Source organism: Cornus florida, unplaced genomic scaffold (assembly GCF_030987335.1).
Source record: "Cornus florida cultivar Cherokee Brave unplaced genomic scaffold, ASM3098733v1 CherokeeBrave_3.0.0_Hap2_Chr07, whole genome shotgun sequence".
Classification (NCBI taxonomy): Eukaryota; Viridiplantae; Streptophyta; class Magnoliopsida; order Cornales; family Cornaceae; genus Cornus; species Cornus florida.
The window spans coordinates 79822990-79895078 of NW_026775577.1; the positions used below are offsets into that span (position 1 = coordinate 79822990).

General features: G+C 38.0%; 1 pseudogene; it reads left to right on the top strand.

The window, feature by feature from the left end:
- The first annotated feature begins 7758 nt into the window (after window positions 1-7758).
- On the top strand, window positions 7759-7856 carry LOC132268019 (small nucleolar RNA R71; annotated as a pseudogene).
- The last annotated feature ends 64233 nt before the right edge of the window (window positions 7857-72089 follow it).

Sequence of the window (72089 nt, forward strand, 5' to 3'; positions counted from 1 at the left end):
GGTCTGGACTAGTGCATAAGGGCACCTCCAATGATTGCACCATGACACAACTTTTAATGCGTTAGAATTTGATTTAATTCGCACTTGAGAGGGTTCGATCGATCGAACTGTGTAGAGATTGATCGAACATTGGTGAGATCCATCAAATGCTGCAGAGATCAATCATCCTTGGTGGCACCTTTTTGAATAAAGACAAATCTCTGAGATATTTTGGGAAAGAGACAAGAGTGGTAGGTGGGGTGGTAGGTGTGGATAAGATCGAATATTTTCAATCGATCGAAGATAAGTTGGATCAATTGAACATGGTGGAATCTTTTGGATAAAGACAAAGGCTTGGATCCATCTTGAAGTGTCCAGATCGATGTTACTCTGATTGATCGAAGGAATGTTAAGATCGATCGAACTTGCTGTTTTTCCACACTTTACTTCATTTTGCTTCCTTTCTTCCATTCAGCTTGGGGTTGCTTCTCTTAAGCTCTTATTTTTGGGATAAGTACCTAAAAAGGGCAATAACATGAAATTAGTTTAAAACGGGAAAGTAAGATAGATAAAAGTCTTAGAATATCTAAGCTTAAGGGTTTAATTGCGCACTTTTCAGTGCTCATCACACCCCCAAACTTAAATATTGCTAGTTCCTAGCAATGAGTTACAAAGTAAAGGAATGAAATGAACGATTATACAACTATGAACTAGAAAGCAATAAATGGATAACGCCACTTTCGTATTGAACACGATTGCATTTAGCTTATGCAACAAGCATTTTAAACCCCTAGGTTACCCCTAGTGGACGAGTGAAGTCTCGTGAGGGTTTCCAGAAATGATACCCACAAACATTAAGCTAATTATTACAAAAGAGGCACCCATATTGCAAACAAGCATTGGGAGAAAACTAACTCAAGTATGTAATTTTTCAACCATTTCCAAGCAATCTCCCAAAATCCCAACATCAAGCAAGCAAGTATGGTCCTCCACACATCAAGAAAATGATCATGCAAATCAAAACAACTCTAGAATCCCTTTTGAGTGGACCGGCATCAAATATGTTGCTATCTAAGCCAACTAAAGAAATGATCACATCCTTAGCCTCAAGCTAGCACACAAATGTAGTACCAATCATCAAGATAAAGAGTGGACCTTTTATTAAATCTTTGTTATTCTAGGTACGCTTATTCTTTTCACTCGATTTTTTTTTTCTATCCCTAAGGATCAATGGTGAAAGCATAGTGTAATGTGTTGATCTATTAAGCTTTTTAGCGATCCATGAGGTCGAGCATTAGGTCAATGACTCCCAAACCCGACGGCTTTAGGGCACTAGGTGTTGAAACACCCCTAAGGACTTACAAGCTCAAATCAACTAGGCTACAAATCAAAATAACATCCATCTAATCATTTCATACTTCTCACCTTTTGGGAGAAGTCCTCACTTTTTATTTTTATTTTTATTATTATTATTTTTTCAACATTCAATTATTAACCTAGAGTTTGGGCCCTCCACTTTTCGGCGCGAGAAATTCAGTGCTTGATGAGGCTAGAATCCCGGCTACTCAATGAAAAGGGTTTGTCCTCCACTTTTATCAAGGTGAAAGCTTTTAATGCACTACTAGCCCAATTGGGATATAACCAATTCAATAATCAACAAAGCATGTACCCCACAAATGAATGCTAGTGTGTGCCTATGCTAGTGTAGCATGATAGAGTGAATCTCAAAACAATCACAAAATCAAGATGATGTGGACCACAAGTGCAAGCAAGATATCAATTTTTCTGAAAAATTTACTCCTAAATGGCATCCACAAGGCATACAAGGAGTATTGGACTCTTAAGTCAAGTAATTTTTAAATTTTAAGCAATATAGTCCTCAAAAGATCAAAGTCATAGCTAGTTATGGACCAATCATAAAAAATCCCTTAAATACATAATTCATGCTTAAAATTTTGAATTGAAAACAAACACTGCAATTAACACCCATTACTCCCAAACTTAAATGGCATAGTATGCTCAATGTGCAAAGAGAACAAAAGGAAAGAGTATACTAATGCAACTAAGGCAAAGAATGGCCGGGACACAAATATCCAAAGTGGATGGTATAACCCCCCCAAACTTGGAATTAACTACGGTCCTGAAAAGATGGCACTTGGATAAAACTCATCAGATAACAAAAGGGATAATAACAGTGCACAGTGGACATGCAAGTGCAAATGGGATAAGAAATGAACTAAGGAGAGAGGAAAAAGGGTGGTCCTGAAAAATTTGGGCAACATTCTCTCTCACTGAAGTCACTAGGATGTACCTGATAAATGGAGTTAATCACAGATAAATGTATCAATATAAAATCCAGACATCCAAAAAATATCATGCATAAAAATAAGAGAAATAATGTACAGCACATCACAATATCAGGCCAACAGACTGGCCGCAAAAATATCACAATAGTAGAAATGTAATAATGTATCACAGATATATCAAATGAGAAGAATAAAGAGATAGAGAAATCAAGCAGAGGAGGTAGGGTGAACGGGGCATGATCCCCAGATATCTCTGGATATGTCACACAGCGCAGCTAAGACATCTGTATGGAGAGTAGAAATATTTACTCTGAAGGAGACTACTACATCCTCCAATGCCTGGACATGCTCTCCTAGGCCGGGTGTCAGAACTGGAGCCTCAGGTATGACTGGATCATGAAACTGTGGTACATCTTGAGTCTGCTCCTGGGAATGAAGTGGTGACCCAAATGGAGAGTGATGTGGTAGCTCCTCTGTTGGAGGCTGCTGCTTCAAGTCTCTCTCCATATGTACTGCAGCCGCCGGTGTGTCTGCTAGATCATCCGTTGCTGCTGTTGCTGCTACTGCTGCCATCTCTGCCTTTTCAGCCTCTGCAGCCTCCTCTGCTGCTAAGATAGCGTCCTCCTCCAAGCTCTTGATAAGAGCACTGTAGCTCTTGTTCCAATCCTTTTTGCTATAGTGGCAAGCCCCTGACTCAGAACTCTCCTGTGGATGGAAAGGGTAGCACTGGACCCGGAGGATCTGAGTAATAAGATGAGCAAATAGGAGATACTTGGCCTGCTTGGGCTTGGCCTTGCTGATATAATCTGTATAAAACTTCATCATGACACTCCAATAGAGTGCCGAAATGGAGAACCATTGCTCAGTGTAGAAAGCATAAAGGGCTGCCAGAAAATCAAAACGCCTCTGGATCTTATGCCCTGCCATAAATACATTTTGGTACAAGACCTAATCGAAAAACCATAGGTCGTCGGGCAGATAAGTCCGGGTGGCGAAAGTCTCGCCAGCTGCATAGTGGCCAGTAAGGGCAACAGCCATGTTTGCATCAGAAGGCCTCCTCTGAATAGGATAATCAAGACCAGGAGGGCAGACATGGGGGCACTGAGAAGATGTGGCCAAAGTGTCAACTGTGATGATGATCGGGTGGCCATCAATAGTAGTCCGCAGCTCTGACAAATTACCCGGGGCTGGCCGGAGGTTCTGGAAAAACATCCGAACAAGCCGCGGGAAAACTGGATAAGTAACTGGCGCTAGAATGGTTAGAATGCTGCGCCGCTCAATGTCGTTGAAAGCTGCCCGGGTCAAGACTGACCGGGAGAAGAAAGCTATGTCAAATACAGACTCATGGGACACAGAAAGGCGTCTGACTTTCCAGACAGGTCGGTCTCGGAATTGGCCAGGCTGTGCCGGTAGTGGAGAAGGAGAAGATATATGCTCATCCTCATCAAATTGGGATGAAGATACAGAAGCGGTAGAGGCAGAGCGGTTAGACTGAGCCGGTGCTGGCTCCTCATACTCCTGTAACTGCTTATACTGCTCAGCTTGCTCTAGATCCTGGGTATAAGAAGGCTATGCGGGCTCTTCTACACGTTGTCGTACCCTCCTCGGAAACTGTCGTCGGGCGACTGTCTTAACCCGTGCCATGGCCTGCAAAACTGGAAAAGAAACACTTGCAAAATAAGTCAGTAACAGATAATAGAGAATTGAAACACAGTATATAGAAACATGTATGTCAAGTAAGATAGACAACTCAGAACAATTGACATGAATCTATGTAAATGATGACGCAGCCAAGTAAACAGTAACTAAGTGAAGCATGCTAAATAGTGTAAGTATGGAATGCATCCAATGTGGAAAACACAGGCATTGGGCATCAAGAAACTAGTATGAACACTATGGATGGTGTGTGAAGTGTGCATGTGCAAATCTGTGAAGTTCGTTCGAACAGGAAAATATGAGATCGATCTTTCTTAGATCGATCAGTACTAAGTTCGACCTATCTTTCTCTGATCGATCTGAGAAAACTTTGATTGATCGAATTGCTACGAGAAATTTGAAAAGTCACAGATCTGTGATGTGGATGACATGTGGGTACCCAAGCAAGCTTGTGGGTCCCCCTATACCTCAACAACACAAAAATGGTCACTTGCATAGGCACGTGACCCCCAAAATCAGATTCAAAATGAAAATATATACATATATAGACATATGCTTCAAAGATCAAATATGGAAAGAATTCATCATAGAAACTTGGATCTAATCATGGAAACATCAAAAACATATATGTTGAAGCTCGAAAATGGAATTAAATCTTAGAACTCACCAAGCCGAATGAGAGAAGTGGAGACGAAGGAGATGAGATGAGATCGAGAGGTGGAGATGAGATTTCGAAGCTTGGGAAACTCGCCGGAGGTTGGGAAGATGGGTTGCAGAGGTGGGAGGCGATGAGAGTTGAGATTGATGTGTAAATCGATCAAATGACCCAAGAGTTTCTATTTTTAAAAACAATTCCCGATATGGTCGATTGATCATGAAAAATTTCAGATCGATTGAACATAGATCGATCTAAGCTCAAAACGACACAATATTTTTGAAATTTTTTTTTTTGAAATTTTTTTTTTTAAATTTTAATAAAAATATTTTTGGATTTTTGAAAAACAAAAATAAAAATAAAAATAAAAATAAAATGAAAATGTTTTTGGATTTTTTTTTTTTGAAAATATTTTATTTTATTATTTTAAAATAAAAATAAAGGAAAATATTTTTGTATTTTATATATATATATATATATTTTATAAATAAATCAAAATTCAAAAAGGGCAGTCAAAGTCAAAGTCAATAAGTGGACACAGATCGATCTGGAAGATACTTCGATCGATCAAAATGGTGAAAACTTGCACAGAAGTTCGATCGATACACAGAGAGGCCTTTTTCATGGGTTTCAAAAAATTTTCTAAGTATGGAACGAAAATCGATTTGAGGAAAATTTCAATCGATCTTGGAGCACTCAAATCGATCTGAACTGAAGTTCGCTCAATACACAGAGAGCTGAAAAACGTAGAAAATTCTTGATCGATGGGACTGAGAGATAATTGGATGCAGGAATGGATGTTCGATCGTTCGAACCTCTTTTGAAATCGATCGAACAAGTGCAAAATGCCTATTTTCAGAATGGAAGTGCATGCATTCTCAATCACAGTTCCTAGCAATGTGTATAAACCTGGAATATATCTAGACGACGCAAGAAATGAAAGGTAAAATAGAAATGAGGGAGGAATAGGGTTGTAAACCCTACGAAGTATTGCTAGTCTTTAACATCTCTAGCAAGATGTTGGGCTCTTTTAGCCTGGATCAAATATCTTGTTATGCATTTCCTCCTTGACGGGGTGAATAGATTTTTGAATCCCACCTAGCAAATGGTTCTCTAGAGAACTTGTCGGATTCGATTCAAAAGACATTGATGGTCCTTGGACTATGCAACTCTTGGGCTTCCATGCCCTTGGAACATTTAGTTTTGAAACAACAATTCTTGAATTCAAGTTTGAAGATGAACTCTTAGAACTTCTACTTCCAAGCAAAGACTCAATTTTATCAAGTTCATTGTCAATGCTCTTTTCTACAACACACTTTTTCATGCTTGTCTATTGAATTCGGGGTTAGATTAAAAATGTTCAACTTCACCTTCATGTGGCTAAATGAGATTTTTATTATCCCCGTCCTATAATTGATGTTGGCATTTGCGGTTGCTAAGAAGGGACGGCCAAGGATAATGGGAATTTGGCTTTTAGGATTCGGAACCGTTTCTGTATCTATGACAACGAAATTAGCGGGGAAAAAGAACTTATCAATCTTAATCAAAACATCCTCAATGATACCCCGAGGCTTTTTGATGGATCGGTCGGCAAGTTGTAAAACCTCCGACGTCGGTTTTTAGTCTCTTAAGTCTAGAAGAGCCCGATTAATGACATGGTCACCAGTGATGGAAGAAGTAGTAGGTGAACTGGGGTCCATAAACTTAGGGAGAGTGTTATGTTGCAAAATAGAGCTCACTTGCTCAGTCAAGACCACTTTCCTTGGTGCTTGGCTTTTGTTCTTCCTCTTTTGGGTGCAAAGATCTTTCAAAAATTTGGCATAAGCCGGAATTTGCTTAATTGCATCCAAAAGCGGAAGATTGATCTTCACTTGCCTAAACACATCAATGATTTCATTAGTCTTGGTCTTTTGTTTGTCAAGAGAAATGGATCCTTTCAAGGCATCCGGAAATGGAGCTTTAGGCTCAAAAGCTTTTTCAAAATTTTTCCTTGAAGAATCTTCAACACAAGAATTTTTCAAACTGTCACAAGAATTTTTCAAATCATCTTTCAAAACTTTGTTCAAATCATTTTCCATTACTTTTTCAACAAAGGGGTCATGCACATGCAATGAAGAAGGAATAGGATGTGAAACGGGACGGGTGTCAACTTTTGGTTGCACCGGTTCACTCTCTTCATTGGATATACTCACTTGGTTGTCCACAATTCTCCCACTTCTCAAGGTTGTCACCGTATTGACATGTTCGATTGTGTGACCTTCCAATGAGGAATGAGTCTCCATAACACATTGTTACTTTGGTGGTGCATTCAAAGGCATCTTCCCTTTCTTTTTTGTATTCAAAGTACTAGCTATTTGCCCGACTTGGGTTTTTAGTTTAGTAATGGATTGGGAATGGGAATGAAGTAATTGAGTGTTCGCCTTTAGAGTACCTAGAGCGGTCAACACTTTCTCCTCAAAAGCAGGACTCCTAGAATTTCCTTGGGAATACCATGATTGGTTAGGGAAATGAGAATTAGAGAATTAATTTCCATGTGATGATTGAAAAGAAGATCTAAAACCTTAGGAACCTTGGCTTTGCATTAGAGGTGGAACATACTTGTTTTGAAAATCACTTTGGGGAGGGTTTGAGCCTTCCCCTTGGCTTTTCCAAGAGAAGTTTGGATGGTTCCTCCAACTTGAATTGTAATGAGTGTCATAGGGATTATTCCCTTGGTTGACAAATGTAGCATTGACTTGCTCATGGTTTTCACTTGGCACATGTCCACGGGGACAATTGGAAGTAGAATGTAAAAAACTTGAACAAGTCATGCAAGATTCATTAGATGCACGATGAGAATGGTTAGGGGAGGAAGACATTTGATTCGCCGAAGTTTGGTTAATAAAAAATTGATCAAACCTTTGAGACAAAGATTTCATCTCGGCGGTTATGTCATTGGAATTGTTAACATGATATAAGCCAACATTCTTTATTCCACCTAAATTTCTACCATTTTTAGAGGATAAAGATCTATGCATTGAATTCTCACTCATACTTTCATATAATTACCACACATCATCCTCATGCTTATTAAGATAAGAGCCACCCATAGATGCATCAACCATACCCTTGTGACTATCCGGTAAACGTTCAAAGAAATATTGAACTAGTTGCCACTTAGGTATGTCATGATGTGGGCACTTCCTAAGCAAGTCGTTAAACCTTTCCCATGCCTCATGAAACATTTCCCTATCCCCTTGAGAAAATTCACGAATGAAAGTTCTCATGGCATTGGTCTTTGAAACTAGATAATACTTCTTCAAGAACTCTTATTGCATTTCTGCCAAAGAAGTTATTGAAAAAGGCCTAAGATTGTTGAACCAATATTTTGCCTTGTCCTTACGGATAAAAGGAAAAAGTTTAAGTCTTAACACTTCTTCTGGCATGTCCGTGTATTTCACGATGGAACACACTTCAAGAAACTCATCCAAATGCTTATAAGGTTCTTCAATTGGAAGTCCATGGTAGTTGGGAAGCAGTCGAATGGTTTGTGGTTTAATCTTATAGTGATGTGCTCTAAATGGGGGCAATTGAATGCAAGTAGGTGCATTATATTCATTAGGCACATAATGGTCTCTTAAAGCAATGGGAGGATTCACAACCGTCGGTGCCACTCGAACACCTTGATTGCCTTGCATAATGGGAGGTTGTGGAACAAAAATTGGCTGAGGCATTCCCAATGGAATTTGGCCTTGTTATTGTGGTGGGATAAATGGTCTAGGCATGCCTAATGGTACTTGAATATTTTCATGATGCCCATTAGGGTGGAGGATGCTTTGTTGGCCTATGTGACCAAGCTCCTCCACATGGTCGTCATTTAATTCCTCCATTGGTAAAATGGAGTGATGAGAACTACCTCTTCCCCTAGGATTACGAACAACCGATTCAAGATGCAAATTAACAGGGCAAAAGTAGGATTTAATGACCTATGACCATGCATGCACTAGCAAAACAATTAACAAGCAAATAACAATCACTTCACCCCCACAACAAATCAATTAGCAAACATTCTCTACATACATTGATCCCATACTCCCATGTTTGAACAATATGCAAAGTAAAAGTAAACTGCCTCCATACGGGCTCACGATTTATCTATGAAATGAAAAACTTGCCACTACGCGGGTTGATGATTTAACTAGAGATTGAGTTAAAAAGATCTCACAAAGGGTCCTTAAGCAACTTCAATTAAACTTTAAAGTTTCAATCCTTGCTATGCTTTGCAAATTTTTAGATTTTAGCTCATTTTTGTGCTTTTGCTTAGCTTCACTTGACTTCCTTGCATCCTTTGCTCTTTAATTCCCTTTGCTTGACTCTCTTAGCTCAATGCACCTATCCAATCAAGAACAAACACAATAAGTAACAAAAAAGAAAATAAAGTAAAGACACGATCAAAAGAGGACTAATTCCTATTTGTTTCCAAAACATGGCGTTGCCAATTCAAATCCCCGGCAATGGTGCCAAAAACTTGGTGATTATCGCGGGCACCAACGTTTAAAGATGCACTAAGAGTGTGAGTGTGCAATGTGGCCAAGTTTTAAATTTATAAAAGCCACTACTACCTCTAACTAAAAATATAGCTAGGGTGAGTAGGGATCGTCCCAAGGGATTGTGGGCGTGCTAGCAATGGAAACAATGTATAGGGTTAGTAGGTCGAGTGATCAAAAGGTAGTGTGTTTGATGAGCGCTGAAAAGTGCGTATTTAAACCCCTTAAGCTTAGGTATTCTAGTACCTTTATCTATCTTACTTTACCATTTTAGATTGATTTCGTATTATTTTCATTTTCAGGCATTTATCCCGAAATAAGCTAACTCAGCCAAATAAGAGCTTAATTGAAGCAATTATGGGATTAAATAAAGAAAGGAGCAAAGTGGAGAAAGAAAGAAGCAAATGGAGCCAAAGGTGGGAAGCAGCAAAGTTCGATCGATCCAACTTCATGGTTCGATCGATCGAACACTGATCGATCTCAGTACTTCAAGATAGATCCAAACCTTGACCCAAAGCAGAAAGTCCAAAGTTTGATCGATCCAACACTACCCTTCGATCGATCGAACACTTTTGTCCTTATTTAAATGATTGATCTTATCCATAACTGTACCACCCACTAACCACTTTTGTCCTTTTCCCAAAAATATCTTCCAAAATATCTTGGATTTGTCTTTTCCCAAAAAGCTCAACCAGTTGGAATGATCTAGCCTCAGTTTGATAAATCTTAGCCAAGTTCGATCGATCCAAGTCCAAGGTTCGATCGATCAAACTTCCTCCAGTGCAAAAAAGTTAAAAAGCCAGCTTGCTCAATCCGTCCTCTATCCAGTCATTAGAGAATATTCTTTGCACAACCCCAGCTAATTTTGTGTGTCACTTGACCTACCTATAAAAGGAATAGGATGCACTTTTTGAGACATATACAATTATAGGGATTATTCTAAAAGGAGGCAAGCTTAGAGGAGGAGGAGGCTAGAGACACCATTGGAGACTTTTCATCATCCAAGGAGCAAATCTCAACCATGGAGTTAGCCCTTGAGGGTTAAAGCAACATCACCATGAGTGGCTAGACATCCTCTTGGGGCTAGAGTTAGCCCCAAGCATGCTTTCTATATCTTAATCTTGTGTATTATTGAGGGATTAGAGTTGTAATACATGTTTTGGCACTTTTATATATATAGATCTTGTTTATTCAATGATTTATGTGGTTTAATGCTTCCAATTGATCATTTCATTCTATCCATATATCTATGTATGCTAGAATAGATGTTCATGTGTTTGTCTCTATTTCTTGTGTTATTGATGCATGTCTATGTGTATTAATGCTATAGATCTAGAGATTGTTAAAACATTGTGCTTAAAAGAATGCTCTTGTGATTTTCTAGATGGTCTACGCTCATTTCTTGATGGATTGTGCCTCTCCATTAGCTTAATTAGTTTAATTTCATGTCATTAGCTTAATTGTAGTGTAGGGGAAACATAGTTGTTAGATAGGAGGACAATCCATGCTTGTTGTTTGATGTTCCATACTTTTGAATGCAAGTAGCATATGTCTCTAACCTTGTGGTGTATTTGGCTTGTGAGCTTAATGAAAGGATTAATGACTTGCTAGATATAATGTGCTTTTCACATGTTGATTAGACAATGTATGCTTAATTGGTCACCCTTGCTAATGAAATCAACTAAACACACACACACATCAATGTTGCAACACACATTACCCTCATTAGTCACTTGTTAAGGGTATAGAAAAGCATTGCTTGGTGGTGACCTTTAAACCCCAAGATCTCTTTCTTACTTACTTACTCTTTATTGCATTCAATTATTTAGTTTAATTTGCCTCTATTTTAATCAACCAACCAACCATTTGTTTGATCACTCGACCTACTAACCCTAATTGCGATTCCACAACCAAGTACGACTCCAATCCATTGGGACGATCCCTACTCACCCTAACTGTATTTTTAGTGAAGGTAGTAGTGGCTTTTATAAATGTAAAACTTGGCCCTCGCCTTAATGCACACTCTCAAGCTTGATGGTAGTGCGGCAGACCAGTCAGTTTTTGGCGCCGTTGCCCGGGATTAGGCAACGTTATATTTGTAGAATCAATTAGGAATTAGTACTCTTTTGATCGTGTCTTTAATTTATTTTTATTTTTCTTTAGATTACTTATTGTGTTTGTTCATCTTTGACAAGGAGCATTGAGCTAGGATCCAAGCAAAGGAGCTAAGCAAGCAAGAAAAAATGCTAAAAATTAAAAAAAATTGCTAAGCTAAGCTATAAATTTGGAGTTGAAGTGCTATAGGACCTTTGTGAGCTTTTCCTTACTCAATCCCTTAGTTAAATCGTCGACCCGCGTGGAGGCTTGTTTTTAATTTCTTAGATAAATCGTGAGCCCGTGTGGAGGCAATTTACTTTTCTTTGCATTGTTATCAAAGCATGGGAGTATGGGAACATTGTATGTGGAGGAAGTTTGTTGATTGTTGATTTGTTGCGAAGGAGGAGTGCTTGCTTGTTTTGTTGTGATTTGTGTGTCATTTGTAGTCTTGTATAGACCTTGTCATATCATACATTGTAGACATTCACATGGAAAATCTAGAGGGTAATCTTGGCTACTTAGACCCATGTTTCATGCATAACCTACCTCTTAATCAACATGGCCTCGGAGTTCAAGCTCCAATTGCTCCAATGGTCCTTCGTGATCATTATAATCTTCATACATACCATGCACCTACTTGCATTATGTTGCCTAATTTTGAGGCTAATCAATATGAAATCAAGCCCGAGACCATTCAAATGTGTCCATTCTTTTATGGCTTGGAAGAAGAGGAACCATATAGGCATCTTAATGAATTTCTTAAACTATGTTCCACCGTAAGGTACATGGATGTCCTGGACGAAGTGCTTAAATTACTTCTCTTCCCCTTTATGCTTAAAAATAAAGCAAAGCATTGGTTTAACACTTTAGGGGTAAATTCAATAACATCTTGGGCACAAGTGCAAAATGAGTTTTTAAAAAAATTTTACCCCGTAAGTTTGACAAATGTAATGTGCGCTTCAATTAGAGAATTTTCTTAAAGGGAAGGAGAGTTGTTGCATGAGGCTTGGGAGAGATTGAATGACTTGCTAAGAAAGTGTCTGCACCATGGTATTCCAAAATGGCAAGTTGTCCAATACTTCTATGAAAGCCTATCCGACATGCAGAAGGACATAGTTGATACCTCATGTGGATGTTCATATTTTGGAAAACATGAAGATGACATTTGGCACCTCTTTGAAAAAATAAGTGAAAACTCTTTGTACAAATATTACACTTCTCGGCTTGATCATGGTTTTAATAAAAACGAGAAAGGTGTAACAGTGTGTCAAATTGAAAGTTCAAGGGGAATTGTAGCCGAGGTTAAAACTCTTTCTCAAAAACTTGATCAATTCTTGTTGAATAAAAAACCGGCTATCAATGTATCTCCTTATCATTCTACAACTCATCTTTATGAGCCTTGTATGACATGTTCAAGTGTTTTGCATACTACTTTCAATTGTCCCCATGGACATATTGTTAATGAACACTTTGAACAAGTTAATGCTACATTTGCTCACCCTTATTCAAATGCATATGTTCCATTATGGAATGAAAGCCCTTATCAAGCTAAAAATCTTCAAAGAAAATACATATCACCTCATAAAATAAATGGAGGTTCTCAAGGGTTCGTCTCTTCTTCTTTCCATCATCAAAGGATGAATGACCTCTCACCTTCTCAAATGTGTAATTCCCAAGTTGGTTTTCATTATCGTCAAGAACTTTCTAGTAATTCTACATTTGAAGATAAGGTTTTGATGGCCTTGGGTAGCTTAAAGAAGGATACCAACTTGTTGTATTCCCACTCTCGCTCCATATCAAAGCTTGAATCCCAAATTGGGACTATAGTTAATGCATTGAATGCAAGAGAAATTGGGAAATTGCCTAGTCAACCCGAGAGGAATCCAAAAGCCCAATTTTGTGTGGAAGCAAACCCTACATCGGGGTGTTCTTCCCAAGCTCAAGCGCAAGCCATTACCACCTTGAGAAGTGGCAAGCAAGTGGACAATAGGGTTGAATTACCAAAGGAAGATAATGAATCGGTGCAACCTAAAGTTGTCACCCATCCAATTCCAAATTCTACTCCTACTCCTTTGAATGAAAATGTTCCTAACCAGAATTCTCAATCTTCTCCATCATCCTCTCAAATTACAAAGTCTTGTGAGCCAAAAGCTCCATTCCCTTATGCTTTAAAAGAAACTTCGCATTATGGGAGGTAAGAAGTGAAAACACATGACATGATGGAAGTTTTTAAGCAAGTCTACATCAATCTTCCTCTTTTGGATGCCATTAAGCAAATTTCGCCTTATGCAAAATTCTTAAAAGATCTTTGCACACAAAAGAGGAAGAGCAAGGGCTAAGCCCTAAAAAAGTGTTCCTCACGGAGAAAGTGAGCTACATTCTTCAACAAAACACTCCGCTTAAGTTCAAAGATCCCGGTGCTTTGACTATTTCTTGTGTAATTGGAACTCATGAAATTCGTAGAGCACTTTTTGACTTAGGTGCAAGTGTCAATTTGATTCCTTACTCCGTATATGTCTAATTAGGGTTGAATGAGTTGAAGCCAACCTTGGTGGTGCTTCAAATGGCCGATAGGTCCGTCAAAACACCTAGGGGCATGGTTGAGGACATCCTTGTCAAGGTGGATAAATTCTACTTTCTGGTTGATTTCGTAGTTCTTGATACCGAACCGGTTGCTAATCGCTCCAACCACATCCCAATCATCTTGGGAAGACCATTCCTTGCCACCGCAAATGCAATAATTAATTGTAGATCCGGGATTATGGACCTTTCTTTTGGCAATATGATGGTCAAACTCAATGTTTTCCACGCAAGTTGATCGGTTGGTCAATTATACATCAACCTTCGCAATAGCACGAATCATTGTAAAATAGAGCTATTGGTCGGGTAAGTCGAACCACTGGGACTGCGCTAGTCTATGGCAACCTAAGAATCTAGACTACTTTTAGAATGATGAGGGGGTATATAGAGTTTTGTTGGTTTGTCACTTATACTATGAATTGAAATATGCATTAATGAAAAACTTGCAAGAATTTAAGAGATGAAAGATGAGCAAAGAAGACTAAGGAAGTGAATCCGCCTCCATCCCTATACACATGCTAGATTAGACCTAAATTAGGGGAAAAACAACATATGATGGTCAAAAACTACATAGCAACACATAGTTGCCATGTAAGTAATCAAGAGGTACATTAGGTCTCAAACAAGTATAATCCATCAAAAGGGTAAACATGTTGAGACTACCTAACTAAGGTGTAGTTTATACACGTTTACTTAAATGAAAGACTATCAAATTCTTGACAAAATGATGAAGCACATGGAGCTAGAGATTAAGCATACACCATCAAAGGATTTCCTAAGCAATGGTCTATCAAAGTCACCTATCAACATGCCATTAAATCATTTCATAACCTTGTTTCCATTCTCACCATATAAACTCAAGCAAAAAGATTAATACAAGACATCACCTAACATAAGATAATGAGCTTGAAGAAATCATCCATACTTATATAAACATTCATTACACCAAATGAAGTGCTCTTAGCTATGAAAAAGACCATAAATATACATTGCAATCCCCCAATATAGACTACCCTAGGACATGCTTACAAGGGAGGGACTTCATCACCTCCCTAGAGAAAGAGTTAGTTACCCATTGCTAAGCTAGAAGAAGGAAGAAGCTCCATCTTCATGGCCATTTTCGTGCAACCTTCTTGGAGCTTGAAGAACACACCTCTTTTGCTCTCTTCTCTCTCCTCTAATCTTGTAGAAAAATGTAGGATTGGAAGTGTGTGGCCTTTGGTAGCTTTTTATTCTCCAACAAAACCTTCTCTCTCCTCCAAGGAACACCTCCAACCACTTCATAAAGAAGGAAGATGGCATTGAGGAAACCAATGTGCAAGTGGCTGAAATTGAGCCATTTCCGAGTGCAATCTGCCAGATTTTCGAGCATTCGAAAAGTGGTCTCGAGCACTCTAAATTAGTGCAATGTGCAACATGCTCTTCTTGCTCAGCGCTGACCTACTTTGGTAAAACTACTATAACTTTGTGGCCCAAACTCCGAATGATGATCTGTTTGAATATTTGGAGAGCTGATTCAGTGCTTTAAAAACTTCATGTTTTGATGAAGACCCAATTCTCAAGTCTGGTTGGTCTAAAATGGGGAGAAAGGCAGTACTTCAGTGCTGCCAGGCAGTTCTGCGCACCTCTGTTACGAAGATCATAACTCTCTGCTCCGAACTCCGAATAATGAACCGCTTGAAGATTTGGAAAGCTGATTCAGAGGTTTAAATCTTTCATGTTATGATGGAAGTCCATTTCTTGAGTTTACTAGGTCAAAAATGGTGACAAAAGTCAGGATCACTGCTGCCAGAAATTCAGAAATGGCATCCTTTTTGTTCAAAATTCCACAAGGCATCATTTTTGCTTCCTTTTTGCACTTTAACCTGAAAATGCATAAAAACATGCAAATGGAGTTAATCTACATAAAATAATTAATAACTGGACTTTGTTAATGTAATTTAGGGCGCTTGAATATACAGTATTCAGCGCTTATCACACCCCCAAACTTACATTTTGCTAGTCCCTTAGCAAAACCAAAATGCAAAGCTCAATGGAATGAAAACATGGGAATACAATTACAAAAATATTCACCATGGCAAAGATAAACATAAACATAGCTCAAATACAACTTGAAACAGATAAGGAGCTGGAGACGGGATCATTGGGAAGACTACCTTGCATATATGAAGCATTGATACAAAAATTGGGAAAAAACATTTCAACATGCATGCATCAACATCATAGTCCATATAAATAATTCAATTGTCATCTCTTAAATGGAAATAACTCAAACTCCAGTGAAAGTGAATTGGATTCTCAACATGCGGCTTTTACTTTCTTTTCCAATTCCAAAGCACAAGTTTTCAAATCATTGAATTCCCCTTTAAATGAGGTCCCTAAGGCATGATTTTATTTACAAGACAACTTTTGTTGCTTGTTGACAATTTATTGTAACTCAGAAGTGAAACATAAGATGGTTGTGCAATGCTGAAGTCCCTTAAGCTTTCTAACCAACCCTTGTAGCAAGCGTTAGGCCAACAGCTCCCAAACCAGATGGCTTTAGGGTGTTAAGTGTAGAGACACTCCTAGGGCTTAATAGCTCAAGTTGGAAAGGCTACGAACTCCAACGAACCATGTTTATTACAATTTTTGTTTGAATGACCGTGCAATGTTTAAGTCCCTTAAGCTTTCTAACCAACCCTTGTAGCAAGCGTTAGGCCAACAACTCCCAAACCAGACGGTTTTAGGGTGCTAAGTGTAGAGACACTCCTAGGGCTTAATAGCTCGAGTTGGAAAGGCTACGAACGTCAACTAGTCATTATTTTTTATTTTTTATTTTTTAGATACATGCCAAAGTTATTCATCTATCAGGTTCATCAAATCAGATTAACTAGGCCAAGGTCAAGGTCAATCAAGTTGCATGCCTCACAGTTAAGTTTCCAATGTGCATCTGTGCATTGTGAAGCTTATAAGAGTGTAAATCCAGCAAGAATCTAATTGAGGCATTTATACAGACTACATTGTATTTGCATGATCACATCAAATTCAAATTTCTTTATTTTCAAAAATTTCTCAATTGCTTCTATACACAAGGTATTAAACATATGCTTTGTCTCTGACAAGTTCCAAGTTACACTATCATTGCTTTACAAAAATATGATACCGAAACTATGCCAAGAATGCTTTGATGCACCCCCAAATTTAAACTACACAGTGTCCTCAATGTGGGACATGGATGTAAGTTAGAGACAAAAAAAAAGACAACGAGTATAAAAAGGAACGACAATACCCAGGGGGAAGAAACGGCATCTTGAGACAAAAACCCCCAAACTTGAATTGGACTGCGCAACCTGGAGAGCAACATGAAGAACAAAAAGAAATAACCACAAACAGCATTAATAGCACAAGCATAAATACAGAAAAAGAATGTACCGAAAGTTAACAGAACAGAAAGAATTTGCATTGCAAAAAGAGTTTACATGATTACAAAAAAGAGCTGTACAGGGATCATGTCTACTAGAGCAACCTATACATAGCAAATTCTTACAGGTCAAAAGGAAAACAAAAGATACAAGAGAAATAGGTACATATGAAACAAAAAGATAAGGTCAAACACTCGCAACAAGCTACGGTCCAGAGGGTAAACGGGCGAGGATGGAATGGAGGAGAGATTGAGTCTTACGCCGTTCAGTGGAGGCCAAACGACGTTCCTCAGTGGCGACACGGCGGTCTTCAGCAGCAAGACGACGATCTTCTTCAGCACGTGAAGAAGTCTCACACAGAGTCCGAGTGTACGCGGACAAAGAATTCTCAAAACGATCCAGTTGCTCATGAATACCGGCAAAGCTAGCCCGGATAAAAGCCTGGTCCTGGTGAGAGTCGACCGGAGGCTCTACCCTTGTCGCGGCTGCGGCGGTGGAAGCATCCTCAGAAGGAGGAGGAGGTGGAGCGTGGATGAACAGGGGGGCAGCAGGCTGAGGGGTACTAGAATGGCTAAGAACATTGATCCACCGGCGCTGGGTAAAAATTTTAATCTTTTCGCCTTTTGGTTCATGGGGAGGAACAATGAAACCCTTGTGCTGAAGGAGCCGAGTGATGAAAAAGGACAAAGGCAATTTCCGATTTTCAACTCGCGGAACCCGTACATTATGAGCATCATGCCAAAACTTCATAAATGTGGTCCAAATGAGCTCTGGGATGGAGAACCATTGGCCTTGGTCCATGGCATATAAGGCTTGCAAAAGGAGGCCCTAACGCTCGGTGCTATGCACCAAAGGGCAGATATTGTGCTTGAAGACAGTGTCAATGAACCACAGGCGTTTCGGAAGATTAGTTTTGCGGATAAAAGACCGGGGCCTGGTAGGATCGTCAACAGGGCAAAGGGCAGCGGCAATCTGCTCCACAGTTAATGTATCCGGCTCCTCATATAAAGGGAGATTTTCACGATTGACAATGTCATCGGGGCACTCAATGGGGCAACCAGAAACCTGAATGGTGTCAGTCATAGTGAAAGCATAGGTGGTGCCATCAATGGATGTAGTGAGAGAAATGGGTGGCTCTTCAGGGCATTGGAGATTCTGGTAGAAGAGGCGCACTACACGGGGGTAGGCAACCCTGGCAAGGGGTGCGCAAATGTGCTGCAGATGCCGGTTAGTCAATTCGGTTACAGCCCACGAAGTTGTGGGTAGAATGTCAAAGGCATCCGTGAGCGGAAATGAGAGTTCGTAGTTGAGTTGTTTGCGATCCCAAGGATCACGTGGTCACTTACGAGTGACAGCACGGGCACCCGAAGAGGGTCTAGGAGGGCGAGAAGGACCGGCACGAGACATTTAGAGAGGTGGACTTGGTTGAGGACTTTCAGCGAGCACCTGGCGTGCACCACAAAAAGGAGAAGGTGAAAGTGAGTGGGATGGAGGAGCAAACCCAAAATTTTTTTACAAGCAACGAAGCTCTAGCATAGAGCTAGTATCAACAAACCATCAACACAACAAAACACCAACATTGCAAGCCCATCCTCCTTGTAAAATCATAATGAATGAACAAAGGCATGAAAAACAAAGGAAGAAGAGACTGACCTGAATTACACTTTATCCTAGAGTAAGAAGAATGGTAGGAAGAGGGAGGGGAGATGATGGGTTGGTGGTTGTGGATGAGGGATAGGTGGGTGAGTAGGGTGAATTGCATGGGGGAGAGAAAGGTGGTGGTTGTGGGGGGAGGTGAGGAGAGGTGGGGGTGAGGGGGTTTGGAGAGAGTATGGATGAGAGAGGAAATGTGGTGATGGTTGATGGAGGTGGTGAGGGTTTAGAGAGAGAGAGAGGTGAGGTTTGGGTGAGTTGGTGTGGGTGAAATAGAGGAGGGCTGGGGGTTAAAAGGAGAGGAGGGAGCTTGGGTCGAGAGAGAGAGGTTGTGTGGTTTTAAAAGAGAGAGGGAAGCTTGGTTCGAGCACTCGAAGGGTGTTTTCGAGTGCTCGAAATTGGGGCAGTGGCCTCGGCTGAGGATGGGGCATGGTGCTCTACACTTCGAGCACTCGAAATGGGACTTCGAGTGCTCGAAGTCTTGGCAGTGAGGTTTGCTGTGGCATGAGAGGTGGTGGTGTGTGAAGTGGGGGTTGGTTGGTTGTTGGGGGCAACCATGGAGTGTGGATGCATGAGGGTTGCAGGGTTTGATGATGGTGGTGAGGTGGCTGGGCAAGGAGGCATGCATGAGGTGGTGGGTTGTGGAAGTTGGTCTGCAGAGATACTGAGAGGGGGTTGTTGTGAGCATAGTGGTGATGCTGTTGGAGAGAGAGGATTTTGGTGGTGAGGTTGGGTTTGGTTGTGAGAGAGATGGTTGATAGAGCTCGAAGTTGTCGAGAGAGAGAGGTTTGTTGGTGGCTGGTTTCATGGTGGGGTTTGATGAGAGAGAAAGGTGGGTTGCAATGCATGGGTGGGGGTGAGGTTGAAGTTGAGAGTGAGATGGAGTGGTTTGGTGGAGGATAAGAAGAGAGATGGTTATGAGGGTGGGTTGCTTGTGTTGGTGTGTGTATGGGGTTGGGATGGTGTTGGGTGGTCGTGCATGCATGGGCATGCATGGATGTGGGTTGAGAGGAGATGGAGGTGGGTTGTTGGGTTGGTTTGGTTGATGAGCGTGGGGGTGGGGTTGTGCATGGGAGTGGGTTGCATGGTTGATGGGGTTGAGGGTTGGAAGGTTGTTCATGCATGGCATTGGATATGTGGTGGCATGCAGGGTGGTGAGGGTTGGGTTGGGGAATGTCGAGAGGTGTGTGTTTGGTGGTGTGGAGAGAGATGATGTCGGGATGGGGAGGTGGGGTTGAGGTGGAGTTGGTGAGGTGATTGGAGGGTGGCTGGTTGAGGGGCATGCATGCATGGGCTTGCATGCATGCATGCAGGGTTGTGGGTTGATTGATTCGAGTGCTCGAACTGAGCCTGCGAGCACTCGAATTGAAGGTAGCCGAGAGAGGTTGTAAGATGGATGCAGGTTGGTGGTTTGTGGAAGTTGGTCTGCATGGGTTGGGGGGTGGTTTGTTGATGGAGGTCGAGCACTCGAAGCTTGGCTTCGAGTGCTCGAAATTTGGGCAGTGAGTTGGGTTAAGAAACTTGGGCACTCGGAAGGGGGTTGGGATTGCTCGAAAGTAAGGCAGAGAGTTGGGGTCTGTGGGTGAGAGAATTTCGAGCACTCGAAGCTCAACTTCGAGGGCTCGAAGCCTGGACAGTGAGCTCCACTGATGAGTGCATGTGAGTGCAAAGTTTATGAGGGCATTTGAAGAGGAATCAAGCTGTTGCATGCAGTGGCTTGAGTGTTGGGGAGGAGGAGTTCAGATGAATGAAGCTTGGGAGGAAAACTGGAGCACTCAAAGCTTGCATGAGGATTAAAAAAATGCATGAATGCAATGCAATGGTGCTTTAATGCAACATGTGAACCTGAACTCTAACATATCTTGACCATGTCATGCAATGCAAGTTCTGGAACCTGAACTTAATACAATGCGAGTTCCTTTGCATGCATGAATAAACTGTGCATCATGTTGGCATCAAAGCTGCATGCATTATGATTATGAGTATGATAAAAATATGGATATATATAAAGAGGTGATTAATGATTATTTATTTATTTATTTATTTATTGATTTATACATATATATATATATATTTAAATATTTTTTTTTTTGTTTTTTATTTTTATATATAGATCAATGGAAAACTTTCCAAGCCTTGATACATTGCAACATGATGCAAAATGGATGGAATTCTCAAAAATGAATATTTCAAGCATAGAGAATTTTTGAAAATTTTGCATCTCAGTCCTAATTTCAAGCCATGCATGGAAAATTTGAAACTTGGCACATTATTCCAATCCAATGCATGGATGATTTTGAGAAAAAGTTGGAAAACTTTTTGACTTCTCTCGAATGCATGGATGATTTTGAGAAACCATGATCCAACAATGCATTGAAGATAAGAGGCTATGCATGTGAGAGCCATGTCGAAAGTCCGAGAAAATTGCCTGATAGAGCCAAAAACTTCCGGGAATGAAAACAAGAATGAAGAAGGTCTAAGAAGCCAGTCTAAAAATGTGGAACACAACTTAAGATAGTTCCAGAGAAAGTTAAATTTTGGCATTTCTACACCGTTTCCCAGAAAATTTGCAAGGCACGAGCAATTGCAAAGAGAAGGAAGCTTGGAAATTGAAAGAATTTCTTCCCTTGAGTTGCTAAATTTAATGTCGATAGCTAGACAAAGCTAGAGCAGGCACTAATCCTCATAAATTGGATCCATCAAGAGGACTTCCTCAACTTTTCGGGTTAGGATTGTGCCGTCAATGCAAGGCTTAAGCCGTTGGCCATTTACCTTGAAGAGTGATCCACTTGCAGGATCATGAAGTTCGATTGCTCCATGAGGAAAGATGGTAGTGACAATGTATGGACCATCCCATCTTGACCGAAGTTTACCGGGAAAGAGTTTCAAGCGGGAATTGAAAAGCCAGACCTTTTGTCCCGGGGCGAAAGACTTCTTGACGATGTGTTTGTCATGAAAAGCTTTAGTCTTTGCCTTGTAAATTTTTGCGCTTTCATACGCGTCATTACGCAATTCCTCAAGTTCATTTAATTGCAACGCATGATTAGAGCTGGCTTGTTTGAGATCAAAATTGAACCTTTTTATGGCCCAATAAGCACGGTGCTCTAATTCTACCGGGAGATGACATGCTTTGCCAAAGACAAGTCGATATGGTGACATGCCAATGGGTGTCTTATAAGCTGTCCGGTAAGCCCAAAGCGCATCGTTTAGCCTTACTGACCAATCTTTGCGATCCGGTCTAACCGTTTTTTCCAAAATGTGCTTAATCTCCCGGTTAGAAATCTCTACTTGACCACTCGTTTGAGGGTGGTAAGGTGTAGCAACCTTATGAATGACGGAATACTTAGCAAGGACGGATTTTAGATAACGATTTCGGAAATGAGATCCGCCATCACTAATGATTGCTCGGGGCGTACCAAAACGAATAAAGATGTGAGACTAAATGAAATGGATCACGACTTTATGATCATCGGTTTTGGTAGCCTCGGCTTCAACCCATTTAGACACATAATCCACCGCTACAAGGATGTACTCATAGCCATAAGAAGATGGAAATGGTCTCATGAAGTCAATCCCCCACACATCAAAAATTTCAACAATTAAAATGTTGGTGAGGGGCATCATGTCTCTTCGGGACATGGATCCAAGTTTTTGACATCGTTCACACGATTTGCAAAAATTGTATGCATCCCGGAACAAGGTAGGCCAAAAGAATCCGCTTTGAAGGACTTTGTTAGCGGTCTTTTTGGCACTGAAATGGCCTCCACAAGCAAGAGTACGGCAAAAATTTAAAATGCTTGTGGCCTTGGTTTCAGGAATACATCGCCGGATGATTTGGTCCGGGCAATACTTGAATAGTTCCGGATCTTCCCAAAAGAAATGCTTGACTTGGGAGAAAAACCGGTCCCTCTCTTGTTTGGACCAATGGGTTGGAATTTTGCCAACTGCAAGATAATTGACAATATCCGCAAACCATGGAAGAGTAGAATGTGAAACTTGAAGAAGTTGCTCATCCGGAAAGGAATCACGGATGGCTGCGAATTCTGAAGATTTCTCAATAAGTAAGCGATAGAGATGATCGGCGACAACATTGTCGGTCCCTTTTTTGTCCCGGATGTCAATGTCAAACTCTTGAAGTAAGAGGATCCATCGAATTAAACGGGGTTTTGTCTCTTTTTTCGCTAACAAATGCCTAAGAGCGGCATGATCTGAAAAGACGATGACCTTGGAGCCAAGAAGATAAGAGCGAAATTTATCCAAGGCATACACCACAGCTAGCAATTCTTTTTCAGTGGTGGTGTAGTTCAATTGGGCATCGCAGAGAGTTTTGCTAGCATAATAAATGACATGCGGAAGTTTATCCACACGTTGGCCCAAAACCGCCCCTAATGCATAGTCGGATGCATCACACATGATCTCAAAGGGAAGAGACCAATTAGGGGGTTTCATGATTGGGGCGGAGGAGAGGAGAATGCGAAGTTTGATGAAAGCTTCCATGCAAGCGTCATCAAAATTGAACGGAACATCCTTGGCTAAGAGATTACACAAGGGCCGTGAGATTTTGCTAAAATCTTTGATGAAGCGATGATAGAATCCGGCATGGCCAAGAAAAGAACGGATTTGACGGACGGAATGTGGAGGAGGAAGATTAGAGATTAACTCAACTTTTGCCTTGTCTACCTCGATTCCCCGCTTAGAAATGACATGTCCTAAAACAATGCCTTCTTGGACCATGAAGTGGCTTTTCTCCCAACTTAGAATGAGATTCGTCTCTTTGCATCTTTGGACCACAAGAGATAAATTTTTAAGACACGAGTCAAAGGAGGAGCCAAATACGGAAAAATCGTCCATGAAAACTTCTAAGAACCTTTCAACCATATCGGAGAATATGGACATCATGCACCTTTGGAACGTTGCCGGTGCATTGCATAGACCAAAAGGCATGCGTCGATAGGCAAAAGTACCAAAGGGACATGTGAATGTTGTTTTCTCTTGATCTTGGGGGGCGATTGCCACTTGGTTATAGCCGGAATAACCATCAAGAAAACAATAGAAGCTTTGGCCGGCTAACCTTTCTAGGATTTGATCAATAAATGGGAGTGGGAAATGATCCTTCCTAGTTGATGAATTGAGTTTCTGATAGTCAATGCACACACGCCACCCGGTGGTGGTTCGTTGTGGCACGAGCTCACCCGCTGAATTTTCAACAACGGTGAGCCCGGATTTCTTGGGGACAACTTATGTGGGGCTCACCCATTTGCTATCAGAGATAGGATAGATGATTCCCGTATCTAGCAATTTGATCACCTCTTTCATGACCACTTCCTTCATATTTGGATTTAACCGGCGCTGGACCTCTCTAGTAGGCTTTGCGTCATCCTCCATATGAATGCGGTGCATACAAATGGAGGGGTCAATTCCTTTCAAATCTGCCACTGTCCAACCAATAGCTTCTTTATACTCTTGGAGCACCGCTAAAAGGTTGGTCTCTTGGTCTTTTTGAAGGTCCGAGGCAATAATGACCGGAAGGTTTGCTTTGGACCAAGGAACACATACTTGAGATGGGCCGGGAGCGGCTTAAGCTCAAGTTGTGGCAGAGATAACAATGATGGGACCGAAGGAGTGGTGGAAAGTTGGGGAAGTGGTTCTTTTGGAATTTTCCAAGGAGGTACATCCATGATAGCACTAATATCAAGCAAGGAATTGACTTCTTGAATGGCTTGATCAACATCAAAGTTTGAGAAGTCAAAATGGGACATGCAAGTTTCAAGAGGATCTTTGCTTAGAATGAAGGGGAGAGATTCTTCGACCACTTCATCAATGACATCCATAAGAAAACAATCATCCTCATTGGAGGGATGTTGAGTTGTATAAAAGATGTGGAGTTTGACTTGCATGTTTCCAAAAGCAATGTCCATCACCCCGGTTCGGCAATTAATTGATGCATTAGCCGTGGCTAAAAATGGCCTACCAAGGATCACGGGAATGTGCTTTTTTGGGTCATGGACCGGTTCCGTATCAAGAACTACAAAATCTACCGGGAAGTAGAATTTATCCACTTTGATGATAACGTCCTCGAGAATACCTCGTGGATGCTTGACCGATCTATCGGCAAGTTGCAAAACCACGGAAGTCGGCTTAAGATCTCCCAAACCAAGTTGTAGGTAGACTGAATATGGAATTAAATTCACACTAGCTCCTAAGTCAAGGAGGGCCCTCTCGATTTTGCTGTCACCAATGACGCAAGAGATTATGGGGGCACCCGGATCCTTATACTTCGGAGGAGTGCTGTGCTGAATGATAGCACTAACATTTTCAGTCAACCTCACCTTTTTTGGCAAATGATTTTTAGAAGTGCGCTTTTGAGTGCACAAATCTTTGAGAAATTTTGCATAGGGAGGGATTTGCTTGATAGCATCCAAGAGGGGCAAGTTAATCTTCACTTGCTTGAAAACTTCCCACATGTCTTGAATTTTACAATTCTTGTTCCCAAAATGTGTCGACTCTTGAAGACGTTGAGGAAACGGAGCTTTTGGCTCATAAGTAGTTTCCACATTTGGGGTGACATGTGTGGGATTTCCGTGAATGGTATTTGGACAAGAATTTGGATTAGAAGAGCTTGAATTTGGATTTTTCAAAGGAGAAACTTCCTCACTTTTGTCTCCATCGACCTTGTTGTCAACCACTCTACCACTCCGAAGGATGGTGATAGCTTGAACTTGTTCATGAGTCGGCCCACTCGGAGGAGGGGTTTCGTCAATCACATGCATTCCTCTAGGATTTTCAAAAGGTTGAGAGGGAAGCTTGCCCTGTCCTTTTGAAGCAATTGATTCACCGAGTTAGCTATTTGGCCCACTTGATTTTCGAGATTAGCTATGGATTGAGTATGAGAGTGAACCATTTGGAGAGTAGGCTGCAAGGATGTCAAGAGTTGCTTATTGGCATCCATTATTTGCTTATTTAATGATTCCATCATTTGCTTGTTTGCAGCTACTATCTCGTCAGTTGGACACACAGGAGGTTGATTGGAGACATTTGGATTGTAAGGAGGACGGTAGCTTGAAGAGGCTTGGAAAGGTCTACCTTGATATTGAGAAGAGGGCTAATTTTGCCGCCCTTGGTTTTGGAATTGGGAATTTTGTGGGGCTTGTTGCCGCCACGAGAAATTCGGATGATCTCGCCAACCCGGATTGTAGGTGTTGGAATATGGATTGTTCCCGGGCCGCGAGAACATGGCATTAGCTTGCTCTTGGTTGGGGTTGGGAAATTGCTCCGGTGTGGGGCAATCTTCCGAGAGATGGAATGGACTAGTACATGAAGCACAAACTGAACTTGCCGAATTTTGAGACAATGAAGGAGGAAGATGTGGTGCCATCAATTGGTAGAATTTATGAGCGATGGCATCCACTTGAGATGATTCCTCCCTTATTGATTTTGGTTGACAAGGGCTGGTGTTGTTTGGAGTGGTTGCGGTCGGAGCCCTACGAGAATTGTGTTGAAGTGAATTTTCACTCAAATTCTCAAGTAAGGTCCAAGCCTCATCCGCATTCTTGGACATGAACATCCCACCACAAGAAGAATCAACCATGAATCTATGGGTTTCGGTCAAGCCAGCATAGAAAGCTTGCACTAATTGCCATTTTGGGATCAAATGATGAGGACATTTTCGAAGAAGATCTTGTAGCCTTTCCCAAGTCTCGTGGAGTTGTTCTCCATCAACTTGAGAAAAGCTTAGAATGGAACGCCTCATTTGGTTGGTTTTACTCACCGGATAGTACTTCTTAAGAAATTCTTGTTGTAATTGAGCCCAAGAAGTAATAGAGTTGGGAGCGAGGGAGTTCAACCAATATTTTGCCCTATCCTTTAGGGAGAATGGGAAAAGATGGAGATGAAGTGCATTGTCCGGAAAACCTCTCAACCGGATGGTTGAGCAGATTTCAAGGAACTCATCAAGATGCTTATATGGATCTTCATTATCAAAGCCATGAAATGATGGAAGCATTTGAATGGTACTAGACTTGATCTCATATTGAGCTGCATCGATGTTTGGCATCACTATACAAGAAGGAGAAGCATAGGTGGTAGGAATGAAATGATCTCTAAGAGTCATTGGTTCTACATTAGGAATTTCAGCCCTTTTATTCCCCGGATTTCCTACGTTATCTCCCATTGTATTGAATTCAGTTTCAAGATCCCTTGTAAGAGTGGGTTCCCTAAGGTTCCGTCTAAGAGTTCTTTCAAGTGAATTTATATCAATAGGCGAGTCAAGTGTGGGTAGAGAGAGTGACCTACGGCCAAACATCAACAACAAAGCATATATTTAACAACACAATTCATCATCAATACACCACATATGATGTTCCCTTTCTCCTCAATTATCAAGACAGAAAATAAATGGCCACGACAAGGACCGATGCTTGTACACGAAATTAAACAAGATAATAGCCTCTACAAGGGTTTCACAACTAAATTAACTACTTCTAAAATTAACACATGTACAATATTCACAATTCGAAACTAGAAGTCACGAGACTAACCTGGGGTCCTCTAGACTTACAATTTGCTAGCAATCCCACGGCGAGCTTCGAGTCCCTAGAATCTTATAACACGAAGATGATCAAAACATACAAGGAATATTCACAAGACACAATATGCACAATCAAACTAAATTTAACCCTAAACTTTGGTTGCTAAACCATTTGCAAGTCCCCGGCAACGGCGCCAAAAATTGATCGGTTGGTCAATTATACATCAACCTTCGCACTAGCACGAATCATTGTAAAATATGGCTATTGGTCGGGTAAGTCGAACCATTGGGACTGCGCTAGTCTATGGCAACCTAAGAGTCTAGACTACTTTTAGAATGATGAGGGGGTATATAGAGTTTTGTTGGTTTGTCACTTATACTATGAATTGAAATATGCATTAATGAAAAACTTGCAAGAATTTAAGAGATGAAAGATGAGCAAAGAAGACTAAGGAAGTGAATCCGCCTCCATCCCTATACACATGCTAGATTAGACCTAAATTAGGGGAAAAACAACATATGATGGTCAAAAACTACATAGCAACACATAGTTGCCATGTAAGTAATCAAGAGGTACATTAGGTCTCAAACAAGTATAATCCATCAAAAGGGTAAACATGTTGAGACTACCTAACTAAGGTGTAGCTTATACACGTTTACTTAAATGAAAGACTATCAAATTCTTGACAAAATGATGAAGCACATGGAGCTAGAGATTAAGCATACACCATCAAAGGATTTCCTAAGCAATGGTCTATCAAAGTCACCTATCAACATGCCATTAAATTATTTCATAACCTTGTTTCCATTCTCACCATGTAAACTCAAGCAAAAAGATTAATACAAGACATCACCTAACATAAGATAATGAGCTTGAAGAAATCATCCATACTTATATAAACATTCATTACACCAAATAAGGTGCTCTTAGCTATGAAAAAGACCATAAATATACATTGCAATCCCCCAATATAGACTACCCTAGGACATGCTTACAAGGGAGGGACTTCATCACCTCCCTAGAGAGAGAGTTAGTTACCCATTGCTAAGCTAGAAGAAGGAAGAAGCTCCATCTTCATGGCCATTTTCGTGCAACCTTCTTGGAGCTTGAAGAACACACCTCTTTTGCTCTCTTCTCTCTCCTCTAATCTTGTAGAAAAATGTAGGATTGGAAGTGTGTGGCCTTTGGTAGCTTTTTATTCTCCAACAAAACCCTCTCTCTCCTCCAAGGAACACCTCCAACCACTTCATAAAGAAGGAAGATGGCATTGAGGAAACCAATGTGCAAGTGGCTGAAATTGAGCCATTTCCGAGTGCAATCTGCCTGATTTTCGAGCACTCGAAAAGTGGTCTCGAGCACTCTAAATTAGTGCAATGTGCAACATGCTCTTCTTGCTCAGCGCTGACCTACTTTGGTAAAACTGCTATAACTTTGTGGCCCAAACTCCGAATGATGATCTGTTTGAAGATTTGGAGAACTGATTCAGTGATTTAAAAACTTCATGTTTTGATGAAGACCCAATTCTCAAGTCTGGTTGGTCGAAAATGGGGAGAAAGGCAGTACTTCAGTGCTGCCAGGCAGTTCTGCGCACCTCTGTTACAAAGATCATAACTCTCTGCTCCGAACTCCGAATGATGAACCGCTTGAAGATTTGGAAAGCTGATTCAGAGATATAAATCTTTTATGATATGATGGAAGTCCAGTTCTTGAGTTTACTAGGTCGAAAATGGCGACAAAAGTCAGGATCATTGCTGCCAGAAATTCAGAAATGGCATCCTTTTTGTTCAAAATTCCACAAGGCATCATTTTTGCTTCCTTTTTGCACTTTAAACTGAAAATGCATAAAAACATGCAAATGGAGTTAATCTACATAAAATAATTAATAACTGGACTTTGTTAATGTAATTTAGGGCGCTTGAATATACAGTATTCAGCGCTTATCACAAGTCGACATCCCATAGATGAAGATGAGTGTTGCCTTGTTGATATGTTAGATGAGGTTGTTGAGGAATCGATTCCAACAATGGTAATGAAACAACCAATTGAGGTAGTCTTTCATCTCTTTTATCTGATGATCCTCTTGCTTCTTGAAATGTATGGAAGTTGTGGATTTGATGATGAAAAATCAATGAATGAAGTAAGCAATCTCATGGAATCTGTTGCAAGCTTAGATTTTCTATCTTGGAAAACTCCAATAGAACTTCTTCCTCCACTCTCTAGCACTCCACCGGTCTCATCTTTAGTCTTTCCACTAATTCTTGAGCTTAAAACTCTACCTTCCAATCTCAAGTATGCATTCTTAGGACCAAAAGAGACTCTTCCGGTTATCATTTCTTGAAGTCTTGAAAAAGACCAAAAAGATGCTCTCTTAAGTGTGCTTAAAGAAAATAAGGAAGCCATAGGATGGAGTGTGGTGGATCTTAAGGGAATTAACCCTTCTATTTGTATGCATCCCATACTTATGGAAGATGATGCAAAAGCCTTTAGGGATACCCAAAGGAGACTTAATCCAAACATGAAAGAGGTAGTTAAGAAGGAAGTTGTCAAACTCTTAGATGCCGGAATCATTTACCCAATCTCTGACAATAAATAGGTGAGTCCAACTCAAGTAGTTCCCAAAAAATCGGGGATTACGGTGGTGGAAAATGCAAAGGGTGAGGAAATCTCTAAGTGTACCGCCAATTCATGGCGCGTATGCATTGATTACCACAAATTGAATGCCGCCAATAGAAAGGATCACTTCCCCTTACCATTCATTGATCAAATTCTAAAGAGATTGCTTCCTTGATGGCTATTCGGGGTACAATCAAGTAGCCCTCGATCCATTAGACCAAGAGAAAACCACCTTTACATGTCCATTCGGCACATTTGCTTATAGATGGATGCCTTTTGGTTTGTGCAATGCACCCGCCACATTCCAAAGGTGTATGATGTTAATTTGCGCTAGGATTGTAAGTATGTGGTTATAGGATTTGGTAGATATACATAATTCTAGCCAATCAATTGGACCTGGACATGCGTCATTATGGTATGTTATTTGGGATGGGATAGTTAAGCCATCATTACGAGTCAAATAATCTAGCACGATTAGTTTGATATTTGACATTAGGTTTGGATACGTATCTGATTACAACGCCATGATAATGGTGGTTGTTAATGTTTCGGTATTCATGAGGTTGTGGTAAATAAAGATCACTATAATGCCATGATGATTTATCAGAGGTGCCAGATTTGCTGCACATTTTCTTGGAAAATCCAGAAGTTGTTACTAAGTCGGAAGGAAAATTTCATGCTGGTTTAGGTACCTATTAGATTGATGCCAAGTGAGGATAGTAAACTAAATGAATCTTCATCAGTCTATTCTTAAACATGAATTTATTCATGAAGGTGTGTCATTTGAAAGAGTTTCCGGTGTTGCACATGGAGGAGGAAACAAAGTATCTTCATTGCATATATAATATGGAAATTTTTTTTTTTTAGGTCACAAGTCGCAACAATTAGTTGTTGCTAGGAAATTGATGACTTGATTAATGGATGGAAGTAGATGCTCTCAATAACCGATATTTAAATCTTTTGGTTAGTTGATGAGTTATCAGTTGAATTTATAACATGTGTCATAATAACACTTACTATTACCAATGTAATTAAGAGGGGTTAACTTAAAATATCAGAGCTGACCATGAAGGAGGTGTTACCTTATTGGAGGAGGATTAGTAGATTCTGTAAATGATGTTGGAGCGACTGAGATGTAAAATTCATAAATTTATCTCGGTGCACTCAGATAGTTATAAGTTACGTAAGGACATCAAACATCAGTTTTGGTGGACAGGTAGGGGTTGGGACATGTATAAAACTGTCTCTAGTAGTCACACCTGTTCAAAAGGTGGAAAATTGATAATCGGATATCATTAGAGATTTTTGCCATCTCCTATATCAAAATGGGAGTAGGACTAATCAGGAGTGGATGGTTGGTAAAAATTATCGACAATGAATTGGAATTTTAATTCTATATGGGTTAAGAGTAATAGATTGAGCAAGTTGCTTGTGGATAGAAATTCAGGTAGTGTTCACTTTAGAGCTTCATATCATTTCTATATTGCATTGATAGTGGAGTTATAACATGTGATGTCTATTATGGTGGATAAAAAGTGCTATTTCGAAGGAGCTCTCTGAAGATTTTGGAGCAATAACTTTGCTTTATATCTCTAAGTGGAGGAATTAATCTAGAAATTAAATTAGATCGTGGAGGATATGCTTGAGGCATATATCCTAGGGTTTTGTGGACAATTGGAAGCATTTATTTCGCTTTTCAGTTTTGTTTGTGGTAATGTTGGCACAAGGAGGTCGGAGTGACAGCATTTGAGGTTTTGTATATTATATAGTGTATATCTCTCATTTGTTAGTTTGAAATGGAAGTAAGGGTTGTACAATCAGACATTGACTTCATTTATAGACACGTCGGAGAGAAATATGCTCTTTTGTAGTGGTCTACGCGCGGTTGGGAGGCGGCAGCAGGTTTTGGAAATAGCAAAACTCATATACTAGAGTTTTTTTTATCAGGAAGTAGTTGCTCGTGCTATCTTTCATATAGGAAGCAAGGCGATTTTTGGAGGAAGGTCAGTTTTACTTATTAAATTGACTTTTAGAGGATTTTGTTTATCAATTGAGGCAGTAGCCTATAGATTTGCATTACCAAATTGTTAGCACTGAATGCATAAGAGTAATGTGCATATATGCTGTGGAACTTGGAGGAATAGGGATCATTACCCTTAACTAAATCTTGGGTAAGATTGAGTTGTTGTTAGATACAACCTATATCTAGGACATTTATTGTGTTTCTTAAATATAGGAACCATATATGTTATTTGATACATTGGAGTTAAGTGGAGCAATCAAAATAAGGTTGAGTCTACTTAGGAATGAGAGGATGTAATTCGGTCACAGTTCCCAGAAATAATGAAAGAAAGTAAGGGCGAATTCTGAGGACGGAATTCCTTTTGTTAGAGGGGAAGAATGTAATACCCCTAATTTTAAAAAGATAGTCTCAGTATTTATTTATTTGTTTTAATTATTTAATTGATTATTTGACTAATTTGCTTGTGTGTTTAATTGAATTAAGTGTTATTTTTATTAATTGGCTATTTGTCTATGTGTTATTTGTATTATTTGTTTAAGTAAATTGAGTGCTTGTGTAATTAATTAATTAGGTGTTTTGCTTTCTTAATTGATGTGTGGTTTAATTGTAATTATTTTTTAGGATTAAATGATTTAATTATTTTATGTTATATTTTATTTGGATAGTAGTAATGGACCAACCCAATGCGTCGTATGAACTACTTGGGTTGGAGTTAGATGGGTACGAATATTTACCCAGGGATGGTTGTACATATATAAATGGGTATATAAGTATATAAGGATAGTTTTTTAATTATTATTATTATTATTATTTGTATATAGTAATTTTAATAATAATGAAATAGTAGTATTATATATATAATTAAGTTATATATACATACCTATATATATATCACGTTAGTTTAATTAGCAGACTCATATATATATATTTTATATTTTATTTTTCCTTTTTGTTTTTCTTAAGTTAGTAGACTTAGGGTTAATATAGGATTAGGGTTATATGTTGTATATATATAATAGTATAGGTCTGTGGGAGGTTAGGTTTTATATACGTGATATATTATCTACTTAGAGGCAGAGAGATGCAGAGAGGAAAACGTGAGGGAAAAGAAGGAGGTTTTGGCCAAGGGTTCAAGGCCGAACCAAGGAGAGGTTAGGAGGTTTGCTCGTGGGTTGAACCAGGAGCACAAAGGACTGTGAAGGCAGCCAAGAGGTGGCCGGAAAAATTAGAGAAGAAAGAGGTTTAAGGTTTTCATTCCGAAACCTTAAGAGGCAAGTTCTTTTCTTACTCTCTCCCTTTGATTTGTGTTTCTATACATGCCTAGGAGATTCCAGGTTACTTAAACAATTAAAACTAAATAATTATGCATGATTAATTAGATTAAAACATAGGGTTGTATGATTTTATTTTCATATTCTTGTTTTGAATGATTATTGAGTTTTGATGCATGATTATGTGTTTAAGTTGAATCTTTTCATGTTAAACTATTTAAAATAAAGTAAAATGGACTTATGGGACTAAGGTTGGAGTTTAGGAACCTTGAAAATGAAGTTTTAGGGTTTATAAAGGCTGAACCAACGAAGAAGACGAAGTACAGGGGAACCGAGCCGACTCAGTCGCTAGGTAAGCCGACTCGGTTGGAAACAGAGTCAACTAAGTTGGGATGTCGTGAGGAACAGAGCCGACTCAGTTGGAACCAAGCTGACTCAGTTGGCAACCTGTTTAAATCTGTTTTAATTATTATTAATGGGGGAAGTTCCAGAATGCATAAAATACATATATATGCTAATGATATGATTAATTTGGGTGTTAGATAACCTATATGTTGTTTCATTGGATAAATGGATTAATTTAATTGTCTAAACAATGTAAATTAATGCTTAAGTAATTATTAAACAATAATTATGAACCTGGTATAATTTATCTGAGATGTAGGTTAATTACTTGGAATATAAGTTAACTACATGCTATTTAAATTGTTATATTTGCTTAAATAAATGCAAATGAAGTTGTTAAATGGATGAGTTGATTAATTTAATTGTTTTAACAATTGAATTAAATGTTTAAATGATTTTATTCATGATTGTGAGTTTTATATAATTTATCTGAGATGTAGGTTAATCACTTGGAATGTAAGTTAACTACATGCTATTTAAATTATTGTATTTGCTTAAATAAATGCAAGTGGTTATTTGTATGATTTATATCATGCTATGTCTGGATTAATTGATGTACTATTTTATTTTGTGCATCATTTATTGGACTGTATGGTTTATTACACCAGTATGGGATGGATTAATCAAAAAAGTTAAGTCCTACCTATTTATTTATGGATTGTATTGTTTAATGCACCGGTATGGGACGGTGGCATTCTAGGAATGGATTAACCAAAAAAGTTAAGTCTTACCTATTTATTTATAAGGGAATGGATTAACCATAGAGTTAAGTCTTCCTTATTTGTGTCAGGCCACTGTATCAGATGGATGACATTTGTTCTATGCTTATACGGATTATATATATATGATTATGGTGCCATGATATGAGCTTGAGTCTCAGGATCGTAGTTAGGGTGCGTATATTGTTAGGGACGTGTAGCTAGATATAATGTAGTTGTTCCCCTGGTCTAGGTACTTATGCCCACTTTATGTGCGATTTTCATGTTGCCTACTATTCTGGTTGAGACAACCCTATAGTCTAGTAAGGTTCCTATAGTGTGTATTTATATATATATATACGGACTACTAGTTATTATTGGATTGATTAGGATGTATACATGTATCGGAACTTTGCTTGGACTGTAGTAGAGTAGAACTTGTTTGTGGGCCTGACCCACCCTTATTTTTCAGGTGTTTGTCAGGAGTAGATGTTGTTCGTGCTGAGCAGAGATCAATCTACTTCATTCTTCCACTTCTATTTAGGAGATTCGTTTCTGTTTCAGTTTGATTTTTTTCTAGGGGTCCATATAGTATGGATTCCCGAGTTGTATTATTTTAGAGGATTAATTGTATCAGACGGATTTATTAATCAATGAAAATTTATTCCGAGGATTAATTATTGGATTATCATTTTAGTTTCTTTTTAACATTTTATTTATTCTTATTTATCATATTTGTATTCTGTGTTTGACTATTACCGATTTGTTTTTGATATCCTCGGGTATTCGGGCGTGGGCCTGACCAACCAGCATTCGAAAATCTGGGGGCATCACATAAGACAAGGTATTAATCATTCAAAAACTATGTACTTCATTAAATTCCAATTGATCTAAATCAATTACTCAAAATTATGCAATCAAAATACATAAACAGTTAAAATCCCAAAGTATAGAACAATAAAACTATAGTAATCGGATTCAGGTTACATCAATGCCCTAAGAGAGGATTTAGCTACTCATGGCGACGCAAGATATCATTTGTGTTGTTGTGTACTTTATTATCATAGACTGCACTTCTTTTCTGAGGATCTTCACCTTTAATGCTTCAAAAAAAATACCAAAAACCCTAAAAGCCACCACTTGATCTAGAATGAAGAAAACTAAAACGGAAGAGCTTTTCTGTGGCCTTTTGCATCCTTCTATAGAAACAACTAACTTCTAACAAGGATTGAATGGGCTTTAGGTCTTTTGGGGTCATCTGGGCCCATTTTGGACGAATTAGGACGTAATTAGAATTAATTCTGTACTTTAGAAATCTGACTTAACAACAAAGACTCGAGTAGGAATTCTATACTTGGCCAATTTTCTTCAAATATTTTCTGAAGCATCTTTTCATCAACACTTGGAATATTTTGGGATAATTTCTTCATGGTGCTCGATCACATTGACTTGGTGCTTGAGCCTTGGGACTTCTGCTCGAGCCTTTTGAATTATGCTCGAGCTTTTTGGTCTCTGCTCGATGTCTGGCAACATAGATCTTCTGAAGCTTCTTTTCATATTCCGAGGGATTTTGTGCTCGATCCCTTTTACGAAGGCTCGAGCACATTGATTCTATGCTAGAACAGAAAGATCTCTGCTTAAGCCTTTTGGCGTTGGTTGTTTTTCTTGCTTCAGTTGACTTTGTGCTCGAGCCAAGGAACTTATGCTTAAGCTTTGACATTTGAACTTCTCCAAAATCACCATTTTGACTCCAAGCTTACTTCAGATGATCGACGACAACTCTGTAAGCTTTGATATCAGTCTTTTCATTATAAAATCCCAGTTTCTCCATTTCTTTAGGAAAATACCTACAAACGCAAAGTAAACTAAAGTCAGTCTAAAACTGGATAGAATTACTACTTAGGGTCTTAATATATGCACATTTAGGGGCTCGAATATGCAATATTCAGCACTTATCAACCATGTGGTCACCATTCATGTGAGGGTGTGTTATGTCGTGAGCACTTAGGTGCGAATAACATTGGTGTGTGGGGTTTCTTTCAATTATGGGATGGGTGATATAGTGTGTTATGTGAGATACTCGAGAATGTACTCCATAGTTATTCTGGGTTAGCCTTCTAATTTGATGAAGCCGGATTTCAGAGACGAAATCCCTTTAAGGTAGGAAGATTGTGATGACCGTGTCATCTTTTCCTTTTTTTCAAGTTATTTTATTTATTTATTTATTTATTTATTTATTATTATTATTATTATTATTATTATTACTATTATATTTTATTTCCTTTTTGCCATAGGGTTGTGTGGACCCAAGGTAAGGCTTGGTGTACGGGAATGGCTCCCGACACTTTATGCATTCATTCTAGTACATTTCATCATCATGACATTATAAATAACCTAGAACTTGTATGCATTTTAATTTATATTTTGTGGGTGTATTTGTGCTATTTCATTTTGGGGTCATTTTCATTTTTGGGGGTCTTTGTGCGATTATCTTTTAATGATATTTTATTTTGGGGCTTTAGTGCTATTATCTTTTTGAGAGATTTTTTGGAGGGACTTTTGTGCAATTAAGGAAAAGTTAGGATATGTAATGACCCGGTCATTTCCTTCCTTTCCTTTTTCCTCAGAATTTCATGGATAAATTTTTTTCGTTGAAATTTCTTTTCCTAGTTCAGTTTCTCGTCATTTAGTGTCATTTCGAGTGCTCAAAAATGCTTTCTGAGACTCTTTCCTTTGGATTGACAACTTCCTTTAAGGACCGGGTCATTTTCACATTTTTCGTTTTTCGACACTATTCACTTTTTCGTCCTTTTCCCTATTTTGTCTTTTCCCCGTTTGTTACTTTGCTGGCATAACCTCACTTTTTGTGTTCAGAGTTGGTTTTTGACTTCATGTATCTTCATTCTAAGTGATTTCCACGAAATACGTATCTTTACTATTATAGGAAAGTACTTTGATTGCTCCCGGTGTCCATAGGGGTATGGATGTAAAGTTCTTCAGAAACATTTTTGTTTCTTGGGGTGTTTTTTGTAAATATCTTTTGAAGATATTTTATTTCAGGGGTTTTTAAGAAAGTATTTTGAAAGATATTTTCATTCTGGGTCATTAGTGCAGTTTTCACTTTTTGGAGGGGTCATTGTGCAATTAGTGAAAGTTATTATAAAAATGTCTCGTTTTGAGTCTGAATCCTCGTACGAGATTCATTTTCACTTTTCGTCAAGCCTTGTACTCTTAGAATTACCTTCTGGTCATTTTTTCCTAATTTCAGGGTTTCTGGCCCTAGTTGCCGCCGAACTTGTTCGGGGCATATCTCTCTGTTCGAGACTCGGTTTTTGACGCCATTTCTTCCATTGTTCATATTTTCTCATTTTGGTACTTTTTTCGTTCACGGAGTTTTGTCATTTGATCGTGTCTGCTTAAATTCCACTTTTCCGGACCTGGCGGGGCTCTTTTGGGGTTTTCCTATAAAAGGGGGGTGAGACATTTCATTTTTGACCTTCTCCTCTCTTCATGCATGACTAGCAGCTGCCATGACCTTTTTCGAATCCGATGATACTTCGGGACAAAACCCGAAGTATCATCGGATTCGGAGCGGTTTCATTTTGGTGGCTTTTGAGATTTTCATCTCAAATTGAGGTAGGGGATGTCTTAGGTTTATACTAATGTTGTATTGATTCTTATATAAGCATATGCAACTTGTAAGCATGCCTTTGTTCAAGTTTTAGAATTTAATTTAATTATTTTCTATGTTTAAAATTTAATTCTCATGAAGGTGTGTACCTTAGAATTAAATTGCGGTATGCTAGTAAATTAGGCCTTGGTATGTATATCAACATATATTAAATTGGGAGCATTTAAATAAGAAATGCAATTTTTATTTAATATTTATCTTTTGTGAAAGATTAATTCACGTAGTTGTAACATGCATGAAATCAACTTGTAATATGATATTAAAATAGGCTTTGGTATGTTCTTTGTGACGGCCTGGGTTTTTAGGCCAGCGTGTCCTGTGATGAATTGAAGATTGACTCGATAACGAATCCGAATGCAGAAGCGAAAATAGAAAACAAGACTCTAAGAAATCAAAGTGACCTTCCATGAGGTCGTGGAACTCAATGAGAATTGATGCGGAAGCAACAGATCGAAAATATGACGAATAAGCCCCCAGGGGCAAAATGGTCTTTTACATGGAAATGATGTCCCTAGAGCGTATATTATTCTCGAGACACATCCATGACTTCCCGTGAAGTTACGGAACTCAAAAGAAAGTAGCGGAAGCGAATTACACGAAAATCGGACAAAAATAGCCTCAAGGGTAAAATGGTCATTTTTTTAAAAAGTGGATTTGGGTGCCACCGATTACACCGCTGGAAAGACAACAAAAAATAAATCAGGATGGACTCAAGAATCGCATGATTCGGAGTCCGTACGAAGGAGAAATGGCCTGACGAACAAAAACGAGCACTTAAGGCTAAAAGGGTAAATTGGTAATTATCTAGGAAGATCCGGGTGCAACCGAGCACACCGTTGGAAAAACAGCAAAAAATTAGTCAATTGCAAAAAAAAGTTCACTCGATTTGGAGTCTAGACACAGGAGAAACGAGTGTTTGAAGTTGTGACGTCGCGGCGGCCCAACGAAGGCCATGGCATACCCCATGTGCGCCTGGCGCCCATGCCGGCGCCCCATTCGGCGTCCAATGGCATGCACCATGACATGCTAGGAAAGAGAAAAATTCAGCCAAAACTGAGAGCAGAAACGAGGTCTGAAACGACTTTTTCTGGAAAAACACGAAGAAGAAACCCCCCCTAAAATCGAGTTTTCTACCCGACTTAGCAAACGGAATCGAAAAAAACTCACTGTGAAATCCCCAAAATGCCCCTAGATTAGAACTGGACAAGAGGGCATAAAGCTGCTACAGGATCTGTCTATATCTGAGATAAAAAACGGGTAAGAAGATGAATTTTTCTGGAAAAACATAAAGAAGAAACCCCCCCTCAAAATTGAGTTTTCTATGTGAATCACAAGAGAATTAAAAAAAAAATGCAATGTAGAATGCCCGAAATTCCCCTCCATGAAATCTGGTCATGGAGGTCCAAAAAGTTGCTAAAAAAAAAAAAAAAACAGAATGCTGAACTTTGCGATGGATTTCTGATACCAAAATGATCTGATACCAAAATCACGTTTTCTAATCGACCATGTTGAAAGAAGAAAATAAAACTGAAGTGAAAGGTCTAGAATACCCCTAGATCATATTGTACAACAAAACCTCAAAATGAGTCCATAGGAGGCTCATTTCACCAAAGGAGAAGATTTGCCCAGAAACGACAATGCACGCAAATGTAACTTACCTATTAGGACGCGCTACAATGGTCTATGACTTAAAAATACCATTGATGCAAAATCCAACCCCCCCAACGGCCGAAAAGGCACAAATGGACTTGAAATGGAAAACATGAAAACCAAAATTGACAAATGATTTCAAATTACCGTTTGGCCCTTGGCCACATTTCAAACATGATTTATGAGACCCTATGAAAGAATCAGAATGGAATTCCCACGCCCGATGCAAAAGTTATGACATAACAACACATGAATTTTCAATATTTCCATATGAACTTTGAAAGCACAAGTGTATAGAATACAAGTTACATGTTGTTGGCCTCCGGCCTCATCTTATACATGTTGAATATAATGAAAAGAGTGTGCTTATGCACACTTTACATATATGGAATCAAAGAATACAAGTTTTATTAAAATAAACAAAAGTAAACATGATATGCTAACATGTGCATATTTAATATCATCAAAAATACTTCAAGACTTCTAGCCTATCTAAGAGTGTTGTGTATCCCACAACAAAGCTTTTTCACCTGTAAAACACCCAGTAACTTCGGGGTGAATAAACAAGACTAACAAGTTTATTCGTAGGGGATGAGCATGGATCGACTCGATTTCTTTAGAGATTTTTAGGACTAACATGATATAGTTCAAAATGGATCATGCCACCTAACGTCTATGTCAAAGATTAGACTCAGGAATCATCCTAAGCTATCTTAGATCATTTCTAGCATAAATCACATCATCTATGCAATTTAAACAATATGGAAGCACGTTATACAAGGCAACAAGATAAAGGTTCATAAAGGTATCAACTTGCAATCTAGAATACAGAAACAACTAAAATGATCATGCCACCTAACGTCTATGTTCCAAATAAGTCTAAGGAATCATTATAGGCCATGATGAACAATCAAAACACAAATTACAATTTCAATGCAATCTAGACACATAAAAGCATGTTATACAAGGTAACAAAATACAAATTCTTAAAGCTATCAGCTTGAAATCTAAAGCACGAAAACAACAAAAGTGGGTCATGCTACCTAACGTCTATGTTCCAATTGAATCTATAGGATCATTCCTAAACTACATTAGAACATCAAAATACAAATCACAATTTTAATGCAATCTAACCAACATTAGAACTTCTAATACAACGCGTAAAGCATGGTGTCTCAAAGTAAACATCCTGAAACTTAAAACGAGAAAGCAAGTAAGAAACAACAAGTCATAACATCATTTAGTTACCAACTTGAAATGAAATGCGAAATCAAATAAAGTGGATACTTAGACGTTACGCCAGATCAAACCGACAATGTGGTTACTTTAGGGTTACTAGCCCATTGGTAACCTCCCTATGTGCGCACTAGACTATATAGAGGGACTATCCCCTGTACTAGAACCACGTCCTAGCCGTAGCCAAACAACGACATCCCCAAGTTTCCAAAATCAACAAGTTGTGCAACAATGTATATATCAGCATGTATATACAAGATAATCAACTATCTACCTTGCACAACCAAATTTGGAAATCTATACAATACATGCTTTAAGTCCACAACTAATATAATATGATGAATGTCGAATCTTCAGTGTGCGATTCGTTACACACTATGCATGAAAGATGTTAAATACGAAATGTGCAAATCATTACACAAGGCAACAATATATTCAATAAGGAAAACATATTCTCATGAGTATAAACATAGCAACTATGTTATCCAATGCTCAAAATATAACCAAATGAATATACAATAAGTCCATATCTAGGATTTTGATATAGAAATGACTTTTAAACACAATTAAATCCATGGCTCAATTAGATAGAATTTAATTAAGTAAAAATAATTAAATTCCTAGATTCTAATTCAATTCTAAATAACCTCAAATTAATACATATTAAAGAATATGGCATGGTCATCACCTATATCCATTCTAAAACTAAATTAGGTTATTGGAACAACAAAGTAGAACTCTAATTAAATCATACTAATTTAATTACCAAGATTCTAAAGCAACTTCAAAGGGTCTAAATTTATATATATTAGTAAACAAGTCATGGTCAATACAAATATCAAGTTAAAATCTTAATTAAGCTAATGGGACCACAAAATAGATTTTTATTAATTCTTTTAATTAAAATCTCTAGATTTTCAAACTTAACCAAATGCTCTCAATTTAACATATCTTAGAGAACATGCCAAGGACTAATGTAATATCACATTACAAGCTTATTTCATGCAGGTTACACCTATGTAAGTTAAACTTTCACTAAAGTCAAATATAAAATAAAAGTTGCAATTCTCATACAATTAATCCCAATTTAATATTTGTGAACAACCATACCAAAGCCTAATTTTCTAGCATGCCACAATTCAATTCCAAGTTGTATATCACCATGAGGATTAAATCTTAAACAAGGAAATTAATTAAATGAAAGGTTTCAAAACCTCACCGAATATTCTAAATCAAATATATGTAAAGCTATATGGCATGTAGATCAAGAATATCAAGTCAGAATTCAAATGGAGTGAATAGTGCACTTGGGGCAAATTAATTAATCAAATTAATTAATAATTACTAATTTTCAAAACACCTCCAATTACCTTCATATTCAACTATGTTGAAGAGCACGCTAAGGTCAAATATAATATGCTATCACACATTGATTTCAAGCTAGTTAAGGTCACATAAATTAATATTTTATTCAAGATAAATATTAAATAAAATCTTCATTTCTTATCCAAATGCTCCAATTTTAATATATGTTAATCAACACATCAATGTGTAATATAATTTCAAGCCACAAGTTTAAAACAATGCTATAACTCACTGGGAAAATTAAATTTCATACTAGAAAATAAATAATAAAAAATTCTAGATTTAATATCCAAGCATGAAATTGAGTTGAATAAGCATCACAAGCATGTAATAGAGCAAAAAAGTAAATTATAACACTCCCTACCTCAATTTGAGATGAAAACCTCAAAGGCCCACAACAAAAAAAAGTGTTCTGAACCCGCCGAAACCGAAGGGTTTTGTCGGGGACAACACGATCTACATGAATCCGAAAGAAGCCCGATGAAAATCATAACTTGACCTCAAACCCAAGCTCAATAAATGGTCAGAAATGAATTCTAATAAGGGGGAATGGTAGAACACGTCGAGGGAAACAAAAAACGTGAAAGCCGAAGACTTTTCACTTAGGAAAAGTAAATCAACGGAGGAGAGAGAAGGTGGAAGCTCCATGGACATCCATGGCTGCTTCAGGTTGTGCAAGAGGAGTGGGGAAGATGAAAAATGAAATATCTCATCCCCCTTTTATAGAAATCTCAAAAAGTGCCCCGAACGGGCCTCGCCGGGTCCGGAAAAGTGGATTTTGAGCAAACGCTCTCAAACAGCAAAACTCCATGAACAAAAAAGATTCAAAATGAGAAAATATGAATAAAGGAAGAAACGGCGTTGGAAACCGAGTCCCAATCAGAAAGTTATGCCTCGAACAAGTTCGGCAGCAACCGAGTCCAGAAACTCTGAAACTGGAGAAAAATGACCAGAACGGAAATTCTATGAATTTATGAGTCAACAAAAAGTGAAAATGAATCCCGTATGAGGATCTAGGCCCCAGGTGAGATATTTTGCGATAACTTTCGTTAATTGCATAATGGCCCCTATAAAAAGGGTTAACTGCGAAACTGCCCCAGAATGAAAATATCTTCCAAAAGATATTTTCTTAGATACCCTTGAAATAAAATATATTCAAAAGATATCTATGAAAAATACCCCAAGAAATGAAAAAGATTTTGAAGAATTGTACATCCATGCCCCTATGGACACTAGGAACAACCAGAGTACTTTCTTGCAAAAGTAAAGATACGTATTTCGAGAAAACCACTCAAGATGAAGGCACGTGAAGTCAAAAACCAACTCCGAGCATGAGAAGTGAGGTTGTGCTAACAATGTGACAAATGGGGAAAAGATAGAATAGGAAAAAGGACGAAACAGGGAAAAGGACGAAAGGGGCATAGTGTCCGAAAAGTGAAAATGCGAAAATGACTCGGTTCTCAAAGAAAGTTGTCAATTCACATGAAAGAGTCTCAGAAACCAATTCCGAGCACTCGAGATGACACTAAGCGACACGAAACAGAGCTCAGAAGAGAAAATTAAATGAAAAAAATTCATTCGTAAAATTTCAGGAAAAAGGAAAGGAAGGCAAATGACCGGGTCGTTACATTCTTCAACCTTTGTAAAATTGAGGACATTTGTAGTTATTTGGAAATCTAGAGAAGATTAATTAATAAGCTTAATTAATTTTATTTTAAGTGTTTTAATCCATTGATTCGGTATTTGATGTGATATATGTGAAGACTATGCTATGTCTCTTAACATATATTAATTTGAAATTATTTGGGATTGATTTGAAATCTGGAGAATTTAATTATTTTAGTTAATTAAATTCTATCTACTTGTTCCATGGATTTAACTATGTCTTTGAAATTATTTCTATGCTTAAATCAAGGAATTGGACTTAGCATGATATATGATATCATTTTCTTGCATGACTTGTTTAAATATATCTTGTGTAGGTATATAACTTGTTAGAATATTACAATTGTTTACCTTGAAAGCTAGTTACTAAATTGTAACTTATTTAGTACTTGTGGCTTAGGATGGTAATTTGGTTCAATTGTTGTAAAATATTCTTACTTTGTGTATAAATTGTATATTGAGAACATGCCAAGGACTAATGTAACCAAAAGCTCTCAATTTAACATATCTTAGAGAACATGCCAAGGACTAATGTAATATCACATTACAAGCTTATTTCATGCAAGTTACACCTATGTAAGTGAAAATTTCACTAAAGTCAAATATAAAATAAAAGTTGCAATTCTCATGCAATTAATCCCAATTTAATATTTGTGAACAACCATACCAAAGCCTAATTTTCTAGCATGCCACAATTCAATTCCAAGTTGTATATCACCATGAGGATTAAATCTTAAACAAGGAAATTAATTAAATGAAAGGTTTCAAAACTTCACCGAATATTCTAAATCAAATATATGTGAAGCTATATGGCATGTAGATCAAGAATATCAAGTCGGAATTCAAATGGAGTGAATAGTGCACTTGGGGCAAATTAATTAATAATTACTAATTTTCAAAACACCTCCAATTACTTTCAAATTCAACTATGTTGAAGAGCATGCTAAAGTCAAATATAATATGCTATCACACATTGATTTCAAGCTAGTTAAGGCCACAAAAATTAATATTTTATTCAAGATAAATATTAAATAAAATCTTCATTTCTTATCCAAATGCTCCAATTTTAATATATGTTAATTAACACATCAATGTGTAATATAATGTCAAGCCACAAGTTTAAAACATGCTATAACTCATTGGGAAAATTAAATTTCATACCAGAAAATAAATAATAATAAATTCTAGATTTAATATCCAAGCATGAAATTGAGTTGAATAAGCATCACAAGCATGTAATAGAGCAAGAAAGTAAATTATAACACTCCCTACCTCAATTTGAGATGAAAACCTCAAAGGCCCACAGCAAAAAAAAAGTGTTCTAAACCCGCCGAAACCGAAGGGTTTTGTCGGGGACAACACGATCTACATGAATCCGAAAGAAGCCCCATGAAAATCATAACTTGACCTCAAACCCAAACTCAATAAATGGTCAAAAATGAATTCTAATAAGGGGGAATGGTAGAACACGTCGAGGGAAACAAAAAACGTGAAAGCCGAAGACTTTTCACTTTGGAAAAGTAAATCAACGGAGGAGAGAGAAGGTGGAAGATCCATGGACATCCATGGCTGCTTCAGGTCTTGCAAGAGGAGTGGGGAAGATGAAAAATGAAATATCTCATCCCCCTTTTATAGAAATCTCAAAAATTGCCCCGAACGGGCCTTGCCGGGTCCGGAAAAGTGGATTTTGAGCAAACGCTCTCAAACGGCAAAACTCCATTAACAAAAAAGATTCAAAATGAGAAAATATGAACAAAGGAAGAAACGGCATTGGAAATCGAGTCCCGAGCAGAAAGTTATGCCTCGAACAAGTTCGGGGGCAACCGGGTCCAGAAACTCTGAAACTGGAGAAAAATGACCAGAACGGAAATTCTATGAATTTATGAGTCAACAAAAAGTGAAAATGAATCTGTACGTGGATCTAGGCCCCAGGTGAGATATTTTGCGATAACTTTCGTTAATTGCACAATGGCCCCTATAAAAAGGGTTAACTGCGAAACTGCCCCAGAATGAAAATATCTTCCAAAAGATATTTTCTTAGATACCCTTAAAATAAAATATCTTGAAAAGATATTTATGAAAAATACCCCAAGAAATGAAAAAGATTTTGAAGAATTGTACATCCATGCCCCTATGGACACTGGGAACAACTAGAGTACTTTCTTGCAAAAGTAAAGATACGTATTTCGAAAAAACCACTCAAGATGAAGGCACGTGAAGTCAAAAACCAACTTCGAGCATGAGAAGTGAGGTTGTGCTAACAATGTGACAAATGGGGAAAAGACAGAATAAGAAAAAGGACGAAACAGGGAAAAGGACGAAAGGGGCATAGTGTCCGAAAAGTGAAAATGCGAAAATGACTCGGTTCTCAAAGAAAGTTGTCAATTCACATGAAAGAGTCTCAGAAACCAATTCCGATCACTCGAGATGACACTAAGCGACACGAAACAGAGCTCAGAAAAGAAAATTAAACGAAAAAAATTCATTCGTAAAATTTCAGGAAAAAGGAAAGGAAGGAAAATGACCGGGTCGTTACATTCTTCAACCTTTGTAAAATTGAGGACATTTGTAGTTATTTAGAAATCTAGAGAAGATTAATTAATTTTATTTTAAGTGTTTTAATCCCTTGATTCGGTATTTGATGTGATATATGTGAAGACTATGCTATGTCTCTTAACATATATTAATTTGAAATTATTTGGGATTGATTTGAAATCTAGAGAATTTAATTATTTTAGTTAATTAAATTCTATCTACTTGTTCCATGGATTTAACTATGTCTTTGAAATTATTTCTATGTTTAAATCAAGGAATTGGACTTAGCATGATATATGATATCATTTTCTTGCATGACTTGTTTAAATATATCTTGTGTAGGTATATAACTTGTTAGAATATTACAATTGTTTACCTTGAAAGTTAGTTACTAAATTGTAACTTATTTAGTACTTGTGGCTTAGGATGGTAATTTGGTTCAATTATTGTAAAATATTCTTACTTTGTGTATAAATTGTATATTGAGGATATGACATGTCATATGCTATATAGACTTGAATTCTAGGACATGGTTTGTATAGATTCAACCTTTCTTGTGCATGGAATGTGGTAACTTGCATTTAATTTTGTATAAGTTTTGAACTTATTGATTTTAGAAAGCTTGTGAGGACATAATTTATGTGATGGCTAGGGTTTGGCTCTAGTACGTGGACAGGTGTCCTCTAAGTCATAAGTGCGCACTAGGTGGTACCTTGTGGGTCGTAATTACCTGAAAATACTTACTTAGTCTAGCGACCGCATGTGCTAGTCTTTCCACTATTTGATTTTGCGTTTAATTTCAAGTTGTTAATCATGGATTACTTGTAGCTTGAGAATTGATACTTGCTTTGGGTATTTGAATCTTGTTTAGTATACTTGAATTTGTATACTTGTTCGATGAGTTTAAATAGCATTTAGTATACTTATGTTGTGTACTTGATATACGAGATTCCACATGAAATGTACACTTGTGTGAATATACTTAGACATTGCATGACTTGTCTTAATATGGTTTAGTATACTTGAAAATGTATGCTTATATGTTGTATATCGTGTTTTAACATCATTTTGTATACCTGAGTATGTATACTTGTATGCCGTTGTTCATTTCAATTGCATGAGTAGCTTAGGATGATCTCTGAGTCTCACTTATGACATAGACGTTAGGTAGCATGATCCATGAATTGCTTCATGTAAATGTAATAACCTTGTAAAATGCTAGGTCGATGCATGCTTATTTCCTATGAGTAGCTTTATGCTACTCACCTCGAAGTTATTGGGGATTTGTTTCAGGTATGAAGACTTGGTTCGTGAGGCTCATCATTCCTTGGATGACTTGTAGCTTTTAAGTTTACATGTCATGCAAATGTTAGTATGAAATATCATTTTGTAGCCTTATACATCAAAACTTGTATTTTTTGATTCCATACATGTAATGTGTACATGAGTACACTCTTTACAATGTATTTGACATGTATAAGATAAGGTCATAGGCCAATAGTATCTAGTTTGTATTCTTTGTAACTTTCAACTTCATGAAATATTATGAAAATATTGAAAAATGACAAGTCTTTGCTTCACTATGTTTGCATCGGGTGTGGGAATTCCATTTTTTTTTTTTCTTCCATAGGGTCTCATTAATCATGTATGAAGTGTGGCCAAGGGCCAAACGGTAATTTGAAATCATTTGTTAATTTTTGTTTTTAAATTTCCCATTTCTCGTTCATTTTCACCTTTTTGGCCGTCGGGGGGTCGAATTTTGCATCGGTAGTATTTTTAAGCCGTGGACCATTGTAGCACGTCCTATTAGGTAAGTTACATTTGTGTGCATGATTGTTTTCATGTTTAGAGTCATGTTTTGCAAAATGAGTACTCTATGGATTTACTTTTGAGTTTTTAAGCCTCTACTGATTTAGGGGTATTTTGGCCATTTCACAGTTTTTTTTTTTTTTTTTTTTTTTTTTTTTTTTTTTTTTTTTTTTCGCTTTACCGGGTAGAAAATTTGATTTTGGGAGCAGTTTCTTTTTCTTGTTTTTCCAGAAAAATTCGTTTGATGGCCTGTTTTTGCTCTTAGTTGCGGACAGATCCTGTAGCAGCTTTTTACCCTCTTGACCTCTTCTGATCTAAGGGCATTTTGGGGATTTCTTAGTGTGTTTTTTTCGTTTCCTTTCTCATAGTGAGGTAGAAAACTCGATTTTAGGGGGGGTTTCTTCTTCGTATTTTTCCAGAAAAATTTGTTTTAGCCTTCATTTCAAGCCTCAATTCTGGAAAATCTGCTTTGGACCCTTGCTGTCAGCATGTGCATGCCATTGGGCGCAGCATGGGGCGCCGGTGGGTGCGCGCATGGGGCTGCCAAGGCCTTCGTCGGGCCGCCGCGACATCTCAACTTCAAACCCTCGTTTCTCCCTCGTCCAGACTCCAAATCGAGTGAACTTTTTTTTGAACTTGGCTAATTTTTTGCTGTCTTTCCAATGGTGTGCTCAGTTGCACCCGAATCTTCCTGAATAATTACCAGTTTACCCTTTTAGCCTTAGGTGCTCATTTTTCTTCGTCTTGCAGTTTCTCCTCGTCCGGACTCTGAATCATGCAATTCTTGAGTCCATCTTAATTAGTTTTTTGTTGTCTTTCCAGTGGTGTGCTCGATGGCACTCGAATCCACAGTTTCAGAAATGACTATTTTGCCCTTAGGGGCTTAATTGTTACTATTATTTTTTAATCTTAGCTTCCGCATTTGATTCTTTTGAGTTCCATGACCTTATGGAAGGTCATCAATGTGTCTTAGAGGTGTGTTGTGCCTTGGGAGGCCATTGTTTTCTTTCTTGCTTCCACATCTGAATCTGCTATCTGGTCAATCTTCGGTTCATCATAGGACGCACTGGCTTGAAAAACCAGGGTCGTCACAGGATCTGTGTTATTTTTTTATTAGGCCATCTGTTGGAATATAGTTGGAGACATGTGGGATGCTAGGATTGTGAAAATTAGAGGGCTTAGATGTTGGTGTAAGTGAGAGAGGTTGTGTTAGGGTTGGTGTCTTACATTATATATCATTACATATACACTTTTTCCTCCAAACTTCATTTTTTTCCTTGCTTTCTCTCTCCACCTCCATGGAAGCCACATCTTAGACCTTATATTCCTCCACCTTCCTCTCATCTTTTGACAACACCATTGAAGGAAGAAAGCTTGGGGACTCTATTTGCAACATTACCCTCATCTTGGATTTGGCTTTGGACACTTTCTCTTGGATTCTCTAGGTAGCTTTCCTAGAGTGTAATACCCCTAATTTTAAAGGGATAGTCTTGGCATTTTTAATTATTGTTTTAGTTCATTTTATTTGATTATTTATTTATTTGCCTATTTAGTTAATTATTTTTAGATATATATTTAATTGACTAATTTGTTTAATTATTTTTATTTAATTAAATTATTTGTTTTAGATTATTTGTTTGCTTTATTATATGCTTATGTGGATTAATGAATTAATTAAATTATTGGTTTTCTTGTTTATTATTATTCTAGGGTTTTATATGTTTGACTGGTTAGCAGACTAGTTGCATATTTAGTTTAGGTTTTCGTCTCATACTATAGGTGGAATTAGGTTATTTTAAGTGAAGCCTATAAATATAACAGTATACGTCTGCCAAGGGAAGCAAATCCTATTCACGTATAGAGAAGTCTGAGAAAAACAGAGAGTGAACGCTAGGGTTTGGCTGAGACTAAGGCTAAATCAAGGAAAGAACGAAGGAGTGTTGCTCGTGGGTTGAACCAAGGCCAACAAAGGAGTTAGAACAGTGAAGAATCGCCAGAAAACGTAGGAAAACGACACTGAGATTTTGAACCGAAATCTCACAGGCAAGTTTTATAACTATCTCTCTCCCTTTAACCCGTGTTCTTTACATGCCTAATACAATTCCAAGAAGAAATAAAAGTTAAATTAATCTGGTCTGCATGTTATTCGATTAAAAACAGTATATGTTCATGAATTGGTATTTTGCATGATTTTAAACTGCCATGCATAATTCTTTTTCTAATTGATGTTGATTAATGAATAATGAATTTAAATAATTCTGGAACATACTGGGACTTAGTATTAACCAGTAAGAACCTTAACAATGGAGGACATAAGGAATGGAAGTCACCGGAGGTGAAACAGGTGACGGAAACAAGCAGAGTAGGTTACCTGGGCAAAGAGCAAGGGGGAGCCGGTTCCACTGAGTGTGGAGGTAGCTCCACATGGTGTGGAGCTGGCTCCACTTAAGGGGGAGGAGGCTCCCCTTGTGGGGGAGGCGGCTCTTCCCCCTTTTTTGTTGATTTTCGGCGTATTTTCGGTTCTGGCTTTGGTTTTTGACCTTTCTGGAGTATTCAGGGACTGTACATGGGAAATTAGATGAGGTTTGAGGTTATATTAAAACTCTAGAGGGTGTGGGGATGGATAATAAACCACTTAGGGTTTATAGGTTGAACAGTAAATAGTTCTTAACAAACTTGCAAACTATTAGTAGATGTGAGTGGTTTAAATTGCTTATGTTGTTCTAGCAATTTTCTGTGAATGATTATCCAATTCTAATCATGTATCAATGGTATAAAATAAGCATGTTAAAATCTATATTTTTATTATGCTTGTTAAGAATTAATTGATGATTAAAATTTAGCATTTATTGCATCAATTGTTGGTTTGGTAATATAAGCATGATAGTTTTCCTATGTTTATTATGCTTGCATGGAATTAATTGATGTATACATTTATTTATGTTCTATCAATTATATGGATTCTGGGGATAAATTGATATTTACATATACTGTTTGTATTGTCAAGTATTGGATTCTGTGGAGTAGTATCAAATAAGTATGTTAGTTCATATATTTCTATTATGCTTATTATGGATTAGTTGATATTTACATTTATTATCTGTTTTATCAATTACTGGATGTGTGGATTATATGCACCGGTATGAGATGATGGCATATTTGGGATGGATTAGCTCAAATGCTAAGTCCTACCTATTCTGGAATATGGGAATGGATTATAAAATAAAATCCTACTTATATTTAAGTCAGATCAGTTGAACAAGTTGAATGACTAACTAGATTTCTTATGGATGGATAAGATAGGATTTTAAATATATAATTATGGTACCTCGATATGAGCTTGAGTCTCAGGATCGACGGTTAGGGATCATATATGCATTGGGATGCATAACTGGCTATGATGGTAGGAGGTATACCCTGTTAGGTCTAGGTACTCATGCCCACTTCAAGTGCGTTTGGCATGTTGCCTACTAGTCAGGTTGAGACCGGCCTGTAGTCCAGTGAGAGTCCTGTAGTGTGGATATATATATATATATATATATATATATATATATATATATATGTATACGGACTATATAGTTATTGTTGAATTGTTTAGGATGTACATGTGTATCGAGTCTTTGTTTAGATTGTAGTAGTATAGAACTTGCGTGTGGGCCTGACCCACTCTTATTTTTCAGGTATGAGGTGGTTCCAGCCTTAGAACTTGATTGAGCTGAGCAGAGACATTCACTTATTCTTCCGATTATGTAGGACTGCTTCTTTTATTTCAGTTTTACTTTTGGATTTTATCTTAGTGATTTACATTTCAGTTTGGGATTTGTATTAGGGGTCCACTAGAGATGGATTCCCGAGTTGTTTAATTTATTAGACGATATTTATGAAGGTTTTGGATTATTAAATTTTAATTATATTTTTTTTGAGGATTTTTAATTTAGAATTCTTTCAGCTTTTTATCTTTTCATTATATTCTTTTGTATTCTGTGTTCAATTAAGTATTAATTGCTTGATATTCCCTCGGGTTTGGGCTTAAGCCTGATCAACCCATGTCTCGGAGTCGAGGGGTATCACATAGAGTGAGGCGGTGTAGTATAATTGTAACCTAGTTATTTCCCTTTTTTTTTTTTTTTTTTTTTTTTTTTTTTTTTTTTTTGGAGGATTTCATATGGTATGCTTGTGTTATGTGAGTTATTGAGATATTTGTTTATTTTACTTCTTAACTTAGGCTCTCATGATGTTCAAAGCATGATTATATAGCTTACAAGTTCATTGTTCAAGTATTAAAGTGATATGCTTTATTATAGCTTCCTTGAGAAATTACAAATTGTTGTCCTTATATAATCTTCATGCTTGTAAATTGTTATATCTCATGTTTGGGACTTGCTTGAGTTGTCTAGGTAACATCTCTTAGTTTAATGACCTTACATGGATGCTTATGTACCTTAAATTGTTAAGATGTTAAAAACTCTTAGTACTAGCATGATATTAGTGTAATATCCCTATAATTTTCTGGAATTTATTTATGTGGCTATTTGTTTACTTGCTTTTATGTTTAATTGTGTGTTTAATTGATTAATTATTTTATTTGAATTAATTAAATTAATTTATGTTGGCTAATTGTATGTGCATTTTTATTTGATTCCATGTGATATGTTTGTGTGATCGAATTGTTTTTAAATGTTTAATGTTGTTAGTTAAATGATTTGTTTATTTTTATTTTTATTTTTATTTTTTTAAGGATTTGGGTTATAGCCCATGGACCAACTAGATGGGTCTTGGACTATTTGAGTGGGATCCTAAATGGGTTGGATAGTGATCCATGGGGATTAGTAGTTACATATATATATAATGAGGTGTGTATATATATCTATATTATTTTCATTAAAAATAATGATTTATTAAATTAGTTACCAAGTTTGATTGTCAAATGTATGTTAGGTCTAGGATATATGTAGCATATATTTATCTATATATATACATTTAGAGTAGATCTAGAAAGAGAAAAAGAGAAAGTAAAGAGAGAAGGAGTGTAATGATCCAGTTATTTTCCCTCCTTTCCTTTTTCTCAAATTTTACGGATAAATTTTTTTTGTTTAATTTTCTTTTTCGAGTTCTGTTTCTCGTCACCGGGTGTCATCTCGAGTGCTTTGGAATGGTTTCCGAGATTCTTTTGTACCGATTCATTTCCACATTTTTACTTTTTGGGCACTATTCACTTTTCGTCCTTTTCCCTATTTTGTCTTTTCCCCATTTGTCACTTTTTGGCACAACCTCACTTTTCATACTCGGAGTTGGTTTTTAACTTCCCGTACCTTCATCCTAAGTGGTTTCTGTTCGTGTTTTATGATCTCGCAATAATAAATTAACCACTTGTAATAGAACGATATCATGTAGGATAGCTCTATGTAAAGAGGATGTCGAACCCACAGAGAGATGAGATTTGCATTAGTCTTTAATTTCATTTTATGATTTATAGGTAACTTGGTTGGAAAGTTTGTTGGTTGTCACAATTTAACAAACTAAAATTATAACAAAATATCTAACTAAAGCGAATTAAACTAATTTAAATGATCAGAGAGAAAAGGTCTTAAGGCTTTGATTTCACCACAACCATCATATTATAGTTAATTATACTAACTCTGGGAATTTAACAATGATATTTTTCAAAAGAATTGAACTCAATAACATTCGTTCAATTCGGGTTTTAAAGAAAGATGTTTTATGAGATTAGCTAACTATAACCTATCTGTGGTTAGCGTGGATTATCTGCCTACATACTCTACCTACTTTAAGTACTTTACGAATGAACCACCTTTCCTAAGCATAGATTATGAAAACATTATTTTGTAAAAAAATATGAAAGTACCATTATATGACCTCTATTCTCGTGTCCGGCAGGGCTCCGCCAGATATCGCATAACAAGATAGGTTGGGAATAGAGAATAAACTATTACATCTAAGACAAAGGAATAACAGTTTATAATCTATTAAAGCATGAAAACCACTTGAGTTGTCTCAAGTGCTCATAGTCATATAATGAAGAAAATAATCATATATTAAAAATAATCCCAGAGTTAAAATAATCAAACCATAATATTAGGTTGGGTTACAACATTGGCCTAAGAGAGGAATTAGCTACTCATGACTAGGATGGATATCATCTGTGTTGAGTTCATCTCCATTATCACGAACGACACTTCTCTTCTCATGATCTTCACTTCTAAAGTTATAGGAACCCTAAAAGTCACCGCACCTTCAGCCTTTTGAATAACACCGTCAAAAGAGATTGAAAATTTGGACCCCTTCTATCAAGGCTTACGCCTTCTTTTATAGAAGAAAATAAATATTTGGTGGGCTTTTAGGTTTTCTGGCCCAACTGGGATGAGATATGGCTGATAAAGAGAGCAATCCCACAATTTTAATTTAACATGTCATAGAATGCTCGAGCTTCAGGAACAGAGGCTCGACCTTTAACTTGAGCATCGGGAACAATGCTCGAGCTTCTCTAGATGGATGCTCGAGCTTCAACAAATGGTGCTCGATCCTTTCTCTGACACTTAGCTAATTTTCTTCAACTATTTTCTGAAGCATCTTTTTCTTCAACACTTAGAATATTTTTGGGATTGAACTCTTTTAACATTGCTCGATCCAAGCTTCATGGGCTCGAGCACTAGGTACCATGCTCGAGCATTTGGGGCTCAAGGCTCGAGCATCAGTGAATGATGCTCGATCTTTAGTGGATGATGTTCAATCCTAGAGCTAAGGCACGAGTCTTGGGAGCATAGCCTTTCAATTAAATCAACTCTTTTATTTCCGACCCCTTATGCTCGAGCTTGAGGGTCAATGCTCGAGTACCCTTGGTTAAGGCTCAAGCATCAAGGTACAAGGCTCGAGCATTTGACCTTGTTGACTTTTCTTCTCTTCTTTGTTGTGATGCTCAAGCCTCAACACTTAGGCTCGAGCTCTAAGGCTTGAATTGCTTCAAACTTCACCATTTAAGCTCTCGGCTTGCTCTGAATGACTGATAATGACTCTGTAAGTTTTGATATCACCATAAAGTCTTGGTTTTTACCATTTATTTGGGAAAGTACCTACAAACACACATTAATCATAAATTAGTCAAATTACAGATAGAAGTATCTCTTAAGGCCTTAACATATACGTATTTAGGGGCTCGAATATGCATATATTCAACGCTTATCAGTTTCCACAAAATACGTGTCTTTACTTTTGTAAAAAAGTATTCTGGTTGCTCTTAGTGTCCACAAGGGTATGGATGCAAAGTCCTTCAGAAATATTTTCTTTCTTGGGGTGCTTTTCATAAATATCTTTTGAAGATATTTTATTTCAAGGGTTTTTAAGAAAATATTTTTAGAAGATATTTTCATTCTAGGTCATTAGTGCAGTTAGCTCTTTTTGGAGGGGCCATTGTGTAATTAATGAAAGTTATTGCAAAAATACCTCATTTTGAGTCTGGATCCTCGTACGGGATTCATTTTCACTTTTCGTTGAGTCATAAACTCTTAAAATTTCCTCCCGGACATTTTCCCCAGTTTTAGGGATTTCTTTCCCCAGTTTTAGGGATTTCTTTCCCCAGTTTAGGGATTTCTTACCCCGGTTGCCGTTGAACTTGTTCGGGGCATATCTCTCTAATCGGGACTCAGTTTTTGACGCCATTTCTTTCGTTGTTCATATTTTCTCATCTCGGTTCTTTTTTCGTTCATGGAGTTTCTCCGTTTGAGCATGTCTGCTTAAATTCCACTTTTCCAGACCCAGCGGGGCTCTTTCGGGCACTTTTAGGGTTTTACTATAAATATAATGTCTTAAAGTGAAAAATCACTTTTTCATCATCTTCTTCTTCTCTTTGGCCGGTAGCTATGGAAGCCCAAGGGGCTGCCACCACTATTTCTTCTTCTCCACTTGATTTCCTTTGTATTTTGTCTTCCGCCTTAACATTTATCGTAGGCCTCGTTGTGCTCTATGTTTCTTCCTTATTAGAATACATTTCTAACCATTTTTGAGTTCGGGTTTCAAGTTCAGGTTTGGATTTTCATGGTACCTCAAAGGTTAAAGTTGTTTCTCTCATTGTCCCCGATATAACCCAGGAGTATCGTCAAATTCAGAGTATTTTTCTTTCAGTGAGGATTTAAGATTTTCATCTCAAATTGAGGTAGGGGGTGTTATAGTTTATATTCTTGATATATTGCATGCTATTTGTGCTTATACAACTCATTTACATGTCTTTGTATCAAATCTAGGAATTTTATTATTTATTTTTCTTGTATGAGATTTGATTTTCCTGATTGGTTATAGCTTGGTTTAAACATATGGCATGATATTATATTACACCTTGATATGTTCATTGACATGTATTAAATTGAGAGCTTTTGGACAAGTATTGAAATTTTTATTTAATATTTTTCTTGAATGAAAGTTTAATTCATGTGGTCTTATCTAGCTTAAAATCATTATGTAATGTCATATTATATTAGGCCCTAGCATGCTCTTTAACATATGTGCATTTGGGAGGATTCGAAGATGTTTTAAAATCTAGAGATAATTATTAATTTGATTAATTAATTTATTCTTAGTGTACTATTCACTCTATTGGATTTCTGACTTGATACTATTGATGTGCATGTCATATACTTTCACATATATTAAATCGGGAATATTTGATTAGCTTTTGAAACCTTTTATTTATTATTTTTCTTGTATGAAAGTTTAATTATCATGGTTGTAGCTTGCATGGAAATCACTTGTATTAGGCTATTAAATCAAGTCTTGGCATGTTTTATAACATACTTTAATTTGAGAGCATTTGGATGAGTTTTAAAATCTAGAGATTTTAATTAAAAAATTTAGTTAAAACCTATTTGATGGTTCCATGAACTTGATTAAGTTTCTAACTTGGTATTTATGATTTTTTTGACAAGTTCCTTCACGTGTATCAAATTAAGAATAATCGGATAAGTTTTGAAACTTATATTTAATTATTCTCTTTGTATGGAACTTAATTCACATGGTTATAACTTGTATTTCATGGGGCTTTTAGCTTTTTATCATGTATCAAGACTTCTTGTAACTTGACTTCATTAGTGTGCTTAATGAACTAGCACAATTGTCTTAGAATGATTTAATTATCCATGTATTGTTTAGTAAATAATTAAATTATTAATCTTATACTTATGGTATATTTACATCAATGGATTCCTTGTGGTTTAAATCCTAGTTTGTAGTCTATGTAGATGCATACCATGATCTTTTGACATTTCACATGCCATCATAGTTGAGAATTTAGGGCATGACTTGTGTGTTTCCAAAATCTTGGTTGTGCATGAAACGTGGTTAATGCATTACTTGTATCTTGATACTATCTTGATTTGCACAACTTGTGGATTTTGGAACTCGGGATATCAATCAAGATTTGACATAGCTAGGACTTGGTTCTAGTACGGGAGATAGAGACCTTCCTACATTATAGTGCGCACTAGGGGAAGGTACCCATGGGTTAGTAGCCCTAAAGTGATCCCAAGAGTACGGTTTTAATCCGGGTGATATCCGAGTATCCACATTGGTTGATTTTACTCTTTAAATTTCAAGTTGCTATTCCTTGAAGATTTAAAACTTGTCGTGTTATGTGGAATGCTCCAATCTTGTTAATTGCATAGATATTATGCTTTATCTTTGGTTTCACTCATTAAATTTCAACTGTTATTCCTTGAAGATTTAAGAACCTTTTCGTGTTTTATGGAATATTCCAACCTTGTTTCATTGCATAGATATTATGCCTTGTCCTTGATTTCATGTACTATTCTTGTCGTGTTAATTGAAATGTTCCAATTATGTTAATTGCATTGATAATGTTGTTCTTGTTAACTTGTATCCGAGTATTATTCTTGTCATGTTAATTGGAATGTTCCAACCAAGTTAATTGCATTGATAATGTGATCCTTGTATTCAAGCATCCTTCTTGTCATTTTGTATAGATTATTCCAAACCTTACTTAATTGTATTGATAATGTGATTCATGTTAATTTATAAACTTGCTGCGTTCTTTGGATTATCCCAATATTGATTTGTTTCATATATGTATATATATATATATCATGATTCATGTTGATTTATACTTAGGTAGCTTAGGCTGCTCCCTGAGTCTCATTTTGACATAGACGTTAGGGAGCATGAACCCCTTTAATATGTTTCACCTTAAGGAAATATAATTGTAAAATGATAGGTCGATGCATGCTCATCTCCTATGAGTAGCTTTATGTCACTCACCCCAAAGTTACCAAGGTCATTTTTCAGGTACGAAGACTTGGTTCATGGTACTCATCACTCCTTGGATGACTTGTAACTTTTAAGTTTACATTTCATGCAAATGTTAGCATGAAATGTCATTTTGTAGCTTTATATGTCAAAATTTGTATATTTGATTCTAAATATGTAATGTGTGCTTAAGCACACCTTTTGACTTTCATTTGATATGTATAACATGAGGCCAAGGGCCAAGCATGTTTATATTTGCACTTGTACTCATTGGGTGCCATATTTTGTTTAAAAATGTAATTTTTTCGACTTTGGAGGTTTGGTATGTGATTTGGAGTAAATGTTATGTAATAAGGCTGTTGGCCATTGTAGCATGTCTAAAATACCATATTACACTTGCGTGCATGTTCACATTATCACACAATTGCATATAATTCAAATTGATCATGTTATGGGGGATGCAAATGAAACTTAGGAACTCTTTTCAGCCTTGGTACATAATAGGCCTGATTTTCAAATTTTTGACTTGTTTCGGTAGACCGGTGGCTCATTTCGGTCGACGGGTTCTTTGTTCAATTGAATTGCACAGTAAAACACACATTTTAGTAGCCAAAATCACTATTTGGGTTCATTTCAGTCGACCGATGCTTTATTTCGGCCTACCGTAGTGACCTTCCCTCAAAATCAGCTTTTGGGAAATTTTTTTGTTCATTTTGGTAGACCAAACTGCCATTTCGGTCGACCTAAATAGCACACACTCAGCTGTCTCTTCAGTTTTGTTTCAGCATTATTGTTTCGACTTCAAACGGTCATATCTTCTTCATTTCTAATCCAAATAGGGTGATTCTTGAGCCTAAATTCAAGGATTTTGAGTCAGATTTCGAATGGTACCAATGCCATTTTCAGATTCAAATCACAGTCGGAGTTATTCATGTTTTACTGAGATAGTGTTAGTTTTCGCTTAAACCAGAAATGGGCGTTTTGTGGGATTCTTGGCCAAAGTTCTTAGAACCTCTTGGAATGTTGTAAAATGATTAGTTTAAGTTGTGTGGACCTCATTTGACCATTTTGCCCCTTGGTTAATAGATTTTACCCGTTTTGACCTTTGTTTCATCTTATGTTCTCTTTAAGTTTCATGGCTTCATGGAAAGTCACTTGGGTGTCTTAGGGATAATTGATATCTCTAAAGACCTTGTTTTTGGTTTTGCTTCCGCATTTCGGACCCATTACCGGGTCAACTTTCGGTTCATCACAGGACGCACTAGCCTAAAAACTAGGGTCGTTACAAAGAGAAAGAGAAAGAGAGAGAGAGAAAAAGAAGAAGGACCATTAGAGAAAAAGAACAAGAAAAAAGGAGTTTAACTTTCGATCCAAAAGTTTAAGACAAGTTTTCTGTTCTACACTTATTCCTTAGATTTGTGATCTATATGTCTCTAGTATTACTTTAGGAATGTTTGAAGAACTATTAAAATCTGAATCTATGTTTAAATTGATCTAGAACATAGGTTTTTATAGGTTTATGTTTATAGTTGTTCTTGCTGTATGAATTGGTAAATTCATGGCTTAAATTTGATTTGTAATGGATTTATACATGTTATAGTGATGTATTTTCGAGCTTGGGTGTTTATCGGACTTAGTAACATGCTCTAAGAACTTTAATAATGGAGAGTATGGCTTAAAATTGGGGTTTTTGGGTTGTTTCACGAAACAATGCTTGAGCACACAGTTACAGTGCTCGAGTACACTTTTGTAGGAAACAGTGCTCAAGCACACTTGGGAGTGTGCTTGAGCACCATATGGGGAATTTTGGTTAAAAGGATTGAATTAACCCCGAATTGATTATTTAAGGTCCCGAATACTAAATAGGAACTTAGGGATGATGATATGTTAATTTAAATAGGCATGAATACAGCGATTTAGGCAATTTAAATTTAATTATTGATGATTGGTGAATTTAATCTTTTAATTTGTTTTAACAATTGAGATTAAATGTTGCATGGAATATGTTTGGAGAATACTTAATTAGCTATAAATATAATATATCAACATGCTTAAGGATCAGTTTATGTGAGATAAATGATATAGGAAGCTCAAATAAATTATAAGTCATTCATGTGATTTAATAACATAAAATTATATGTTATGTGTCGTTATGATATGATTTTAATCAATTGCATATCTGTATTTTATAATTTTGAACATGATATATATATGTTGGATTATTTGAGAACCATTGTAAGGATGTGGTTTTATGTTATGCCATTGTCAGGATATGTCTTTGTATTGTATTATGTGGATGAGTTGGCTATTAAGTTTTGATTCATTCTATGACAGGCCATTGTCAGGATATGGATGACATGCCATTGTTGGGATATGTGATACCCTCGACTCCGAGACATGGGTTGATCAGGCCCAAACTCAAACCCGAGGGAAATATCAAATAATTAAGTAATAAATAAGCATTGAGTACAAAAAGAAATAAGAATAAATAAAGAAGCTGAAAAGAAACTAAATAATAAAATCCTTTATTAATAAATCCAATGAAATAATCCAATAATCCAAAACCTCTAATACCAGTAATTCATCTAGATTACAACTCGGGAATCCATTATGTGGACCCCTAATAAAAACCCACTAAAAACTGAAATAAAGAAATCCAACAACTTAAAAAGAAAGAACAATCCTCCGTAGAGTTGTGATCGGTTGTCAATTATGCATCAACCTTTGCAATAACACAAATTATTGTAAAATAGGGCTATTGGTCGGGTAAGTCGAACCACTGGGACTGCTAGTTTATGGCAACTTAGGTGTCTAGAGTCGTTTTTAGAATGATAAAGGGGGTTATAGAGGATTTGTTGAATTGTCACTAAGATTATGAATTGAAAAGTGCATAAACAAGTAATGCTAAGAAGTAAAGAGGCAAAGACGATTAAAAAGGGACTAGGGAAGTGAATCCACTACCCATCAATAAGCATGCTAGGACATGATTTACTTGGGGAAATATATATATATAACCATGGAATGTGACAACATAGCATTGATACATTATCTTCAAGAAATATATGAAAACAAGATACAAGAATAACGTATCAAGGCTTACATGTTTTGGTTATCTAAACTAGGATGCAACCTTAGACATGATCACCAAGCCATAGATCATCAAGTCCTTAATCTCATAATAAGAGCACATGAAATAGAAATCAAGAAGAATTTATCAAAGGAAAGCCCTAAGCAATAGATTATCAAAATTCCTAAATATCATGCTAATAAAAACACTTCCATGAACTCATCTCCATTGTCACTATGAAAATGTAGCAATATAATCATGAGAGAAAAATAATCTAAGACAAGATATTTAACTCAAAATGATCATTTATGGATAATGAGATTCATTACATCATATGAAGTGCTCTAGTTCATGGAAAAGTTACATATATACATTATACCCCAAATATAAATCAAAACATAGCAATACTTACAAAATAGGGCTTCATCACCTCCCTAGATAGGGATTAGTTACCCATAGGAGCAATGAAGGGAGAGGAAGAGATGAAGAAGAACTCCATTTTTGCCCTCCAACAAGCTAGAACTCCAACCCTTCAAGAATGTTACTCTTTCTCTCTATAACTTAACCAACAATATGAGATCCCCCAAAATAATGAGCTTCCACTCTCTATATACACTCAAAACCAACTCCCCATACCCAAAATCCCAATCTCCCCCCTCTGCATGAAGCTAGACCACACAAAAGAAGGATAAAGGGACCAAGATGCTGAAATTCAGGGGCAATTGAACTGCCTACTACAGATCGGCGGGCGCCTGCGAGGCGCTGGCGGGAGCTCGCAAGATCGAAGAATGCACTGGCGTGTTTGGCGGGAGCTCGCGATTGCAAGGCGGGCACCCGCAAGGGCTCATGGGGGCTTCCGCGGGCACTGATCAAGGGCCCATAGAAGTTGGCAGAGAGTGTGGGGGATTGGCGGGAGCCTGCGGTGGCGCGGCGGGCACCCGCAGGGCCTTGCAGCTGCACTTCTTCCAAGCTTAATTTTTATGCTAGCTTCTTCAGGCTGGAGCTAAGACACCCTTCCACTATGAACACTAAGCCACGAACTTCACAAAAACGGCGACTGAAGAGGTTAGGTCCCGAAGATGAGTCCTGACACGTCGCACGTATTTCAACAGAAAGTTGTCAAAACCGCTTCTTTGATCATTCTTGGGAAAAATATCTGGAATCAGAAAGAAATACACAACGGAATTAAAATTGTACATTATCTTCTAATAATGGACTTAACTAATGCAAGAAAGGGTGCTTGAATATATAATATTCGGCGCTTATCACACCCCCAAACTTACATTTTGCTAGTCCCTTAGCAAAACAAGACAAAGAGCTTAATGCAAATGACGACCAATGAAATGTTAACACATGCATCAATCATGAAACAAAAATATCAACGAAGCTCAACTATGATTTGGTACACAAAATTTTGAAGATAGACATTAGGCAGACTACCTTGCATACATGAAGCCTTAACACAAAATGACAAAACAAGTTCAACTTAAATGCATCAATCATTAAGGTCTATATAAACACTTCAATTGTCATCTCTTGAATAACATGAACTCTGACTTCAGTGAAAGTGAGCCGGCTTCCTAATATGTGGCTTTTACCCTCTTTTTCCAATCTCAAGAACACATTTTCACATCCTTAAATCTCCTTCTAAATGAGGTCTCCAAGGCATAACTTTATTAACTGAATAACTTTTGTTACTTATTGACAATTTTATTGATCAACTCAAAAGATCACCTACTATGGTCGTGCAATGTCAAGAATTCATTAAGCTTTCTAACTAACCCATGTAACAAGTGTTGGGCCAACAACTCCCAAGCCAGATGGCTTTAGGGTGCTAAGTGTAAAGACACTCCTAGGGCTTAATAACTCGAATTGGAAAGGCAACGAATTTCGACGAACCATCTTTATTTATTTTTGAACAACCGTGCAATGTCTAAGTTCTTCAAGCTTTCTAACCAACCCATGTAACAAGTGTTAGGTCAACAACTCCCATGCCAGATGGCTTTAGGGTGCCAAATGTAGAAACACTCCTAGGGCTTAATAACTCAAGTTGGAAAGGCTACGAACTTCGATTGGTGATTGATTTTTTTTTTAACTTATGCTAAAGATATCCATTCATTAGGGTCATTAATTCAGATCACTGAGTCCTGATCAGGGTCAATTTGGATTGCATACCTCACAATTAGGTTTCTGGTGTGCAAATGTGCAATGTGAAGCATAACAGAGTATGAAATTCGACAAAAATTTAATTGAAGTTTTTATACAAATCGATTATGAATCAACATGTTTAATTCAAAATTTTCTTTATTTTCAAAAAAATTTGTTTTGGCTTCTATACGCAAAGTATTAAGCACATGCTTCAACCTTCAAAAAGTTCCCTTTAAATAAAATGATTTTATTAACTTACGAGCATAAAAAATGAGCAAAAAAATATCAAAACTGCAATAACATGCTCATGCACCAAAAATGATTTTATTAACTTACGAGCATAAAAAATGAGCAAAAAAATATCAAAACTGCAATAACATGCTCATGCACCAAAAATGTAATAGCATGCACATGCACCCCCAAACTTGAATGTCACATTGTCCCCAATGTGAGAAGACAAGGGACAAGCAAAGAGAATGAATAAAGGGGAAAATGAATAATAGTACCAAGTTGAGAGCATGGGAGTGGCGGTGCAAATATAGGCCAGCTCAGAAATTCCAGGAGCATGCCCCCAAACTTGGTTTCAAAAACCTGTCAAAAGATATCTATACAAGGCAAGAATCATATGAATCGAAATTCAATGAAAATAACTGCAATTTATTCGACTAAAAACTATAAGGCATGTAAAGTAGCAAAAGTGATGCAGTTATAAGTGTAAAAGAAAAACTGAAAAGCAAATGCCAAACGTGGCCCAATATAAGTCTAAAAAGTACTACTGAAAAAGGAAATAAGACGAAAAACAAGAAATCACTCCACCATTGGAGTAGAGGAAGAAGCACCAGGTGGGCCAGGTGCACGGTCAATCAATGACTGGAGTATAGCTTGCAGAATCTATTGATGCTCCTGAGTCTTCTGGACGGCACCCTTTATGGCATCAAAGCGCAAGGAAAAGGCATTAAGACGAGCATCCAAGGCGAGATGGTCAGCGTGAGTCATGACATCCGGCGGCGGGACAAAAAGGGCAGCTGGAGAAGCGGGGGCATCAGGAGCCACAGGGGGGTCCGGAGCACCCCAATCCAACTCGTCACTAATGTGAGCCTGACGGGACGTCTGAAGCTGAGCTGTACTAGACTTCCATACCCCAAGGTTGAAGTTCAACACATCTTTCTCTTTCTGCTCACCACGGGGAGCTCGGAACCCTGCATTTTTGAGCAACCTTGTAATAAGGTATGGAAATGGGAATGCCCAGGTAGTAGTGGTACGCGATCGAACCAAGATTAATTCATTGTAGATTTTTAGCAATTGGTCCCAAATAAGCTATAGGACATAAAACCAACACTCCTTTTCAGCATAGTAGAGAATTTTCAGAAAATCCCCCTTTTGCTCGGAATGGCCTGGCACGGGTAGGACGTTCTTGGCCAAGACCGAATCGAGAAACCACAGCCGGCATGGTAAGAAAGATTTATTGGTGCTTGTGGTTCTGTTGCCGGTGAATTGAGCATGACAAATTTCTCCCACAATGTTCGCTAAGGTAAGCTGATTGGGGACCTTCAACATAAAGGGCGAGGCCTGCCTCATCCACCGACGAAACCAAGGGGCAATCCATAACTATAGCAAGGTCATCCAGGTTGAATTCATAATCATAGCCATCAATGGTGGTTTTGAGTTTGTCGGGTTCCTCACATGAGTGGAAAATGTTGGCATAGAACAGATGGACCACGCGCGGGTAGCAAGAATGAGCGCGCGGTTTGAAAAGAGAGGCGAGGCTACGGGCCCTCAATTCATGGACGGACCATGCGGTCTCTAAATTGTTCTCGAAAGTATTTGCAATGTCGAATCAAGCTTCGGTTTCAATTGGCCATTTAGACTAATTTGGGGTCGGAGGAGCATTAGAGGGGCCCTCAGATGAACGAGCATGCTTGGAAATAACCCTAGGAGCCATTGAAATGAAGAAAACAGGTTCGAGAATTTCTACGAACACCTGGTGTGCAGCAGAATTGGGAAAAGAGCAATAATAAGGTTAGAAATGCAAAAACCCCAAAATTTTAACCTGCAATGGACATTCAATCACAACCCAACAATCACCAATCCCTCAGAACAAGAATCCCATCCTCCTTAGTGCAAAAATTTAAAGAAAAAGAAAGGTAGAAGCACTTACCCAAAGTGTAGGACTCAATCCCCTCAAGCTTGAATGATGGATGATGAGGATGGAGATTGGAAGATGATGATGGGTGAGATGAAAGAATGAGAGGATTAGGGAGGAATTGGGAGAGAGAGTGGGATGGTTTGAGGGTTTGAGATGGATGGGGGCGAGAGTAGAGAGGGAGAAAGGTTGAAGGGAGAATAAAAGAGGGAAAAATGGGCTTGAAAGCCCATTTAAAACCCTACCAGCGAAGGCGGCGGGTGCCCGCAGACGAGCGGCTGGCGCCCGCGGAACGGATGGCGGGGCCCCGCGGAAGCTGGCTTGGTACTGCCTCATTTGGCGGGCCCCCATGGGGCCTCTCTGCAGCTGCCTTGTGCAGCTTAAGCTTTGGCATACAAAGGCCGGGCCAGGGCCGAAGAATACTGGATTTGAAAATTTAAGTGTCTAAGGCTCCGTGACACCTTGTAGAACCTGCGAAACAGGAATTGAAGCACATTTTCAACAATGCTAGACTTGAGGTTCGAATCTCCTGTTATCTTTGGATTTGTCAAGAAAATTGTTGAAATGACCTTGCAAATGTCCGAAAATTGCATCGAGACCTTAAAATGACTAAGAAAACCACATGTGACTTTTGGAATGCAATTCGAGACAATTCTGTAAGAGGTCGCATTAAACTTAGCAAATTTCTGAAAAATTCTTAGCCAAGGCAACTTGCAGGAGGGAAGCTTGGAAATTGGAAGAATTGCTTCCCATGAGTGCTAAATTTATTGTCAATAGCTAGACGAACCAGGCATTGCATGGCGCACTAATCCTCGTAGATTGGGTCCGTCAATAGGACTTTCTTAACTTTTCGAAAAGGGATTATGCCATCGATGTAAGGCTTAAGCCGTTGGCCATTAACCTTGAAGAGAGATCCATTGGTAGGATCTTGGAGTTCGACTGCACCGCGAGGAAAGACGACGTGATGACATATGGACCATCCCATCATGAACAGAGTTTACCGGGAAAGAGTCTTAATCTAGAATTGAGAAGCCAAAATTTTTGTCTAGGGGCAAAAGACTTTTTGACAATGTGCTTGTCATGAAAAGCTTTAGTCTTTGCCTTATAGATTTTGGCGCTTTCTTACGCATTATTTCAAAGTTCCTCAAGTTCATTGAGTTGCAATTTACGAGTAGAGCCAGCTTGTTTGAGATCAAAGTTGAGCCTTTTTATGGCCCAATAAGCACGGTGCTCTAGTTCAACGGGGAGATGACACGCCTTGCCAAAGACAAGTCGATATGGCGACATGCCAATGGGTGTCTTATAAGCTGTCCGGTAAGGCCAGAACGCATCATTTAGTCTTAATGACCAATCTTTGCATTCCGGTCTAACCATTTTTTCCAAGATGTGCTTAATCTCCCGATTAGTTACTTCCACTTGACCACTCGTTTGAGGATGGTAAGGTGTGACAACCTTGTGAAGGACGGAGTACTTGGAGAGGATGGATTTAAGGTAACGATTTCAAAAATGAGTTCCACCATCACTAATGTTTGCTCGGGGCGTACCAAAACGTCTAAAAATGTTGGACTGAATGAAGTTGATCACTACTTTATGATCACTGGTTTTGGTAGCTTCGGCTTCAACCCATTTGAAAACATAATCCACCACTACAAGGATGTACTCATCGCCATAAGAAGATCGAAATGGTCCCATGAAGTCGATCCCCCACACATAAAAAATTTCTATGATTAAGATGGGAGTGAGGGGCATCATGTCCCGCCGGGACATGGATCCGAGCTGTTGACATCGCTTACAAGATTTATAGAAATTGTATGCATCCCGAAACAAGGATGGCCAATAAAATCCGCTTTGAAGGACTTTGTCGGCGATCTTTTTGGCACTGAAGTGTCCCCCACAAGCAAGAGTGGCAGAAATTTAGGACACTTGTGGTTTCATTGTCGGGAATGCATCTCCGGATGATTTGATCTGGGCAATATTTGAACAACTCCGGATCCCCAAAAGAAATGCTTAACTTGGGAGAAGAACCGGTCTTTTTCTTGTTTAGACCAATTGGATGGAATTTTGCCTATCGCTAGATAGTTGACAATATCCACATACCAAGGGAGATTGGAATGGGAAATCTGAAAATGTTACTCATCCGGAAAGGAATCACGGACTACAGCAAATTCAGAAGATTTTTCAACGAGTAAATGAGAGAGATGGTCTGCGACAACATTGTCGGTCCCTTTTTTGTCCCGGATTTCAATGTCAAACTCTTGAAGTAGTATCCATCGAATTAGATGGAGTTTGGTCTCTTTTTTAGCGAGCAAATGCCTAAGAGCGGCATGATCCGAGAAGACAATAACCTTGGATCCAAGAAGATAGGAACGAAATTTATCCAAGGCATACACCACAGCTAGTAATTCTTTCTCAGTGGTGGTGTAATTTAACTGAGCATCGGAGAGAGTCTTGCTAGCATAATAGATGACGTATGGAAGTTTTTGCACACGTTGGCCCAAAACCGCACCTAATGCATAATCGGATGCATCACACATGATCTCAAATAGAAGAGACCAATTAGGCGGTTTCATGATTGGGGCGGATGAGAGAAGAGTGCATAGTTTCACAAAAGCTTTCGTACAAGCTTCATCAAAATTGAATGGAACGTCCTTGGCAAGAAGATTACACAAGGGCCGAGAGATTTTGCTAAAATCTTTGATGAAGCGACGATAGAAACCGGCATGTCCAAGGAAGGAATGGATATGACGGACCGAATTTGGAGGAGGGAGATTAGAGATTAACTCCACTTTGGCTTTGTCAACCTCAATTCCCCTTTTTGAAATGACATGTCCTAAAACAATGCCTTCTTGGACCATAAAGTGACTTTTCTCCCAACTTAGAATGAGATTTGTTTCCTTGCACCTTTGAAGTACAAGAGATAGATTTTGGAGACACGAGTCAAAGGAGGATCCAAAGATGGAGAAGTCGTCCATGAATACCTCTAAGAATTTTTTAACCATATCCGAAAATATGAACATTATGCATCTTTGGAACGTGGCCGGTGCATTGCATAGCCCAAAAGGCATGCATCTATAAGCAAAGGTTCCGAAGGGGCATGTGAATGTGGTCTTCTCTTGATCTTGCGGATCAATTGCCACATGGTTATAGCCGGAATAACCATCAAGGAAACAATAGAAGCTTTGGCCGGCTAACCTCTCTAGGATTTGATCAATGAATGGGAGTGGAAAATGATCCTTCCTAGTGGTAGAGTTAAGTTTTCGGTAGTCAATGCACACACGCCACCCAGTGGTGGTGCGTTGTGGCACGAGCTCTCTCGCGGAATTTTCAACGACGGTGAGGCTGGATTTCTTAGGAAAAACTTGAGTGGGACTCACCCATTTGCTATCAGAGATAGGGTAGCGATTCCTGCATCCAATAGCTTGATCACTTCTTTCATGACCACTTCCTTCATGTTGGGATTCAACCGGCACTACACCTCTCTAGAAGGTTTAGCGTCCTCCTTCATATGGAAGCGATGGATGCAAATAGAAGGGTCGATTCCTTTCAAATCAGCCACTGCCCAGCCAATAGCTTCTTTGTGCTCTTGTAGCACCGCTAAAAGGCTAGTTTCTTGATCCTTTAAAAGGTCAGAAGCAATGATGACTGGAAGAGTTTGATTTGCACCAAGAAACACATACTTGAGGTAAGCCGGGAGCGGCTTTAGTTCAAGTTGTGGAGGAGACTCCAAGGAAGGGACCGGAGGAGTAGAAGAAAGTTGAGAAGCGGTTCTTTTGGAATTTTCCAAGGAGGAGTATCCATGACAACATTAATGTCAAGCAAGGAATTTACTTCTTGGATTGATTGGTCAATATCAAAGTTTGAGAAGTCGAAATGAGACATGCAAGTTTCCAAAGGATCTTTGGTTAGAATGAAGGGGAGAAATTCTTCGACCACTTCATCTACCAAATCGATAAGGAAACAATCATCCTCATCGGAAGGATGTTGAGTTACATGGAAGATATGGAGTTTGACTTGCATATTTCCAAAGGCAATATCCATAACCCTGGCTCGGTAATTAATTGAAGCGTTAGCCATAGCTAAAAATGGCCTACCGAGGATCACGGGAATATGCTTCTTTGGGTCATGGACCGGTTCCGTGACAAGAACCACGAAGTCTACCGGAAAGTAGAATTTGTCCACTTTGATAATGACATCCTCAAGAATGCCTCGTGGGTGCTTGACCGATCTATCTGCAAGCTGCAAGACCATGGAGGTTGGCTTTAGATCTCCCAACCCAAGCTGTAAGTAAACTGAATATGGAATCAAATTTACACTAGCTCCTAAGTCAAGGAGGGCCTTTTCTATCTTGTTGTCGCTAATGACACACGAGATAGTTAGAGGGCCCGGATCCTTATACTTTGGAGGAGCACTGTGTTTAATGATTGCACTCACATTTTCAATTCATCTCACCTTCTTTGGCAAATGATTTTTGGAAGTGCACTTTTGAGTGCACAAATCCTTGAGAAATTTTGCATAGGGAGGGATTTGCTTTATAACATCCAAGAGAGGCAAGTTGATTTGTACTTGCTTGAAAACTTCCCACATGTCTTGAATTTTGCAATTCTTGTTCTCAATATGTGTCGACTTTTGGAGATGTTGAGGAAACGGAGCTTTAGGCTCATAAGAAGTTTCCACATTTGGGGTGACAAGCTTGGGATTTTCCTGAGTAGGATTTGGATTAGAAGAGGTGGGACTTGGATTTGGATTTCTCGAAGGAGAATTTTTCTCATCCTTGTTTCCATCAACCTTGTTGTCAACAACACGACCACTCCTAAGGGTGGTGATTGTTTGGACTTGTTCATGAATTGGCCCACTTGGAGGAGGGTTTTCGTCAATCACATGCATCCCTCTAGGATTTTCAAATGGTTGAGCAGGAAGCTTACCTTTATCTTTTTAGAGCAATTGATTCATGGAGTTAGCTATTTGGCCCACTTGATTCTCAAGCTTAGCTATGGACTGAGTATAAGAATGAACCATTTGGAGAGTGAGTTGCAAAGATGTCAAGAGTTACTTGTTGGAATCTATCATTTACTTGTTTGCAGCCACGATCTCATCAGTTGGGAACACATGGGGTTGATTGGAGACATTTGGATTGTATGGAGGACGGTAGCTTGAGGAGGCCTGAAATTGCCTATTTTGAAATTGAGAAGAGGGCTGATTTTGTTGCCCTTGATTTTGAAAATTTGAATTTTGTGGGGCTTGTTGCCTCCATGAGAAATTCGGATGATCTCTCCATCCGGGAGTATAAGTATTAGAATATAGATTATTTTCAGGCCTTGAGAACATTGCATTTGCTTGCTCTTGATTGGAACTAGGAAATTGTTCCGGTATGGGATAATCTTCTGAGAGATGGAATGGACTAGTACATGATGCACAAACCGCACTTGCCGAATTTTGAGACAAAGAGGGGGAGAGATGTGGTGCCATCAATTGATAGAATTTATGAGCTATGGCATCCACCTGGGAGGATTCCTCCCTCAGTGTTTTTGGTTGACAAGTGTTGGTGTTCTTTGTATTGGCTGAGGTTGGACCACTATGAGAGTTATGCTGCAATGAGTTTTCACTCAAATTTTCAAGTAAGGTCCATGCCTCATCCGCACTTTTAGACATGAACATCCCTCCACAAGATGAGTCAACCATGAACCTATGTGGGTTGGTTAACCCAGTATAGAAGGCTTACACCAATTGCCATTTTGGAATTAAGTGGTGCGGACATTTCCTTAAGAGGTCTTGAAATCGCTCCCAAGTCTCATGGAGTTTTTCCCCTCGCTTTGTGAAAAGCTAAGAATGGAACGCCTCATTAAATTGGTTTTACTCACTGGATAATATTTCTTTAAGAATTCTTGCTGTAGTTGAGCCCATGTGGTGATGGAATTGGCAGCAAGGGAGTTCAACTAATATTTTGCCCGTTCTTTTAATGAGAATGGGAAGAGATGCAATTGGAGAGCATTATCAGGAAAGCCCCTTAACTTGATGGTAGAGCACATTTCAAGGAATTCATCAAGGTGCTTATAAGGGTCCTCATTTTCAAAGCCATAAAAAGATGGAAGCATTTGGATGGTGCTAGATTTGATTTCA